This window comes from Zosterops lateralis (genome assembly GCF_965231275.1).
Source record: "Zosterops lateralis genome assembly, chromosome: 2".
NCBI classification, from domain to species: Eukaryota; Metazoa; Chordata; class Aves; order Passeriformes; family Zosteropidae; genus Zosterops; species Zosterops lateralis.
The window spans coordinates 114,501,423-114,573,511 of record NC_139763.1 but is presented as its reverse complement, the minus strand read 5'-3'; positions in this window follow the sequence as shown (position 1 = coordinate 114,573,511).

The following is a 72,089-nucleotide window of genomic DNA, read 5'->3' as shown; positions in this document are numbered from 1 at the left end:
GTAATTTTTAATGTGAGAAACCAACACACTGATATTCGGAGTTCCTGAACATGTAATTCTTATCAGGCTTGTTCAGGCACATTGCCTTTGAAGACCAGACATTATCTGTGGAAGGCAAAAAGACAGAAATACTGGAAGCTTGGAAGGGCTGCATGAACTTAGTGTCATATAAACAAAAAACAGACGAGTGTCACAGCAACAGTTATCTGTCGGAGTTGTGAAAGGTATGAACACTTGAAAAAAAAATGGATTAATAAACGAGTTAAAGTTTAATTAGTATATAATAAAAAGATTTTTCTGGGTTTGAATATATAATCACTAATTCAGTCTTGATTAGATTTTTGTAGAGATTGTACTTTATTATCAGAATGAGACTGTTTAGAAAAGAAATAGTTTGTTAATTTTACAAATTAGATACACTTCATAATTTAATATGCATAAGGATCATCACTGTATACTGAAACTCTTGCAAACAGAGGATTACAGGATTAATCATTTTAAGAGCCTATAGAAGATGTTTGAGAGAGCTAATATAAAAGGAATGCTTCATTTAAATGGAGGAGAGAATGGAGTTTTGGTGCATATGTGATTTTGTACAACAAGTCTATCCTGACAGGATAGCGATACCCTTAAAAACTCCAATTTAATATCATTCTTACTGACATAATTGATTATTTACAGAAATACAACATATATCAATTATAGGTAAGAATACCAGAATATGAAGAAAAATATCTTGTATACAAACGTCCATAAATGTCCAGATGCAATGTGCAAATTTTTTGCTGCTGCTTCAAAGCTATTCTCTTATTACACGATGAGCTCTCTTTGCAGCTTTTGAAGTATTAATTATATTTGAAAACTGGCATTTTCTGTCAAGAAAAAAAAACAAACAAACAACCAAAAAAAACCCAACAAAGCGATAAAAACAACAACAAAAATATGGATACAGTGAGTAAGAGATTTTTGTAGGAATTTACTCAGGCTTTTATTCTTGTCCATGAACCCCTGAGCAAGGGGATCCTTCCTTTGACAGTTTTATTTAAGATTTTGCACAGTTTCTAAAACAATCAGTCAAAGATGCCTTTTGTTATCCTTTGAAATGAAAAATTGGATATATAACCACCTAATAACCTTTACAAACTGAAGAAAGGTTGTGGTTATTGCTGTTTATTTTCCTGATTTTTCAGAAAAGTGTTCTTAGGGTAATCGGTCTCAGAGGAGCAGATTCTGAATTTATTGTCCTTCCATTGAAAACAAAAGGTTTTTCGACTTATTGGGGAAAAAAAAGTCAATGTTTCTTAAGAGATGAACCTGCTGCCAATTATATGTAAAAACCAAACTGCTGACATTAAAATGCATCTTGAGAAATTGTTTGGAAGTAACTGTTTTAGGCAGACATAGATTCAGAAAAATTACTGCACTGATTAGTGATACTAGAAATATCTGTAAAAAGACAATTGTTAAAAGTGCTCACACCAATCTCTGTTCATTTGCCAGGGGGTGGAGAATTCACTTGTGGCTGACCCAGTTCATAGATGAAATTCAAGTCATCCTCAAGACTACACTGTCATTTTGGATCTTAGAACACGATGTTTGGTACTGTGAATGCTGGTACAGGAGGGATGTAGAGCGAGCCCAGAAGAGCACAGCCAAATTATCAGAGATATGGAGCACCTCTCCTATGAGGAAAGGCTGAGACAATTAGACAATTGGGATTGTTCATCTGGAACAGAGAAGGCTCTGGAATGACCTAGTTGCAGCCTTCCAGTACCCAAGGGGAATCAACAAGAAAGTACCTGGAGCGACAGGGCAAGGTGCAATGGCTTCAAACTGACAGAGAGTAGGTTTAGATTGGATACTAGGAAAAATTCTTTGCTGTGAGGGTGGTGAGGCCCTGGCACAGGTATTCCAGAGAAGCTGTGGGTGCCCCATCCCTGGAAGTGTTCAAGGCCAGGTTGGATGGAGCTCTGAGCAAACTGGTCTGGTAGAAGGTGTTCTTGCCCATGGCAGACGGATGGAAGTGGGTGATCTTTGAGGTCCCTTCCAACCCTATGGCTATTCAATGATATATCAAAACAACAATGTAGAAAGTCAGAATGATAAAATAGAAGAGAGATTTCCATGTAAAATTTTTCATGGAAAAATCCTCAAAATTGGAGCTAGAGGATAGAAAAGAGGCCAAGGTAAAGATAAACACGATCTTTATTGAAAATTCAAGAGCTTCAGTTTTGATGAGGAAAATGCACAGTGTAGTGAGAAGTGACAGCATATCTGGTGATATTAGGATATGAATAGATAGTATTTCCATTTTTGTATGCATACACAAAAGGGGAGAATAAATGAAAGAATCTTAGAGGATACAAATTGTTATCAACAAATCCTATCATATGATTAAACTTTAAAATGGGGTCCAAAAGAAGAAAATGAACTGTGTTCAACTCATTTACAGTGGAAAACACAACGAAAGTGAGTCTAAGGCCCAGGCCCAGGTAACTTTAGCTAACTTATTAGAGCAAGCCAAGAAAGTTAACTGTAATGTAAATTTCCATTAAACGGCTGAGATTCACTCACAGGATTTTATTTAGGCAGAAAAAGTTACCAATATTCTCTGCAGATATTTTATAAAGATATTAAAAATACTTATAATATTGGACCTTGCACAGCTAAAGGAAAAATGGAAAGAAGGAGGGCTATAGATCAGCTACAGAATTTTGTCCTTAGACTATACCAAAGAATAATAAGTTCCAAAATTATTAATCTTCACTATTCAAGTAGAAAAAAACTCATATAATCCTATGAATATTTATTGCATCCACAGTATTACTAGTCTTGACCAAATAAGTAAAGTGGAATGTGCCCCTGATTTGTGAGAGAGCAGCCCAGCAGATTGCCCTAAGTTTCTGTAAAGCTTCATATCTTAGACAACAAAAATATTTCCAGTTTCTGGTTGTTAGTTTGCACCTCTTGCCATTTTGTTATTTGTTTTATGTATCAAAGGACTTTATAGAAACTTTTCTGTATTTCATTATGACTTCCTTGCTAAGCCTATGCTTTAGTATCATCACCCTGTCAGTTCTGTCCAGTTCTTTTTCTAAATATTTTTAGAGCATTGCATGGAAAACTCTTTACAGTTGGAATAGGTTAATTAATACCAACTATATCTGCTGACCTTATTCATACTAACAATGACCTATTTTTTTTTTATTAAATGCTATTTAGTGCAGATGTCAATATGCAGCCTACATATGTTTTGAAGGCAGATTTTTTAACTTATGTCAAATACTTTCTATGATGTATAAGAGCAAAGGGTGTACAGTGTCTCTTAGAAGTCAGTCCCTTATAAAGCAAATGTGTGGCTGTGTTTGTAAAATAATGTGTGTGTGTGTGCAGTCCGTACAAAACTAATACTTAAAAAAATCTGTTTATACTGTCCCTTAAAGCTGTCATTTAGAAGTTATTCATCATTGAAAAGATTTTTTCCTCTTGAACTCAGAAAGAAAAGATGATTCCAAGCGCTTCTCAAAAGTCCTATAATTACTTTCTTGTTATTTCTATATTGTAACTGTTGTGACCCTCTCAGACTCATCTGCTGCCAGTTTTATTTCATCCTTGATTTTTTAGATTGTTAGCAGTTATATTATTCTGAGGAATTCTGCTTTTTTCTGATTTATAGCATGAAACATTCTTTGCCTGCACAACATTAATATTTCTTTGTGTGTTGTGCACCATATTTATAAAAGGAATGGAAATCAGACGTGATGATTCTTACTAAGTTGCTTTATTAATGATTGCAAATTTTTATTAACAAGAAACAATTAAAAAATACTTCCAATTTAAATCTTCTTTGCCCCTTAGGAAAATTAAAGGCATTATCCAGTATGAGAGGGATTCAGAACCTTTGGTCATATACAGAAGACATAACACAAAAGAACAGCATAGAGCCTTGCTTGCAGACATATGAAACCAGGAAATAGTAAAGTTAGAAAAGAATTATTTTTGTAAAATTTCTTTCTATACTGAATGCTTGTAAAACCCCAGAAAATTAATTTGTTATGTTTAGTTGACTGTATCTGTCATGGTCATTATTCTTGCAGATCATTAATAGTGGACCCCTGTCATAAAAGGAGCAGTGCAGAAGGTGTCTGTTTCCTCAAGGGGTACTTAAAATTACTGTGGAAATGCTGAACTGATTTTGATGTCTGATTGTGGAAGATGAGGTAATACACCACAGGTGAACTGACTGATGCTGTTGGGAACATTTTCCTGTTACTTTTTCTTTAATTTCTTTTTAGGATCCTATAAAGTGCCTGAAGTGAAGAACAGATGATCTTACATAGAAAAAGTGACAATGTTTTCTTTAGCTACAACTGAAAAAAAAAAAGAAAGACCCAAACTCTTCCTAAACTTCATATCTTTTTATATTGGTATTGCTCTTCAATATAAAGCCAATGGAAACCAATGGAATTATTTGTGGACTGAGATTTTAAACAAAACCCAGAAAAGTAAAGTCCCCCTTGAATTGGAATAGGATGCTATAAAGGAGAAAAAAAAAAAAAAAAAAAAAAAAAAAAAAGCTTTAGAAAACTAAATATTCATTAAAAAATTGAGTTATTATTTGAAAACTGATAAAAGATGCAAGTATTCTTGATTAGGCATAGACAACAAAAATAGGAAGACATAAAATTAACACTATAAAAAGATTAAAATGCAGTTTAACTAAATTATTCTCTATTAATTACTTCAAATATTCTTACTTTTCAAATGCTTACTGAAACTCTCCATTAAATTCACAAATAAATATCTAGTTGACAGAAATAAAATTTTCTGTTTCTTATCACCTCCTTCCAAGTTAAAGTTACTCTTTTTGTTGTTGATGTTGTTTTTCCTCATAACCTGTTCCTCCCCAGCCTTCTCTTGCTGCTCAGAACTTCATTTAATGTGTTCATTTTTTGCTTCATAACAATGATCACACATGGGTGCTGAGTTTTTTCATGGCCCTTTAAAGAGACCACTGTGTCATTTCACTGTGCAGTTTACCTAAAAAAGCGAATCACAGAAAAGCTGAGCTCATCTCCAGTCTCTCTCTTTTACCTCTATTTGCTATATTGCTTGGCAAATATTACATGCTGTTAACTGGAAGTCATTTTTGCTCTTTTAAGAGTTTTGTTTTCATTGAATGCTGGCAAGAAAGCTGAAAAAATGAGCAAATTAAAGTAGTAATACTGCTGTTTAATTACACATCTTATTAAAATAGAAATTAATTTGCAGTTTTTAAATTTATTTTTCCAGCCTTAAAACAAGCAAGCAACCCGAAATCAACAGAACAAAACAACCCTCGGCCAAACCCCTTAATTAAAAAAAAAAAAAAAAAAAAAAAAAAAGAAGCAAAAAAATAAACCTCTCCATGGAGGAAAAATTCTTTGTTTTTTATTTTCCTGGTTTACACAAAATATAAGCAAACACAAGTCCATACTGGGAGATAGAAATCCACAAAACCACAACAGCCTCATAAATGCTTCTTTGGTAAGTTTTTGCTTCCCTCTCTCCTTTTTCTTGGGAATATCCTAGGGAATAAGCCTTACCTTCCTTACATTGCAGGACACAATGCCATTCTGGACTAGATTGGATTACAATGGTCACTTAGAAAAAGCCCTCTGGTTTCTGTTGTGCTAAAAAAAAAATAAAATAAATACAACAGGTTGGTTGGAATAGATGATTTTAAAGGTCACTTCCAAGCCAAAGCACTCAATGATTTTATGTTTAGTGGAGAAGCCAAAGGCAGAGAAATGAAAGGTTTCTCTAGCTCTGGCTGAAAGGAGATAATTTTCCCCATAGCAGCCCTGTCAGTGCTGGACTTCGTGCCTGTAGGCAGAGAGGTGGTGAGAGCACACCAGGTTTTTGGCTGCTGCTGGGCAGGGCTCCAGTCAAGGCCATGTCTCCAGCACTGCCCCTCACACACACCACTGGGCTGGCTGTGAGCAAGACCTTGGGAGGCAACTTAGCCAGCAGGTCTGGTCAAAACTGGCCAAAGAGATATGCCATGCCATATGAAGCCTGCTTGGCAATAAAAGCAAAGAGAAAGGAGCAGGAAAGAGGGCATTTTTTGTTTACAATGTTTGCTTTCCAAAACAACTTTGTGTGATTGAGGCCATGCTTCCTAGGAAGTGTCTGGTCATTGCCTGCCAGTGGAGAGAATAAAATCTTTTGTCTCCTTTTTCTTCCACTTGAGTGTCATTCTTTTTGCTTTATTAAATTTATTCCTCTTGATCAATGAGGCCTTTCCCATCTTATTTTCTCCTCCACCCTGTTCTGCTGAAGAGAAGAGTGATAGAGTGGCTCAGTGGGCATGGGCTGTCTAGCCAAGCTCAATCCACTACAAGGTGGGATCAAGATAACTCATGGAGGAAAAATCATGGGAAAATAGATGGATTAAGCAACCAAAGGAAGTGGTTGTGAGTAAGTGGATGTTGGTTAAACCACTCTTGTGCCTGATCAGTGCAGTCTGTGCACTGATTAAACTCCATTTCTAAGCATTTCCCTGAGTGAGAGGCTTTCTATTCTGTGTGTACTGTATGGCAGTGTGGGTGCCACTCACTGGAGCTAGGCTGTGGGTCACAGTGTCCCAGATGTGTGTGATGCTGGCAACTGTAATGCCCAGAGCTGTGTGTTTACCAGTCAGTATCAAGCCAGGATAGCTGGAGCAAAAAGCAGGTGTCTTAGGAGAAAATTCTGTGTATCCCTGGGAAAGAGATAAAGCCGGAAGGAATGTGCTACTGAGAGGACAAAGAGTTCCAGGCTATCTCCAGAGAGGTTTTGGAGTATGGGGGTTGACATACTGTTGTGTGCTTCTCTGTGCAGGAAGTAACCAGAGACAAGAGAATTCAGGGCCAGTCACTGTGTGCACTGAGTGTCTAAGCTGAGTTATGGGAGGAATCCTCACTGTGCTTTATGCCTGTGCCTGTGCCTGCATATGTCTATTTACAAATTGTGACTGCACCAGCAGCCAAAGTTGGGCTGCAGGATTCTGGAGGTTTATATGTTCTGCTGACACATAAGGAATAGTATTGGTCCATGTGTGTAAGTCCAGCTACAGAAGGAAACCCTGTTATACATATGAATATATTTCCATCTAAATGCACTTCATCCTGACCCAGCAGAGAAAGGCACAGGATGAGGCTTTGTGCTTGTGCCAGGTGCTGTGTTTTCCCTCTGTGGTCATCTGTGTGGCCAGCCATGTGTACATGTGTGTTTTATGGGTGTGCCAGGGAGAAACACTTTATCTGGAATTGAAATTATATCTGAAATTGCCTTCTCCCAAGCAACACATATTCAGATCTCACCAGTGAGGATATATTGCTCAGCAGTCTGGAAATCTAAGAAGGAGTCTCTCTCCAGCTCCATTTTGTTGTAGATATGCCACCATAAGGGAAATTAATTTTGAAAGTCATCACAAGTACATAATATGGGTATACAAATATGTAACCTGCTGGGTAAACACTCCCGTGAGACATCTGCATTTTGAGTGTCATGATGATGCTGTGTTCTGCAGGATCTGGTCATTCAGTAGTGCCTGTACACTTCTGCTGACATGCTAACTGGAAGAAAAGTTCTTAGGAACAAAAAGTCCTTGCAAATTTTTGGTGTCACTTTTAAGGACCTGTTTAGAATATAACTGTATGGGCAAGAAATTTTTTTCAGTTTGGTCTGTGAAAATATTGAAAAATCTTGAAACTTCACTAAGCAGGTAGTATAGGCATAGGGGAAGGATTGCAAACCAAACATTTCCAGCATTCTGTCATGAAAGGCAAAATTAATGGCATTTGCAGTAAATTTCTAATTTTGGTTCAGCTTACTATACCAAAATTCTGTTACAGACAATATGCAACAGACCATGTAGAATCAAGAATATCCTGCTAACACAATTAATGTCCTATTACTTCCATAATCCAAAGTATCTGAATACAGAAAAGTCTAAGCATTAATACAGCTTAAATGTTAAATGTTATACAAAAAACCACAACCAAACAAACAAAAAACCACACCATCCCTCAAACTACAATCTACCCTTCATGAAATTCTGTGCAAGGACGTGGGCCAGGACACTGTGGAGGCAAGTCACCAGTACACTGAGGTTTTCACTAGGAGCTGATGCTGGTGGTGGGCTCACTTCCTCCTCACTTGTGGAGTTTGTCTTGGGTTTCTTTCTATACATTTTCCCATCCTCACCTGCTTATTTCCCCTTGTCCTCGGTGAAGAGAAGAAAGGTGCCAATAGAGATCCCCAAAATCCCTGGGGGTTGTTTGTCCAGCTAGGACTGCCCAGGGCTGTGCATCCCTTCCCCAGTAGGACTCACCACAGCCTGACAGCTGTCCCTGGCAGTAGCAAAATCATATTTACAGGTCTATGAACTGCTCTGGGTTTAGGTTATAAGCTGGTTTGAGGCATAAACTGGTTTTATATCACCTTTCAACTATCTTATATCAAAGTTCATACAGTATTGAAATGTATTTGCATTGTTTACCTGGATGTGGCTTTAAAAGTTTTTAAATCCTCTCAAAACAGCAAACCTATTTATAAAAAAAAAATATTTAGCCTTCTTTAGGGGTATAAAAAAGCATATAAATGACTGTAATGGTGTTGTAGTTCCTAGAAATTGTTTTGGTTTGGGTATTGTGTCTTGAACTGCCAATAAATTAGCTGCCCATTGTTCTATGATGATAATAGTTCAAGATAGCCCAGGTTATGCTAACAGGCACCCAAAACAATACCAGGGAGAGAAATGGAATCACATTGATTTGGCATTAGAGTGTGGGCCAAGCATACAAAAAAGATCAGCTGCAAGAATTTAGCTCTTTTCTAACAGTGAGCATAAAAGTTATAGGGTCAGTAACTGATTTTGTATGTGCACATCATCTGATATAAATCTACTTACCACACCTAGTTTTAATATCATCTGTTGTTAATTGCACTGTATGAATTGTCAGCTATGGAACATAAGTACAGCTCATGCCTCAAATTTGCAGTTTTAGGGAAGATCTGAAGTCTGATGTATGCAAAAAAGAAACACAAGGAACAATAATATAGCAAGTAAAATTCCAGGAAATATTACTTTTTTAATATATTTGCATTAAAAATATGTTATCATCATTTTAAAAGGAAGAAAGAAAGATCTTTGTCAGCAGCAGTATCTGGAACATCTCACAGAGAGGCATTTGATTTGGCAGGAGACAAATGGACATGAGGATTGTAGTTCTTACTGATCCAAGACAAAGATTTCTGGCTGCAGGCAGAGCAGTCCATTGGTAATTTCACACCATGCTGTGTTTACACATAAATTTCTAGCTTTGCCTCCTTTGACTTTTTAATGAGAATTCTTCCATGTTCTAGCTCACAAATATACATCAAACCAACACACTGAAAAAAGTTAGACTACACAAACTGATTCCGATATTGCCTTTTATTACTCCAAAGAATAGACACAAATCGTGCAAACACAGGGGCTCTTGAAGCTTCCACCATCAGCCAGATGGCTGCATTGCTATTATTCACTCATCTCTCCTAAAGCACATGCCATGTCAGAGGCTCAAAGATTCAAGCATTATTCAGGAAATGGTGAATGTCTTGAGGGTGCTCAAGGTTTCTTTGCAGTCTCCCCAAAACAACTCGAAACATAACCCAGACTTATGTGAAATCTAAGCAGTGAATTAAATAGGGAGATTGTAACAGGAAAAATACTTGGGCCATCTGAAATGAACCAAAAGCATTTCTCTTACTGAGCTACATTACGTGCTTGTCATGTTAGAAGATGAACACACATCTGTGTCAAAGGTGTTCTCTCCATTCAAAACTAAATAAATGCATTTTGAATAAAGATTCATTCACTACTACTTGCTATAAAAATGATTTCTAAGGGGATAAAAGACAAAATCATCGATTATGCCATTACACTTTGTAAATTTGACAGGAAGATGCATTCTGGACTGGTAGGTTGGCCTGGACTGCTTTTTTTTTTTTTCATTTTGGGTTTCTGAACCTCTTTCTGAAGGAACTGTCAACATCTGTCTCTGCATTGGGGGCCCCCTTTATCCCCAGGAGATGCGAGGAGGCAAGTTCCCACACAGAGATAACAGGAGTGGCAGCAGCTCTAACACAGAGCTCACCCACGACGATGCTGTGAGAACCCAAATTTATTCAACAGCTCCACCACGCGGTTCTGCAGCATCAGCCTGAAACTCACACGTAAAAATGATTGAACGGCTAAAAAACACGTTTGTATTTTGAAGCTGATGTCTTATTAACAGAGGAATGGAAGCTACTGCATGTGAGTCGTTCATTTTAAAGGAAAAGTAATGCCAGTGTTTTTCAGTAATTACTCGCCCATCTTGAGGACTTAGTAGCCCTGAACTTCCAATAAAAAATATATCTTTTTAAAGGTTTAAGGACATTATGCAGAAAGGCTCATAAAGTACTGCGAAAAAGTTTTAGGAATAAATTTATCATCACCAACCCGTTAGCTCTATGCCACATTTTCTGGTTAAAATTATATAGGAGAGTAATAAGAGTAATGCTTTTCTTAAAAAATGGCCCTTATTTCAGTAATGTTATGAAGAAGTGTCTTTTTTCAAGTCACGGTATATTTGTTGGTACTGCCTTAAATTACTTTTTTTTAGTTTCCTAAGATGACAATCACACGAAAATATTAAATATGTATCATAAATATTAAGTATATAGCTGCAAAAATAGAATTATTTATAAGATAATAGGAAGACCTGTTATATTTCACACAGACCACAGTCCACATGGGAAACATTCAAATATTCTGTCCCATATCAGAAAACCATAGAATGTCTGGATCCTGGATACAAAGGGACCTTAGAGATTCCCCAGTTGCAACCCCCTGCCATGGGCAGGGACACCTTCTACCAGACCAGGTTACTCAGAGCCCCATCCAACCTGGCCTTGAACACTTCCAGGGATGAGACAGCCACAACAACTCTGGGAAACTTGTGCCAGGGCCTCACCACCCTCAAAGAGAAGAATTTTTATTCCTTATATCTGATCTAAACCTACTCTCTGTCCCTCCTGTCCTGTCACTTCAGACCCTTGTAAATAGTTCCTCTCCATCTTTCCTGCAGATGTCCTTCAGGTAGGTACTGGAAGGTCACAATTAGATCACCCCAAAGCCTTCTCTGTTCCAGCCTGAACAATCCCAGTTCTCTCAGCCTTTCCTCAGAGCAGAGCTGCTCCATCCTTCTGATCCCCTTGGTGCCTCCTCTGGCCTGGCTCCAGCAGGTCCCTGTCCTTGCTGTGCTGGGAGCCCAGAGCTGGATGCAGCACTCCAGTAAAATTTAAGGCAGCAGCAACAGCATCATCTCTTAAAAGGGGTAGAAGCTAAGCAGGAGACTTAGTGTAGTAACGATGTCTGGAATAAAAGCCATTGAAGGTTTTAAACAAACAAAGGCACTCTCTGCAGTAGATCCTGTGCCATTTGACAGACAATGTGAGGAAGGAGATAACTAACAGGAGGCAAGATGTGTTCTGGCCACTGTTGCAGTTACCTATTCACTGAGAATTATTAAATTGTTGGAATTGAGTGGGATCTGTACAGAACTGTGACATGATCATCTTGTGCAGGAAAAGCACTTGAGCAAAGGACTTTTAAGTGTTTAAAAAAATCCAATAATTCTATTTGCTTCCTTTCTTAAATGTGTTATGCTAGATAAAAGCCAGTTAAGAAATCATATTCTATCTAAGGTAGCACTGCAATCTCTGAGGTGCATGGTGTAAATAGCCAGGAAAGGGTTCCAAGTATGGCTAGATGGAAACAATCAAAAGCCACTGCTGATATGACACTGCCAATTACAGTTCAGAAAGGCCAGTGTTTGGTGAGTGAGGATCCACCTAACCCAGCATTCTGATGCCTCTAAATGGAAAGAAAGGTGGGAATGCATAAATACATGCAGCACCATCACATTATTGCCCAATTAAAAGAGATGGTGCACTACTTGCTTGTCTCTGTGCTAAGCATTCCTAAACCAGAAATATCCTCAAAGCACAGCATGGGGCTAAATCAAATTGTTGCTCATAAAAAAAAAACAAAGAGCATCAAGATAAATTACCAAATGTGTTTCATGTTAAACACCACCCACCCCAAAAAGGCTTTAAAATTAAGTTCTTCAACCACTGAACAGCCTTCATTTGATTCATGAAGAGATACTGTTACACAATGCATTAAATTCTTAAACAGCACAGTGTGACATATTAATGATCTTTCCTAAACCCCAGGCAGTTCTATTTGTAAAAAATGATAGAAACAGTTCTTAGTCTTCTTCTGTAGATTGTGCATGGAGAAGCCAAAGATGTGTCGGACACAATTAATATAAAAATGAATTAAATTTATTTGATCAAATAAATTAAAATATGCCATGCTAGAGTTCAAATACCTGTTGTCTGCTGTCAAAGTAGAAGTATCCTTATATAATTGATTTTTTTCCTTTACCATAAGTCTAGAATGATTCCAAATCATGGGATCCTTTTTCTTCTGGTCATTGAGCTAGTTATGGGAAATTCATCATTTTTTTCAGGTTGCGGGTTTGTTTGTTTGTTTGTTTTATTTTGTTTTGTCAAATGAGCTTGTACTATTAAATAATGATTTTAGTTTAAAAAAATAATATGCTATGTTTATAAAATTCACAGATAAAACTCCTGCATGCAGCTAGCAGGTATAATGAAAAACTGTGGGGAAAAAATTATTTGTTTTTTAAAGAATTGTAATGCACCAGTCTTTATATACAATTAAAGAGATGGGACAGAACACCAACCTGACAAGGGACATGATGGTAGAGAGCAGACATACAACTATGCTTTAGTGAATGTCTTTTTCTGCCTATCTCTGAAAGTTTCAACCCAGAAAATCCCATGTTACTAACAGCAGAAAGCTGGGGGAAAGGAAACTGTGCTCTTGTGGTTTAACCCTGCAGGCAGCTGAGAATCCTGAGCTCACTCCCCCCAGTGTGAGTGGGAGAGAATCAGGAAAATAAGGCAACTAGGTCAGAAAAGGAAGGAATAATAATAATAATAATAATAATAATAATAATATTGCTAAAGGAATATATAAGCCAAGCAGTGCACAATGCAATTGCTCCCCACTGCAGGATCAATGCCCAGCTCTTCCCCATGCAGTGAGCTGCCACGCCCCGCCAGCTTCCCTAGATTTGTTGTTTGGCATGATGCCATGTCGTATGGACATATCCCTTTGGACTGTATGACTCTGCTCCTCCCTCTAGATTTTTCTGTTTCGTGGCAAGATCAGCTTCCAGAAGAATTTGGACTATTTCTTTCCCTTTTTCAAAAACTTCTGCTATGTTGCCCCATATACAGTGATGTAAATTGGGTGTTCTTGATGTTCATCCTGTTCCACTGCAGACTGGACAGTCCTTGGGAGGCAGGAGGGCTGTTTCCACCCCTTTTGAGTCCTTGAAACACCCTCTCCTGAGGCAGTCTCTGCCAAGCATACACAGCCTCTGGGTCAGTCACTATAGGATGATTCAGCCATTCATTTATGCTCAGGCTGATTTTAATCTCCAACAGAGTCTGCTGTTCCTATCATTTCATAAATACAGTTGGGTTCTGCCCCTGCACAGTTCAATCTCCTTAGGATTGACTAGAGCCTTATGTTCCTGTGGGTCTAATGTGCCAGGGCACTGGATTCACACGGTCCAGGGAACACAGTTGCTTTCTTTCTCCGTTGACTGAAGCAGGACCCCTCTAGTCCTGGTCATAGCATTTGTTACTCACTTCCTACAAATACAAATAGGAAGTCCCTTTATTAAGATCAAAAGTAAAATCAGCTCTTCTGCTCTGGGAAACTATCCACAGAGAATTATCCACAGGGATGTGAAGCAGCAATTTTCCTGGAAGGGCCCTATTTTGTGATTATTTTTGTTTGCAACTCAGGTACAGGTGACTCCAGGATAAAGGTAGGTTTTCCACCTCACTTCCTCATCTTCTCTTTGTGGTCACACAGGTAAAACTACAGGCTCAGTAGGCCTGGGCCAGGTGTCAGCATTTTGCAGAAATTTACATGCCTCTGGAACTGACAGGGTGACAGTTGTTTTTGTTTGGTTGGGGTTTTTTTTCATAAGTTGTTGTTTTTTTCCACATTCTGCATTTGTTCTGGGGCGACATTTTAAAACACTGGAGGTACCCAGTGTTTAAAGAACTTGTCCATACTGTACCACACACCCTGACACTTACCCAGCCTTGGGGCAGATCTCTGGGTGCTATTGCTTAACTTTAAACAAGAACTGATACACATTCAGGAGACATAACAATAAGAATATCCTGAGGATATTCAAAATCCTCAATGGAGAATTTATTTCAACTAGATTGAAGGAGAAGAAGAAGGGGAAGAAGAAGAAGGGGAAGAAGAAGAAGAAGCAGGAAATGTCCCTCCTTGTCTGCCCTATAAATTGTTTCCTGAATCAGAGGCATGGCATCAATGCTGAGTACAGATACCAAACTAGTGTCATGACTAGTAATTTTATCACAGCCTTGAGCCAGTGTTACACACATGGTATAGCAAAATGGTAAGTCTAACCTCTAGCCCCTGGAGGTGAAAAAAAGTAAGGTCTTAAATAACATGATTCTGAGAACAAGCAAACTCTGGGAGCGAATAAATCAACCATGACCACAGACTATGAAACTACTATAATGAATGCCTATATCAAATTTGTTCTAACATGGTCTGGTTAGATCTGTCATTATCTCTGCCCTTTGTGCTGCATGCTGGGTGCCAAAAAGGGCTGCCATGTTCAAACACTACACAGCCATTTGTCCACTCTCCCCAGCGGGACGGAGCAGAGAACAGAAACACACCATCTCATGTGTTGGTGTAAGGAGTAGAGAACAGGGAAAACACCATCTCATGGGTTGTGGTAAAGGCAGTCAAGAAAGGGAAAATAATAGTAATGATAAAGGAATATACAAAGTAATTGATGGCCAGTGAAATCACTCCCTGCCCGCTGACTGATGCCCAGCCTGTCTCCAGGTAGTGCCACCACCCCCAGCCAGCTCTCTGCTGTGTTATCATTCAGCACGTTGCCATATGGTCTGGGACAGCCCTTTGGTCCCTTGGGATCTGCTGTCCCAGCTGTGTCCCCTCACAGGTCCTTGTGAACCCCCTGCCCACCCACTGACGGGGTGGGATAAAACAAAAAGTCCTTGACTTGGGGTAGACTCTGTTCCTCAACAACAGCGTTGCGGTGTTGTAAAAATCATCTTCATCTTAAATCAAAGCCACTGCACTGCTGCAGACCCTAGGAAGACAACAGTGCAATCCAAGCTGAAAACAGGACAAGACTGTTGTGAAGATTAGTTTGATACTCTTTTTTTGAAAAAAACATTTCAATTAGCAATTTTATTTCAATAAGTCAATTTATTTAGCTTCTGCTTAGATAGATTTTCAGATTAAAAAAATATATTTGGGGGGGCATTGTCTTTAAGGGGAAAAAAATGTCACTTCATCCACATTTGACAGGCAGGCTCAGCTTAGGGTTCTTAACCTCAAATATATAGAGCTATGGCTTTTTAATAAGTGTATACAAATAGCACCTATTTACTTCAAATGCACTGGTTTTGTGAATTAAAAAAAAAAAAAAAAAGCCTCCAGGCAAATCTAGAAAAGTAAATCATTGCACATCCAGAAAATAAAATGCATTATTTACTAAAAGAACAGTATTATAGAAAAAAAATGGGAATAAATAGATTTTACTGTTACAGTTTAGTCTGTCTCATATTTCAAAGGCAGAATATCATCAATATTAATAAAAAAAAAAAAAAAAAAAAAAAAAAAAAAAAAAAAAAAAAAGAAATCATGACCTCACCTTGTGAGGCTTCACTAGTACAAGTTAAGTTGTGAATTGATCAGTTACCAGATGTCTGGTAACACAGCAAAACACCAATCAGCCAATTTATAAGCCCAAATGGGACAATTATGCAAAAATGCTTTGAAAATTATATGATTAAAGGTCAGGCTAATACATTGTAAGAATCCATGTGGGCTTTATCTCAAGCAGACAAGGAATGATTCTTACAATTCTACAAAGAAGCTGCTGAGGTCACTCATGATTCAACTCAAAGTTTACTCACATATTAAGCATGAAAAGCACCTTAGCTTTATGTATCATTTAAAAGTGGAATTTCTCTCCTGACAAAAAGTCTGCTGTCAGGTATAACCATGAAATACAACTTTTTTTTTTTCCAAAGTTCTAGTATGGATCCAATGTGAGACTATATGAACTCATGCGAAGTTGGATTTTTAAACAAAATTCTGGTATAAAATGCCCAGTGATGTGGAACTGCAACTTCCATAACAAGAGTGGATACCAGAAATTAGCCAGCTATAGACAATAACTTTGCCTCCACATATACAAACTTATTTCATTTTCAAAACTGAGATTAGTTCTCAGCTTATTACTAGCTTCAAATAAAAGGCTGCAGATAGATCTTTATTAAAAAGAGACAAAACAAATGAAAGAAAACAAATTTCTCCTTGTTCCTCCATCAGAATTCATAATGTACTCCAAGAATTAAAACTGTGAAGCAGAGTCAAAGGGATTGATAATAATAAGCAGACAGGAGAAAAAAAAAAAAAAAAAAAAAAAACACAAGCAAAACAAACAAACAGATGAGTAAATATAATGAAAGAATTAAAACATTTTGTGCCAAAATTGATGATTATATCAGAGAATACTAATTAAATTAGCTGAAGTGTAAAAAAGCACCATAGAAAAATCATGCAGAGCAAATGGATCATGTAAGCAAATACTTGGCTTCTGAGAATACTTGTAAAGAATGTGATGGTGGGGTGCTGCAATATGTCACTGAGGTTATTGAAGGTTGCAGAGGCTGATATGAAACAGTAGACATTTTTAGAAAAAGGATTGGCAAAATGCCATAACCAGCAAAGTACTGAAAAAATGCTCCCCCGCAGGGAATTCAGGGGAATTCAGAGTCTCAGGAACAGAACTGCACCATTCAATGACACAGAATTTCAGAATTAATGGCCAAGCAAGGTGTGCAGAGCAGGGAGCCTGCAGTTCCCACGGCAAGGTTTCTGGTCTGTGACACAACACTCCCACACAGGTGCAGAACACAAACAGGCCCCCACAGCCCAGCTGCCAGCCCAGAAAAAGGTGCACTCCCTTCCAACACTCCCACCTATGTGCCCGCAATCTCTAGGGCTGCCTGGATGGCTTTCACTCCTGCAAAGTCACCAACTCCTTCAGTGGCTTCAAGAATTCAGCAAACTGCTTGGATTTTTTCCTCCCTAAACACTTAAGCTCTTCTTTGACCAGGATACAATCACCCTGTTGGCAATGTCACATCAGCCAGTCTCCTGGAACAACACACACAAGGAAGATGAGAGTGTGTGTAAGCAACCCACTGTCTCTTTTGTGAAAAAATGAGGTCATGCAATGTCCCTGTGAGACTCCAAAAACATAAGTTAGTATCAGCACTATTTATGTTACTGTGCTGAAATTTTCAATTATTTTTTATAATTTGCAGGAGTATAAATTATTTCCAAATATGTAAGGGTTTTTTTTTTTTCCCATTTCCTTTTGAAACAGCCCCAGGGTGGATCAATGTTCCTTGCTGATGACCAGAAGGATTTTCCACTCAGGAAAATGATGATTTGTGGAAAAAAATAATTACATAACTGGTATGGGAATAAACGAACCCACCAAACCCCCTAAGTACAGGAAACTGCTTGTGGAAGAGACCTTCACTTCAGCCCCCCCGCTCTCTACACTGTTTGAAGCTTTTTGTCCAGGCAGGCTCTGTTATATCCCAGAGCAAGAATGATCTCCCTTTTCCTCGAAGAATGAGCTCCCTTTTCCTTGAAGAATGATCTCCCTTCTCTGTTATATCCCAGAGCAAGAATGAACTCTATTTTCCTTGAAGAGGGTCTATTTGGTCAAGTCACTTGAAGAAAAAGAAAAATTTTATCCACTGTGAATGACAGTGGAAAAAATAAATGCTGCACTTCTGTACATAAAATGGTTCTGAAAATCTCTGCTCAGTGTAAATACAATATCAATGCAGTATTCAAGGACAAGAGTTCAAGCTAAACCTGAAAAAATAGTAAATCTGTAGTGTTATTTCTACTTGTTTGGACCTTTGTTGTAGTTTAGTGTATCAATTAAAATATGTAAACTCTTTGTGTACTGAGTGTGCTCCAATTTTTTTTCTTTAAATTTTATTTTAATATTAGGGAATTTGTTTAAGGCCTAATTTGGAACTAGGACATCTGCAAAGCTTATGAATAATTTAACAATAAATTTAAAAAATCAACTTCCTGTTTAACTGACTCAATATTTTTACTTACACAGGTTTTTTGGGGTTTTTAGGATTTTTTAGGTTATTAGTCCTCTTATAAAGGTTATGTAAAGCAGAACAAAGAGCAGGGAAGTAACATATTCTGTAAGGTTTCTGGTCCTCACACCAAAATGCCAAATAGCAGAGCAAACACAGCAAAAATATGTGATCTCCTAACAAGGCCTTGTGGACATCCCAGCAGCCATCATTGATGATGGAAAATTTATGATCTTACTGAATTCCAGAACATGGAGCTTTGGTTAATAAGTGAAACAGTAATTCAGGACAAACAATTGTTTGCAGTCATCTTGCTTTTGTTGAGTAAACTGAACAGCACTTTTAGATGTACCCTGTGATCTGAGGACAAGGTGGAGAGAATACTCACACTACAATAAAACAGGAACATGGAAAGGAAGCACAGGACAATAAAACCTCCTCAAAGCCAGACTATGATGCATGGTGGATTCAAGCTTTTCTACTGCTGCTGGTGACAGCAATAAAAGTTGAATATATATAATTCATCTGAATAAATAAGTCTTAGTTAGTTTATACCATAGTATTAGTTAATTATGCTTATCTTGTGTTTAAAGGTTACCTCATCTGCCTGCCAGATGAGCAGCCAGCCACTCACACTCCTCTCAAGTGGATGAGTGGAGAAAATAACATGGAAAAGCACATGAGTTGAGATGAAGGGACATCACTCACTAATTGTCACAATGAACAAACCAGACTAAACTCAGGGAAAGTTAGTTTAGTTTATTGTGTATTAAAACAGACTTAAATTATGAGAAACAGACAAAAGATAAAACACCTGTCCCAACCCTTCTTTTTTCTTACCATGTAAATCTGATACAAACTGTAATGGACAAATACAAGAACTTGGGGTGAAGTGACATCACCCAAATTCAAAAAAAAACTTGTGAAGCTGGACCTAAGGCTTTTCCCAGCCTGTGTTACATCACTACAGCTGATGCCAAAGTAGCTGAAGCACATGTAAACCTGTCACATCTCCCACTCTAATGGTGAAACTGAAAACATTGGAATTTTGTCTTCTTTCTTTCTTATGGACCTTTCTGCAGCATCTCAGGGACATCTATCTTCATGGTCAATCTGGCTCAATGACCACACGTCAATCACAGTTTTTCAAGAAAATCTGCAGTTCCCTGAGCAAGTGGGACTGGCTGGGAATTGGAGGAGAAAATTTACTAATCCATTGCAACCACGGAGTTTAATTTTTTAGCATCTGTAAACTCAACAAAGCCAAACACAAACCAGACTTCTAAAAATTTTCCCTGACACCTTCAAAATCTTGTGTCCAGACACGTCTTTAATGCCTCAGTCAGGGGCTTCTATACAGACTTGACTGAAGGGGTGCATATCAAATTTTAACATCTGATATTATATCCTTACTTTATTCCCTCCATGTCTAAAGCTTCATTCTGCTTTCATAGACCAAAATTCTCATCTTAAGAAAATGGTAGATGCTGTTTTCATGTGTTCAGTCTTAGAAAATTGTGTTAATTTATGTGTTTGCTCCAAGGAAATTTCACTTATTCATGTATTATTTGTTGAGAAGTGGTTGAAGCTTGCAGTTTTCTGGAGGCTCATATTTATCCCTAGTACCAGAGAAGTCCAGGAGTATGTCTTACTGATTCATCAGAGAAAATCTAAAAGTGCTGAAAGAATATGGGGGCAAATCTTCACTGTCTCTACTGAATACAGAACTGTCTTAATGCTTCTTATTGAACTTTTTATCTCCCACAAACATGAGTGACAAGCAGGGAGAATTCAGAACCTGTGGCTTGTCTGTATTCTTTTTCCCTGCAGTAGAAAACTTCCTTAGTGCAGAAGAATTGGATGCAAGTATCTTAGAAGTCAGTCAATACAGTTTTAATCATAGCTAGAACAGATTACAAATTAAATTGTGAGAGCATGCATTAAATTTTGTGTGGCATTTTTACTTCCCCTTATTAGAACAGCTCAGTTTTATCAGAGGGAGTGTGTTCTCCTATAGCTCTGGATATTTTTAAGCATATGGTTTTTTTCCAACCCATATTGCGAGTGTATTGTTTTAGGTTTACATGGCAAGATTTTGATAGCAGAGCAGCTGCAGGAGTGGATTCTGTGAGAAGACACCAGAAGCTGCCCCTATACCCAACAAAGACAGTTTTAGTGGCTCCAAGAGGGACTCACTGCTGGCCACAGATGAGTGATTTTGGTAGTGTCTTTGTGATAATGTATTTGAGAACTGGAAAAACCCAAACAGTGCACAACAGAAGCTGAAGGAGGGCAGTGAAAATATAGGAGAGAAACAACTCTGCAGAAATTCAGGTCAGTGAAGGAGGAGGTGGAGGAAGTGCTCCAGGCACTGGAGCAGAGATTCTCTTGCAGGTCCTGGAGGAGACCAGGTTATCCCCTGAAGTCCATGGAGGATTTCACACTGGAGCAGGTGAGCACATTCTGAAGACAGCTGCAGCCCATGGATCTTAATCTTCCACAGAGAAGAGCAAGATTTGAGATAGGATCCTTGGAGGATCCATGCTTGAGGAGACCATTCCTGCAGGACTGTCACCTATGGAAAGAACCCATGACAAAGGAGATTTTGAAGAACTGCAGCATATTGGAAGGGTCCACCCTGGAGAAGATCATGGAGGACTCTTCCATGTAGTTGAGGCCTCATTCCCCCGGAGCAGGGGAAGAGTATGAAGAGGAAGGAGCAGCAGAGACCAAGACTTTGAAATGACACCAATATCTAACCTTTGTCCCCCTATGCCACTCAGAGGGAGAAAATAGAGGAATTGAGGGCAAAGCTGAACCTGAGAAGAAGAGGGTGCTAGGGGTGTTTTTGGATTTGTTCCTATCCCTCATTATGTTATTACTATAATAATTAACAATAAGTTAAAATATTTTCCCCAAACTGAGTCTGGTTTTGGGGTACTGGTAATGGGTGAGTGATCTCTGAGTCTATGAGATTTTTTTTGTATTTCCTCTTCCTGTCCTGTTGAACATGGGGAATAACAGAACAGCTCGGTTGGCATCTGGCATTGAGACAAGGTCAACCCACAAAAGGACATTCTTGCTCATCCAGTTCAGTCTCTGAAAACTCAAAATGTTTAAAGAGATAGCTTATTAATCTACCTCTAATACCTCCAAAGATTGTGCAATAACTATTTCACAAGAGAAGTCTTGCTGTTATCATCCTTTCTGTCAGAGAGTTCTTGTAATAACCAAGGTAAATTTATCCTTCTAACTCAGCCCATTACTCCTTGTTTTATGACTAATGTTCAGTGACTTGCTCTTTGTTTCTCTGCTATTATTGCCCTTTAGCTATTTATGCAGTTATGTTTCTCCCTAGGTGTCGCCTCTTTAAGCTAAATAAATGCAATTCCTTTTATCTTCACTTATAAATTATGTTTTATGTAGAAATAAAAGAGGAAAAATATATGAAATTTGTGTCTTTTTCCAAACACTAATATAGTTAAAATAATTTACTCTTCACTGAAGTTCTACAGTTGACTCAATCCTTCTTTCCCCAGAGCATAGGAACAGCAATAGGAAAAAGTTTATAACAGGTCAATTTTGTGTTGCCTTGAGTTGTGATGGTTTTGGGGGTAAATGAAGCAGTTTAAAATAGTAGCTGTAAAACGTGATCTCCAGGCTTTACATTTCATCCTCAATTATACCTTTCAACATATGTTAAGAATGTTATATTTCAGATAAATGGGTTTTCAAGGATTTGAACCAACAGACCAATAATACTGCTTTATTACATTTTATTGTTTCTGCCTGTAGAAGGGGAAAAAATATGTAGAGAAATAACTATTTATCTTTTTTTTTTTTTTTTTTAATTATAGAAATAAAAGGTCATATATTTCTGTGATACTACAGAATTTTCATGTTCCAGAAAGAGCCTAGTCTCTTGTAAACATTGATTTTTATGAACTTTCCCATTTGTAACAGTAAATATCAAGCTTTGGGCAAAACAATATGTGTATATTTGCTAGTACTCGGGCCTCTAGGAACAGTTTTCTCAAGGTGCTGAGTTTGACTTCAGCAGACCTCTGTGGCACAAGTGCACTTAGCAAGCTCCTGAAGCTCATCTCTCCTCTGGTTTTCATTCCAAAAGGATCCTGTCGACACACTTAGGAGGCTGCTCTGCAATGTGAGCTGATATTCAGTAACTATTGAAGGTTGAGAACCTTATTCCAAAGGTGCACTCACTGGTTCAGGCAGAGAGTCCAGACTGCAGTTCAGATTCACCTGAGACCAAATCAGGCACTTTAGTCCAGTTTAGTATTTTCATCTTATGCTTCTGGGTTTAGGCAGGGATACAGAACCATGCTGTGCTATCACCTTGGCACTCTCCTTCTGAAGGGAGAAGTCATGGTCTCCACCAGCCTTGCACAATCCTTTATATCTTGGTTTGCATAGACAGGTATCTGCCAAGGAAGATTGGAGTCTCCCTTGGAATGTAAGCCCCCCCGCTCACCTTTTCAAATTATTATAAATTTGCAATTAAAAGGCTGCCAGGCAAAGATTTTGGGAATACATATAGCAGTTCTTTACTAGGGATATTAAAAATAACAAATGTTGTAGTACAAAAGAATAAGCAAACAAAAAAGGAATCCCAGAAAAACCCTGACAAAGTCAGAAATACTACCTGACACCCTGTTGGTCAGGGTGTTGGAAACAGTCCAAAGTCAGCCCTCCTGGAGTGGAAGATGTGTCCTGTTGGAAGCAGAGATGATGGTCCTGTGGAGCAAGGGGTCCAGAGATGGGTCTTGTCTTCCTTTGGGAATCCCATGGGAACACCAGAGTGTCTGGTGACACTTGTGGCTCCTTTTTATCTGGATGGAAATGGTTTGGCTCCTTCTCCCTGGATGGAGCATCTCACAATAGAATGATGGAATGTGTCATCCCATTGGTGAGCTTTGATGGTACATTAACAAAAGATATTCCCATGGGGATAGTGAAAGACTGAGCAGAGATAAGAGACAATACCCCACCTAGTTTTTAACAGCTGATCTGTTATTAGGAAAAGCAGTTACCCCCTCCCTTCTGGAGTTACAACAGATTAAAAAAACCCTCCCCAACCGAGCTTTGGCCACCTCTTTGTTTTGGTCAAGTACTCTTTAAGTATCCAACACTTAGTCTCCTTGGTAACTTATGGGGAAAAAATCCTTTAAAGTAAAAAAGGAACAAACCTAACCCCCAACACTTTAGTTTGTCCTCATTCTTCCCTCTCAGTCTATCAAAGCCCACAAATTCGGGGCTGTGGTGGGAGTAGCTTCCATGATATTTCATAGGCTGGCTTAGGCTGGGCTTTCTTATGAGAAGTGTGTCATTTTTACTTTAAAAAACTATCATTGTGAAAAGCATTTGAAATGGTGTCAATTCCTCACATGCTAGCAGTAAAACCGGGAAGAGGAAAGAAGAGACTGCATCAATTTCTTTAGATGTTGTAGAATTTTCTGTGGTATTCTAAGAAAAGCCACCTAAGATAGAAAACTGCCTGTAAGTTTATTAATCTACACAGTTTTAAACTTTGAGTTTAAAATCTGGAAGATTTGTAATAGAGTTAAAAGTATATTTCTTGGCAGTAAATTATTTTATTCCTCACCCTGTATCAGCTCTTGAGAAAAATAGGAGATTTTTCTATCTGCTTTGATACAATTAATGTTTTAATTCTCATTCTTTCATATTGTCTTTTAAATATGTTTAAAGAGATGTGGAGCCCCTGTTAATTAAAACAATAAACTAGATTAGATTTTATGGGATCATATTTTTTTCTGGTCCTTTCAAATAAAATATCATTAGCTGTGTAGCTTGAATTTTGATTCTATTTTTTAAACCAGGTAATTTATTCAGAAGTAAGTTGACATCTGCAGATTTCAGTTCTGAGTTTAAATCTGTTTGGCCATGGCTAGGATGATTTTGTAGAGCCTTTTACAAGTCACATCATATAATAAGCCTACAACATTACTATATATGCATAGAAGTGCTCAGAATATAGCTATTTTGTTTTGATTTGGTTTTATTTCTCTGAAGAGGTTTTATACTACACTTTACACTGTCTTATATTCCTGAAGTGACAAAAAAACACCAGAGGATTAAATAGAGTAAGAATTATGGAAAGATTGTCTTAAAGTAGGGGTGGATGCATATTTATAGAGGATGCTGTATTAAAAGAAAATTACAAAGTCTAAATTATAATAACTAGGAAATATGAATGTGGTCTATATGTAATATAGAACTTGCCATATAGAAATACTATTGGAATTTCCCAAGATACTAAAAATAAGAGGTTTTAAAGGGCTTGCCTTTGAAGAATTACATTGAGAAACCCTGAAAAGTTTAAGAAAGGCAGGTGGTGGATCATCAACTTGTTTTAACAAACTCAATAAAGAAACATAACATTGTATTTGTTCCTTTTTTGTTGTTGTTGTTCCTTTCTATCAGAGCTTGTAGCTGCTTCTATCCATTTCTTTATCAATTGGAATAGTTTATGGTAGTAGGAATAGATTTTTATAATCCTTTTTAATAAACCCTTTAATTAGACAACTTTTGTTGGTGCTGCTGAGCGGAAAGAAACACAAGAGGCAGAATCTCTGGCTTTATTAGGCCATAGCACGGCAATTAACTCTCAGATATGTTCATCACTGCTTTGTTAAGTGTGACCTATAACCCCTCTCACAGGATTTCATTGACTGAGGTCTTTCATCAGCAGCCACAAAAGAGTTCTCCACCATTGATGTCAGATTTTTCCTGTGGGTGTTGTCCTCCATTGCCCCAGATGGGTGATAGTTGATGCCCCTGACACTAAGCTCCTCCTCAGCATATTTATGAGATGAATTTACCCCCTGACACCGGCTGCAATACTGCTTTTTAGAGTCCTCATCTCCCTGAAGCTCCTGAGACTTATGTGCCTGTTTATGCTCTACTTTTCTCTTCCTCCCAAGAGATCATTTCATCCCATTTTGGGCAGAATGTTAATTCTGCTCCTGCAAGTTGAGATAGCACATGCAGCTTTTTGTGAATCTAAATAAGAGACATGCCACTAATAGGCAGATGCAGGAAGTTTATCTTGATGTATTTAGGCAATGAACCAGCCTGGCAAAGGTGCCAGCCAGCAACTCCTTCCCAAACAATTATGCAAATTCCTAAGGATTCAGGACCCTTTTAGGCAGAAAGCACATACCACACATACAGGAGACTCATGGCAAAAAGGGCCTCAATATGTGACAAAAGTCCTCAGGGAAATGAATATCTGTTAAGCACTAAGGAGAGATAAGAGGCAGCATAGAATGGAGCAAATATATACTAATATATTTGCCTGCACAAAGGGAAAGTGCTATTCTGCCAAAAAATAGATTATGGCAAATGATACCATGCTGAAATTAGGAAAAGAGCCCAGGAAGTATGGAAGAAGTGATGTTTTCTTTTGCCTTGTTTGTTTGTTTGTTTCAGTAATCTGGTGGTGAAAATAATGTTAATGTTACTAATGCTTTCAAACAACTCTAAAATTGTTGGACTCTGCTGAGTAATCTGCAAATGGTGTAAAAAAAATGCATAAAACCAATCTGGGAATCGAGACAGAAAACACAGAAAGGCATAAAATGCTAAAAGAAATACAGTTAAATCAGTTTGGAGGAAGATATCAGAGCACAAATTGGATCTTCTTACAATGTGGTACACCTTATAAAACCCCAGAACAACTATGGCCTGTGCAGATCATGCCAAGCAGAAAAAAAAAAAAAAAAAAAAAAAAAAAAAAAAAAAACACAGAATCTAATACTCTTTCTCTTTGTCCTTAGTACAAACACAAATGGGATATTAAATAAAGTTCCAGACACCTGAGCACTGGGAGACAGCAATAGTAAAATATTTAGAGGAGTGTTCAAAAGTCCATAAGAAGTTGAAAGGATTTTTAAAACAATAAAACATTCAAGTACAAAAAATTTAGTGACATTTTGCACACTCTCTTCTGGAAATCATATGCTCTATCATGTGTTTTAAATATTTGTGAGATAACTGAGGCTTCATTATTTTATGTGATTTTATTAAATCTCTAAGCTATTTTTCACATATTGTCAAAAAACAGTTCAAGTCTCTTTTTGATTCTGTGTTAGATTCAGTTTCTCTAAAATATAACTACTACATGACCTGATATAATTTCACAGGTCTTCTTTCATCTGTAAATATCCCTGATCTTATTTTTACAGTAGGGAGGATGATATATCTGAACCCTCTAGGAATGATTGAGTAAGACTTGTATTCAAGTACAATGTCTTGCAAAGGGAAGAGAAAGACTTAAACTTCTCTTTTCCATGCTGAACAACCCCAGTTCTCTCAGCCTTTCCTCAGAGCAGAGATGCTCCATCCCTCTGATCCCCTTGGTGCCTCCTCTGGCCTGGCTCCAGCAGGTCCCTGTCCTTGCTGTGCTGGGAGCCCAGAGCTGGATGCAGCCCTGCAGGTGGGGTCTCAGCAGAGTGGGGCAGAGGGTCAGAATCCCCTCCCTGCCCTGCTGCCCACAGGGCTTTGGATGCAGCCCGGGATGTGGTTTGTTTTCTCTGCCTGCTCTCATGTCTTAGAATGTCTTCACTCTTTAACTAGAATATACCAAAAATAGGGGATGTTGTACAAGGATGACAGTGACAGATTCCTGCATTCTGTCCTTTCAGCTGTATTATTCAGCTAGATGAATGCAAATTAACAACTTTTCCTTTCTTACAGCGAGGACAATGTGTCTTTCCACAATCTTTTCATAACCAATAAAAACATAATTAATTCAGCATGAACACACTTCCTTAAGGCTTCCTGAATGGCTTTGGAAAGTTCTTCTTATTTCTGCCAAAGCCCTATTTACCTCAGGGCCTGTTTATACTTGTGCTCTTTTCCTTCCTCTGCAAATAACTGGGTTTTGGCTGACAGGCACTGAAGGGAGGCAAGTCCCAGGGAAAACTGACTCTTTCATTTACTCGTGCTGCCAGCCTTATGTTCTTCACTTGCTGACAAACAGAAATAACACTTATTTGAGCACAGTGACAACTTGTTTTTTATTTGAGGCAATTGCTCACTGCCGTGAGGAAGGTAGAACATTTTACATCCTGTTAACTGTTGCCAGCTTTGTGTAAAAATTGAAAAGGAGAATTTGATTGCCATTCCACTTTTGCACCCCTTTACTGAAGAGAAGCTAACAGACTCTGAAATTAGGAGGCCCCATCAGGCTTTGGATTTCACAGCAGTGGACTGATGGTCTCAAAATCCTGCCTTTTCTAAATAACTGCTGATTATGAAAAGATTAGGAGTGATGGAATAACATTGTATGAAACCCTGAGGTTCATCCCAAGACAAACCACGGAATAACATGTTATTCCTGTTGTCAAAAAACTGTATATAGAATTTAAGGGGTTTTGTCTACAGCAATTGGAGGATGATTGAAAGACTGTGATTTCACAGTCACTTTCAGCTAGCCTAAATATGGAATGTCACCAAGGGGAATATTTCTGTACCCCATACATTATGTCTCTATTTCTATTGTTTTCCTCTTCTTCTTTGTTCCAGCATTAAAGCTAATTGGTGCCACTTGGGGAGTTGGATAATTTTTAGCTGGATGAATTTCCTAATCCACCTGAAACAGGAACAAAGAAACAAACCAAACCCAACCAACCAACCAAAACAAAATAAGAACAAAAAACCCTATCAAACCATCCCTAGAAAACTACCACAGATGGAGAGCAGAAACTTGCAGTTCAGTGCAAGGAAAGGCCAGAATCATGACTTTGGCTTTAATCTAAGGATGATGGAAAATTATAGTGCTGCATAGAAGTGAGGTGAAATACCTATTTCAGCTTTTTAAGAATGTAATTTTTATGCACTGTTTATACTTTTTTTTTTTTAAAAAAAAAAGAATATCTGTTTAGACCAGTCAATTTACTATTACAGCAGTTAGAAGTGAAACTACTTTATTTATCACATGGATTTGACCATGATTTATACTGCTGTTGCTTAACGTGACTCTTACCAATTACAAAAAATTATGACACAGGTAAAAAACCATCAATATACATGTCTTATTGTTTTGGTGAAATACTATGTCTTAGTACTAGAAATAATTTGAAAGCAATACTTTTATTGGATATGGAAAAAAGGACAGAAAAAAAATAGAGTAGCAGTAATATAAGAATATGGGAACATAATGTAAAACAATCAAGATGCAGCAGCCCAAAGCTATTTCCTGGTGACAGAGCTACCAAAGATATGAATGTACATTTAGCTTATCTCAACTGAGGCAAAACATTCAATTTAAATAGCCATAAAAGTATTTTAATGAGTTCTACCTAAGAGCGGAACAGACCTAACAGCACCTATTTAGTTATTCATGGCAGCTCAGCAGATAGGTCATAAATTCTCGCCAGCTTTTAAAAGCTGGATGTTTGAAATCATATGCATTTGTGAAAGTGAAATGTTGTATAAAAGTTCCTACCTTCAGTTCCTTGAAGGCAAGTTGTAAAAAATTCTTCTCAAATTAGCTATTACTTCATTATTTATGAACAGATGCAGACAGTGAGCATTTTTTCCACATTCAAGGGAAACTGCAAGAAACTTCCTTCTCTCAGAATACTAAAAATATTTTAAAAATATTTTTTCCCCTCAAGCTTCCCTTTCTTTCTATAGGGATAAGAAGAGATGAGATATAATAGTTCTGTGAATTTTAAACACTTGGACATACCTAACTGTCACTGTTCACAACACACAAACAACGAACAGGCAGCAGCAGTGCAAGCCGTCAAAGATATGATTTATTTTTCTGACTCAAATAACTTATATACACTTTGTACAAAAGGCGAAGGATTGGCTAGAGAGGTTCCCACCTCATGGACCTTGTGGGTGAACATCACCATCAATCACATTTCTCCTCCCAGAGAACAAATATGTAAACACATTGATAAATTCTAAATATATACATTGTTCTCATGAAGCTGCTTGAGAACCTTGCTACAAAGATTCAAAGACTCAAAAGCAAGAAAATCCAGGACGACACCTAACATGCAATAAACCCAGAGCTGGAATCTATATATGTAACCTCTGAAACATTTTTCCTTTGATGCACAATCCTCAGCTGTGTAAATGACCCTGACAAAAATGAATGTGATATAAGGTTGCTCACAATAGGCTATTTATTATAGTTTTACAGAGGTGCAGTGTGAACTGAAAGGAAAACTTTTATTTTGAGATGAAAGCAAAGAGAAAAAGTTCAAGTGATGACCATTCATGTACCTTAAAAACACCTGCTATTACCACACATCCCTTGAGAAATATTGTGTAGTGGACCAAAACAGCAAAAGAAAGGAAAATAAGAAGATGGAGAATAACTCATAACCAAAAAAACCCCACAAAAAAACCACCCCACCCAACAACAATAAACCCTCAGTTTTATTATGAAGAAAAATATATAGATGTTGTCCTACTTATATGAATGTGGAAAATTCACCAAAGGTGTGACAAATGAAGGTATGTAATCATAAACCAGATTTTCAAATATAACAGTTTCAAATGGAAGTTTTGTTAAATCATGTTGGGATATTCAAACATGTAAATTGTCAGTGATTGAAGAGACAGGGCTCCACTGAGGTTGTATGCAAGAAGTTATTTATTGTGAAGGTGTGAAGTTGACTAGTGTCTCTAAAGCTGGTTTTATTTACTCTTACAGCTTTAAGCAAAATTTTCCATTGCCAGGCAATAATCACATTATTAATGTTTCTTAGCAATATTGCTTACGTATAGGATTGCAGGTGCAGTCATACATGATTTCCTTCAAACAAAGTACCACTGTGCTTTTCACTTCCTCACTTATTTGAACTTCCTCACTTCCTCACTGTTTGAACTTCCCATAGCTTTTGCCCCACAAGAGCCAGGATGTCTGGACCATCCATTGGCATGGCCATTTTGGGGCAAAAGGGAAGTGGGGATACCTGAAGCTTGGCTGAGTCACCTAACTCTTGCCAGAGTACTCAAGCACTAGGGTGTGTCAATGTGTCTTATCAGGGAAGAATTACAATGGACTGGGAGAGGCTATTGTGAGGGAAAAAACAGGGATTTGGGAAAGGGGGATGATAGGGATGAACTATTACAGAAACTTAATAACAAAAACCATACAGAACTTTAGAAAACCCAAAATGTACATTGCAACACCACAGAAAAATAATTTAAATCACTCCTGGGATGCTTTTGCAGTGTTTCTCAAAGAAGTGCTTTGTGATGCCAAAGTTGGTAGTAAAGTATGAAAATATCTCACAGAGAAAATAAGATGAGAATATTCAAAATATTCAGCGTTGTTCTGGTCAATCAGAAAAGTACCAGCTTGGCTAATCTATGTATTTATGAAAATAGTGTAGGAAAGGAGCCTTTCTTTCCATGAGCGCCAAAACCAAACATAAACCATAAAATGGAGACAGTCAGTTGGACTGGAATAAAAAGAAAGGGCTTCTAAGTGAATTCTAATTTCACCGCCAGCTATGCTCTGGAATGTTCAATATGAGGCCAAGTGCCAAAAACTTTACACATTTCAACTCAGCTATTCAGTTAAGCACACAGAAAGAAAAAAGGAAAAATGTTCTGTGCTGAGAGCTAAGAATCAGTTTCTTTTTCACTAGGTGTTTGCTGTTCCATAAAATCATAGAGTGGTCTGGGTTGAATGGTCACGACACCATCCAGAATCCTTTTGCCAGTTTAATGAGAAGAAATAACTTATGATGCTAAATCATCCTCCACAGCTAATGAACTCAATAGAACTCATAAGCAGCACCAATTTTTTTTGTCCTAGGTTTAATGGCAAACTCTTACTGAGGTATTCAAATCCAAAGGCATATGCAGAGTCCAGTATTCCTTTCCTTTTTTGTCAAAATGTTGAGGAAAAAGTGCCTTGAAAGCTTTAAGGGGGGGGGGGGGGGTTTGGTTTTTTTTCCCCTTCCACCAATCTATAAAAGAAAATACAATTGTGATTTTTTTGTTGTTGTTGTTTTTGTTTTGGTTTTTTTGTTTGTTTGTTTGTGGTTTTTTTGGTTTTTTTTTTGCTTGTAAGGACCATTTTATTCAGGGAAAGCAAGGCAAAGCAACTCCTTCCTTTCCTGTACCTAAAAAAACCAAAAAAAAAACCAAACCAAAAATGAACCCAAACAAAACAAAACAAAACCCACAACTAATTCAGATATCTAAATGCAATAAACCATGTTATCCCAAAAGTCATATTATAATGACTGTGGAACCAGTCAACATAATTTATAACTCAGGAAAAATGTAGGTAGTTTTACAGAATTTACAGAATTTTTATTAGAGTTTCTTTGGTCGTTTGATTAATTAGATAATCTAGTTTAACAGCATTTTTGCAGTTTAGTGACTACTAGTATTATTTTAGTGACTACTAATGGCTAATCTTTATTTGATTCTTTCCTTTGATTATTTACAAATTTATGTTGTGCACACTTGCAGTTAGGTACCAGGACAGTATAATTTCTGTTCTCCTATAAGAATGCCACATTTAGATCATCACTGTGTGATTCTGAAGTCCTGTCACTGGTATTCATATGGTTTCCTACAATAAAAAAACCCTAGAAGAAATTGTAATAGCCACTCAGAGCTTCAATGATAACCTAGTACTGTTGAAACTGCTAATAGTGCTTTGTGTTGGACGTGAGGATCAGGATGGAAAACTTCAAATTACTCGTCAGGCTTTTAACATCCAGTTTGCTTGTGATTGAATAACACTTCAATCTAACAAATTGCTCTAAATAACTCAAAAGTCTTCCCTAAAAGCATTTCAGATTAATGAAATGAAGAAGGCTTCACAGATAAACATATTGAGAAAAAAAACTCTTTTATTTGTCCCCACAGACTCATCAGGCCACCAGGTTAGAGAGCAGAGAGAAGGGCCTCAAAAAAAAAAAAAAAATCTTTATAGCACCTTGCAGGTATGAAAAGTTCACACTGTGAGTCACACCTATTCCTTTCAGACTGATCTGAACTGCTCTGAGCAGATTTAACTACACTGTGGTATCTTCTCTGGTTTGTATCCGAAAAATGATCCTGGTTGACAGTGAGAGCAATTATCTGCTCACATATAATTAACACCAAGTGACATCTCTCCTGTTTGTAGGGCTATGGTGGAAGAGAGTCGATTGCACTCCATCCTTTCTTTCAGAACATAGTGTTGTCCCTCTCCACAGCAAGAGGCAGGAACTAGATGATCATTAAAGTCCCTTCCAGCCCAAACCACTCCATGATTTTATGATCTCCAGAAAAACTTCTTCACAGTCTCTGGAGAAAACTGCATTACCTGATTCCTGCTTAATTTCACACTTGTAAAGCTCTTCATAACGTTACAAAACTACTTGAAGTCCTCTAATTTCAACACATTTATGAAACAGGGCACAGTCTTCTGCTCTAGATACATATAATTACTATGATTAATTATTTACTTAGTACACAAAATGGTAACTATGGGTTGACCCAGTCAAGAGTTAAACAATGACACTGTCCTTTGCTCATTGCCCTTTCAGTGGGATGAAGGAGAAAAGCAGAAAAAGAAGAGTAAAAAACTCATGGTTTGAGATAAAGACAATTTGACAGGCAAAGCAGTGTGCAAGCAAAGCAAAAAGAGGAATTTATTGGTAGGAGGTCTTCAGCACTTTCCTGGAAGGCAGGGCTCCATTAACATCAGTGGCTGTTTGGCAAGACAAATGCCATAAGCTCAATCATCTTTTCCCTAGATTTTACTGCTGAGCATGACATGACTGATAGGGATTATCTCCTACCAGGGGTCAGCTGTCCCAGATGTGTGTCCTCACAACTTCTTGCCCACCCTCCATTGATTTGCTGTGGGGTGCAGAGTGGGGAAAGTCTTGACACTGCAAGCACTGCCCATATATAGTCAAAACATCTGGGTTACTATGAGGAAAATTAACTTCATCCCAGCTGAACCCAGTGTAATAACTCACAATTAGTTCTTTGAATACAAAATATAATGAATTCACTACAGCAGCACCACGTTAATTTCAATGTTAACTTAGTTTCCATTTTGGTATCAGTGGAAACATTCTGCCCAGGCCAAGGACCAGTACAAATCATGTTCCTCCTCCAGGCACACATAAATGCCTTATTCAGCTTAGTCATGTTACACTGATCGGATAAAATCAGGGTGGAAAAAGAATTGTAGCAAAAGATAAAAAGGGAAGATGCTAAGAAGTTTTTATATAACAATTTAAACTGAAATATTCTCCTTTATTAGGTTACCTGGACTATTAGAATGTGAAAATATTAACTGGGTTAATGAATAATCCTTAGTCTTAAAAAATGTTTTGTTTTGTCTGTAACTAGGTTTTGGGTTAATTATGATGTCTACTATTTGTTTATATTAGTCTCCAAAACTACAGGTTATCTTGTTAGTATTTCTGTAATTAACATCATGTAAGTCTGTGAAAGTCTAAGTCACATTTACTAACAGCCAGTACTTGTGCAGGCAATGTATCAGATCTGCCTTCCTGGGAAACAATCTTTTGGTATTGGAACTGATTCCTCTTTAGCTGCAGATGCTCCTCTTACTCAGATGCTCCTACTCATCTTGACTCATTGCTCACTTGTGTCCCCTGAGGTTTGGTAGCAAACAGATGGGGCGGGAACCCTGTGCTCAAGGGTCTGGATGCCCCATCCTAATCCTGAGCGCTGTGGCCAGTCTGCCTTCAGTCTGTGCAAGGGAGAAAGGCTGCAAAGACAAGTTCCCTTTGCCCTCTGTGGCAGTAGGCCCACACTGACTTCCAGGTTACTCCTGGAGAAGGACAGAAGTGGCTTCTGATGCTGGAGAGTCCTGGTTCTGTTGGCTGCTGTCAGGGTCTGCAAATATATGCAGGGAACCTGATGGTTCATTTTAAGGATCTCAGAGCGCAAAAGACACAGCAGGGGACAACTCAGTTTTACTCAGTCAAAAATGCACCTTTATTTAGTGCCAACAAATGTAATAGTGGGGAGAGAAAATAAAGAATAGTAAGAAAGACAGAGAAAGAGGGGAAGGGGATTACAGGTACCAGTGTGTAGGGACGAGTCCTCGAGGCCTGGAGATGTCCATAGACGCGATCTTCTCCAGTGGGGTGATCACAAAAGTGAGCAGGGTCTCCAGAGTTTTTACAGGTTGGACAAGGCGGGGACCAAAGCGAGTGGCAAAGGGCCAAGGCAACAACCACCTGTGTTGAGCTTGGGTGCCCAGGAACAAGCTGCAAACCGTATCTCTGGTATGGACAGATGAGTTTGGAGAGGGAGCCTTGGTTCAGTCCACTGTGACCAGTTCCACTGTTCTTGCACTCCGTTCTCATGGAGATGCAGACCAGTCCTCCGAGACTTGGCAAACGTTCCACCTCAGCCAGGCCAGGGGCTCCTTTCCGAGTCTGGGGTCTCAGTCCTCATTCATTGGAGACAGTCGTGAGGCATATCACATCCTTGGACAGACTCTGACAGCTGCCTGGAAAAGGAGTACAGTCTTTGGGGGCTGGTGGCTCATGGCTGGGTGCTGAAGCCCTCAATGCCTTCAGGACAGTTTGCTAGTTGCTGTGAAAGGCTGTCAAGGAGGTAAGTTGGGTGGATGTAACAGAAGTTAAAATATTGTTTGAAGGAAAATAGAAGGATTTCTCAGATATAAAGTAAAACCCTTGTCACTAGAAACTACACAGACAGCTCATCCTGCTGCTTCCCCAGCCCTTGTGGAGGCTGCCCCCACTAAGCAGCAGCAATCACTTACAGTCTCTTTCCCCATTTATCTTCTGCTAACCAGTGAAGCGCTAAATAACACCTTCCCTTGCCAGCATATTCCTTGCAACATTTCCTCCACACTTCACACTTGCCCACTAGATTCTCTCCAGCAGCCTGTTCAGGTTTAGGTCTATGAGGTTTTTGGAGGGTCAGTGGAGGCAGCAGGAAAAGCCATGTGCTAATATTTAGGGGAGGTCAAAAAGAGCATAGAGAACAAAGCTGTCCTTGTGTCCTGAAAGAATATTATTCATCTCTTGTGCTGAGAACACCCGTAGCTGACCACGGGTAAAACAATCCCTGTGCAAAAACCTTTTTTCTTTTCTTTTCTTTTCTTTTCTTTTCTTTTCTTTTCTTTTCTTTTCTTTTCTTTTCTTTTCTTTTCTTTTCTTTTCTTTTCTTTTCTTTTCTTTTCTTTTCTTTTCTTTTCTTTTCTTTTCTTTTCTTTTCTTTTCTTTTTTCTTTTCCTTTTCTTTTCCCTTTTCTTTTCTTTTTTCTTTTCTTTTCTTTCCTTTTCTTTCCTTTTCTTTCCTTTTCTTTCCTTTTCTTTCCTTTTCTTTCCTTTTCTCTTCTTTTCTCTTTTCTCTTTTCTCTCCTCTCCTCTCCTCTCCTCTCCTCTCCTCTCCTCTCCTCTCCTCTCCTCTCCTCTCCTCTCTTTTTTCTGTTCTTTTCTCATATAGGCATAAGGAAGAAGCAAAATAAAGGAGCTGTAGGATCATCTGTTTCAGTCTACTGATCTGCTTGTGTTGGACCAAAAAAACTTACTAATGAACCCATAGTTTGGATAGCTAAAGCTTATAGAATCAATCTTCTCATCACATGGAACATTTTCTTTAGCTGAAATTCAGTATAATTTGTGTACTTTCAAACCTCACAGCCTTTTTTTCTTCTTCTTCTTCTTTCTGCTGGACAAAATGCAGGAAAAAATGAAGTTAAAGAAAGAAAAGTGAGATTTTCCTTAAACTAATTCAGTGTGAGTAGTTTATGACTATATATGATGTACAGGGCTTACAGAGCCATCATCATTTATAACCTTGGATACTGATTCGCCATCTGCTATCATTTTGTTAAACCAACTAATGTGTTTTTTAACTTTCTCCTGGGGCTGTAAAAATGTAAGCTCAGTTGACTTTTTATTTCACTATTGATCAGGTTAACAGTACCAGATGAATCTTCCTGTCCACAACACAGAGCAGACTTATAGTTTTGGCCAAGACAAATGTTAAATGTAATTTGAAGGTCACTGGAAGTGATGAAGTAGTTGCTGGGAAACACTTTATATCACTTTACTTTTAAGCAGTCTTCTTCCAGATGAAACCGAAAGAGATGTAAGAAATTGGTTGCAGAGATGATAAACAGAATATTTAATGTTAGCAGCAGCTCCATTAACAGGCTGCTTATGAAACTTGTGCTACATTGTTCCCTCACCAAATTTAAGCAATGAGATATATAGAGTAAACATGCAAAAAACACAGTCTTCAGAATGTTTTGCGTTAGGCATCAAACTGACAAATTTAGTCAATTCCACAGCACAGTGTTGCACCTATGACCTATTCCAATATCTATGTAGAGTGTGCACTATCCATATATCTGGAGTAATTTTTGCTTTCATCTTCTCTGTCTTTTCATATGAATTCTTTAACTATTCAGGCTTATTTTCCCTCCTTGAGACTTTTTGCTACTCCACCATGAGTCCTTTTCCCAATGGCATTATATTTTATGTCATGACACCTATTGTCATGCTCTCCTTTTATTCCAGGTGTTTTGCTGATGAAATACCCTCTCACAATGTAGGAATCATTATTAAGTACTTGCCCTGTGGTTCAGAAAGCAATGAGTGCTCATCTTTGTTTTTCTTTGGATTCTGGTTCCTTGTTTTTCTTTTGAGAATGCTACTTTAGGGCAGTAGGGAAAACCTTATTTAGGTGAGCTACATATTCAGTTTTAACCAGATACATGTTCCATCTTGGAGAAAATAAGATTGCTTGGCACTATCTGAACCTCAACAAAACTACACTGTCTGCCTTTTCCATTTTATTCTCTTTCAACATGAATAGACTGATAAATCTTTCTGTGCTAATTCCTAAAGGTAGGTACTGTGACCTGTAATTCTTATGCATTCTTTCCCACTCACTTCTTAATAGCTGATAAAAAATTAATATTTTTCCCATTTTTCAAGTCTTCTGTCTTCTATGATCTCCTGAAAAAAAAAATAAAAAAAGCCTACTGAAGTTTTATAAATCTCCATGAATAGGTTTTTTTCAAACATTTAAAAATAAGTTTATATTCAATTCATTTATCTAGATATTCTTCATCCTACCTTTTTCAAATTCTCCCTGACATACTTATCCTTTAGAAAACTCAGATTGAGAAGTATCTGGTCAAAACTAGCTTTTTCTTTCTTTCTTCTATAATAAAAAGTCAAAGAAAGTATTGAATTTATTCTGTTATGCATAATCTCCTTTTTGTTCTCCTTTCCTATTGAATAAGAGATTTTTGCTTCCTTTTGATTTCATTCTCTATTGTGTTAAAAAAAACCTACTTCCTGTATTTTATTTTATAGCTAGCCTTTTGATTATCTTCATGTTCATTTTTCTGTTACTTCATCATATACACCCTTTGGCAAGAGCATTTTTGTCAGTTGGCAAATTTTCCCTATTTTTTCCCTTTAACATGGATGCATGTTTGATTAGATTGGTATTTTATTGAATTAAATGTCTTTCTTTTGAAATACACTAGTCTGATTGCTGTCCTCTCATACTCTTACTTTCAGGATCTGCCAGTTCTCCTGTAGTACAACTTAATAAGTATAAATAATACTCTCTATAATATATTATAATAATATATAAAATACATTTATAGATTGCTCCCCCACCCACCCACTTCAAATTAGGTTTTGTATTAGCGAAAGCTATTGTCTTTACTCTGCTGATGTGCTGTGTCCTTTGGCCTGAAATAACAAATATAGTTGTGCTATTGCTTCCATACAAATGATTTTCACCTGTTTTGTTTTAGAAACTAAAGACATCATAAGCGAGCTGTCATTTTACATTTAATTTTGAGTACCAGAAAGTACTGTCTGTACATGTGAAGGTCATGGATAAGCCCTGAATGCCATGGAGAATGAGTTCATCCAGCTCCTGCAGGAGCTGTGGGCTCTAGAGAGGAGCTCATGCTGGAGCAGGGTTTGTGGAGGACCTGTGTCCTTCATGGAGGAGCCACACTGGAGCAGATCATTCCTGGAGGACTGGACTCCATGGAAAAGACCCATGCTGGAGAAGTGAAGAACTTGCAGAAGATCATGAAGGACAATATGCTAAACTAATTTTCTCAAACTGAATCTGTTTTGTTCATGATAATGATTGCTGTAATGGGTGAACCATCAGCCTGCCCCAGCCACAACCCACAAAGTGGGTTCATCATATCTCCTCTCCCTCTCCTGCTGAAAAGATGGGTGACAGCCAGAAAGGGTTGACTCATCACAACAGAACAACTCCATAGGGATTTTTGGTTTGGGCCTTGGCTTTTTTGTTTGGAACTTCCTGTTTTGCCAGAAGTGTTTTTTCCTGGAATGTCATGTATAAAAAGAAACAGCAATCTAAACTGAAATTTAGGGTTTTCATGTTTCAACCACTTACAGAGTTGCAGATTAATCTTGCAGTATTTGTAGGTCCCTGCCAAATGTATGCTGGAGCTGAAAGTCTCATAACACTTTATACTCCTCTTTATAATCCTCTCCTTGACTTGCACTAGTAGATGACTGCCATCATGTCAGTCTCCCATGAGGAAGATAAATGACTGGCCAGAGTAATTAGTAAAGCAGTTTATAGTGAAAATGAAATAAAGCCTGTCCAAAAGACAGCATTAGTATTGACAATATATCTTTAAAATCATTGACTTGGTTCCAGTTAGGCTTCATGCTTCCTGAACTGGTTGTCAGATAGGATCCACTCACCCAGAGTGGATCCTCACTCAACCATCTCATTCTTCCTTTTCAGATGCTGGAATAACCACAAAAAACCTCTCCTTGTCAGGACATAAAGACTCTCTCATCTAGTTGTTCTAGTTATTGTTTTTCATTTGGTCTCAGCACAACAAAACAGTTCTTAATCTTGAAGGACAAGGGACATGGATGAGACTGCCGACCAGTCCTCTTATTTATGAGGTAGCTGTCACCTCCTTTCCTTCCTGTAGAGCTGGTGTTTTCCTCTCACAAGGCTACTAATACTCTCCAGAATTTTTTGTTTTCTTTCTAAATATCCCTATTTGATAAAATCCCAACTATGTTGACACTAGACCCCGCCCTACAACATCAAAGGGTATCCTGTCTTCCTGAAGTGTTCCACATCAAATTGCATTTCATGCTGTGTTCCTGTTACTTGCGTATGCACTGGTACAAGTTTTTGGGAGGTGTTTTTGGTCTTTAGTTTATTAGGGGTTGTGGTGGTCAGGATTGGGTGTGGTTTCTTGTGGTTTGGTTTTTTGTTTGTTTGTTTGTGGGTTTTTTGTGTTTTTTTGGTTGGGGTTTTTTTTTGTTGGTTGGTTGGTTGGTTGGTTGGGTTTTTGTTTGTTTTTGTTTGTTTGTTTGTTTGTTTTTCCTAATGGCAACAAAAACACCCTTTATTCAGGCTGATTCCCCAGATCCCTGTAGGAGGTGGGTCCTCGTGTCCCACAGTACAGGAAAAGCTCATAGAAGTGCTGGAGGTGTTTCCTTTCTACACTACTTACATAAAAAGCCCATACTATCTGAAGGTTAAAAACAGATATCTGAGATGATCTGGTTATTTATATGAAGAAATTAATGAAATGTAACTTGTCTTTAGAGTTTATAATTGATTTTTCAAAGTAAAACTTTCTTTAAATCTCCTTAAAAAAATATGAATGTGTGGTGGTTTTGTTGTTAGACTGGAAATTTTTCCTGAAGTTTCTCTCAAACTTAATAGCTTTTGTGCTTTTGGGAAAAAAAAAATCTACATCACTTATGTTGGGCCCTGATGCCTCTGTTTTTCTCATATTTTTGTGTGATTTAAAAACTCTCACAGTTTTCAGTAACAGTGACTGAGTCAGTGTTTAGATCTAACAGCTGGTACTGCATGTCAGCACCTGAAGTAAGTAACACTTTTAGTGATGTACTTGTCTGTCCCAATAAACATGTTCATTTGAAACTGTCATTGGGAGATGCCATGATTTATTACAGCCTGAGTTGCACTGGAATAGAATAAGCACAGCTACACAACAGAATGACTGCAAGGAAACTCTAGTCTTCCTTCTTTAACTCACTTTTCATAACATTATTTCACTGACAAACTTTCTGATTGGTCAGAAAATTACTTGTTTCAGTTATATTTCATAGCTACCCATAACTAGTATTCTAATTTACAGTAATTTGTTTTGAAAATATCAATGGAAACTTAAGTGACGGAAAGAGGGCACCTCTGAAACTTTATGAAAGTAGCAACAAATATTTTTAAATTCTGTTTTTAAAACTGAAATTTTGAGATGCAATTCAGCCAGCTTTTCTTCTCAGCCCACATCTTTTAGGACTCTTGATGCTGCAGTCAGTTCAGCATGACCTTTGAGTTTGTTTTTCAGAATAAGACATTGAAGGAATTCTCCATTTTAAAAACTAAGGTCAGAGAGACTACAGAGTAATCAGCCTAAGCAAGTCTAGTTTCCTTATTCAATGATTTGTCCCTATCCATCTGTTCTGAGGATTATGATTCAAGGGATCTGTAAAAAAACCTTGACTGAACTGAGGATGTAGCAGAGTGGAAAAATGGAAGAGGAAATAGGAATTACAGAGGAGGTGCTACGAAATTATTTAGAAATAGAATAGAAAAGATCAGTGAGGAGAGGAGAAAATGGTAACAAATTTGGGCTGGGCAGGAGCAGTGAATACTCAAATCATGCTTTTTTAAAAAGAACCTAAACAATACAGAAAATCACACAGGAAAAAAAAATAACCACTGGCTGATATACATAAGTATATGAAAACCAAATGAGAAGTCCTGCCAAGACAGAAGTAGAAGAGAGACTATGAGCATTTATGTGTGCAAAAGATATCATAAGTTTAAAAGCAGAGCCTGCAACTGATCTAGACAGAATCAATTTAACAAATGGACATGATCAAAAGCTCTCTTTTGCAGCTGAAGAAAGAATTTTAATAGGTAATTCTTTAGCATTAACAAGTGGCCCAGTTCTTCAAGTTTTCTAGGAATTAAAATTATTGTTCTTCCTTATTACTGTTTTTCAAATATTTTCGATATCTTTACTATTTTGGAAATTAATTAACTTTCTTTTCTATTCATCTTAAGGTATGCACCATTTTATCTTTTGATAATGCTTAGAGACTTCTTGGAATGCTGTTGTATAAATAAAAATCTCTAATTATTTTTGTGTGACCTGATGTACTGCTTGGCAGAATACAACAATCTAATAACCTAACATGCTGAAAGCAGGTCAAGAGGATTTGAGTGAATTAATAAACTCAGAAATGTACACACAAATGGAAAAAGGAACAGAAATGGAAAGTGAAAAAGAGAGTGGAGGTAAACTTAAGAATTAAAAAAAAAAAAAAAAAGGCATAAAATCAAAATCTTTAATAAGATGATACCATGCTAGATTATGGGCACAAGACTGAGGAAAATGTATAATCCAGGAGCAATTTGATAAACCAGTAGAAATCAATGGGAAAAGGCTGAAGGAAAAAGACTACAAGCTGGGACCTGAAGCATCCTCATCACACAGGAAGGGTGCAAATACAAAACATACACTCCTCAAACCAGAGCCTGTTTGTATTTAGGAGAGATAATAGAAATTGTTTTACACCCCTGATCTCACCTGGAGAATCAAATTCCAGATTTTTTCTATTGACTTGTACTACAAGATTATTATCATGTCTGTAGACATAGGTCCTTACAGCTGAATCATAGAGAGAAATACTCTATGACAAATCATTTCTCTTTTAATCCAAGATGTATTCCTCTTTCTGTAGATGTAAAGAATTTGCCTTTTTTTTTAATGTACCTTTCAAGCTTTGTTGTGCAAATCAATTTTAAATGGCTTAATTCTTCAAAACTTCTGTGGTTTCCAGAGTGATTACTTGCCTATGATTTTTTGGCTTAAGTAAATTCTTCAAAACCTCTGTGGTTTCCAGGTTACCTGCCTATGATTTTTTGGCTTAAGTGTTTGATCAGAAAAAGCAATGTTAAACACCTCTTTTCCTATCTTTGTAGAATGGAAATGTCAGAATTCAGTTACATAAAGTATTGATGTGTCAACATTCTTTCACATGCAAAAGAGCTAAAATTAAAAGAAAAGGTAATTGCTCATAATGGTGGAAATAAATTCTAAAGAAAACCCTTTTACTAAGCTGGTGTGTTACCAGCTAAGAAGTAGACATAGGAAGAAAGATGGATAAATATCTAGAAAAGAAAATATCAAAAGCCACCAGGAAAGTGAAGTATTTCTTCAAATATTTTGATTAAGCTGGTCATTGAACGCTAATTGTTCTGAGTTTGTTACTGTACATAAATCAGAAGCAGAATCTAAGGTAAAAAACGGTTTCTGCCAAATGACATCCATTTTACTGAGTTCTACAACTGTATTTAAGGAGAGTGCAATAAGGGTCAGTTACACAAAGTTTCTAGAAGAAAGTAAAACTATGACATTTTATCACAAGTCTAGGTGATGCATCACAAACATGATACACATCTAGCCTTTGACAATAATGTGCAGGGAAAAAGAAACAATGTCAGATCATCTTTGAATGTGAGACCTGAGAACAAGGAGTTAGAGGGTCACACTTCACTGTCCCTGTGAAAATGGTACAGAAATCCTCTATAGGCACTTCTAAAATGACAAGGCAAACACCCTTGGGCTTCAGTACATGGGCTTGGTGTGCAATAGAGCTGAAGATGGGATAAATCATTTCCTACTCCTCCTTGTACATACACAACCCCCCACTTTCAATATCCAGCACCCATTTCAGCTGCAGGGAAGAGCTGCTGCATTCATTTCACAGAATCACAGGATACTCTGGGCTCGAAGGACCCATGGGGATCACCAAGTCCAACTCCTGACCCTGCACCTCACCACTCCCAAGAAACACATCACGTGCCCTAGAGCTTCTTGAGCTCTGTCAGGGTTGGTGCTGTGACCACTTCCCTGTGAGCCTGTTCTAAGTGCCCCAACCACCCTCTGACTGAAGAGCCTTTTTCTAATATCCAACCAGCTGTACAGTAGACATAACCAGACTTCCCCATCCCAGGTGCAGGATCTGGCATCAGCACCACCTTGTGTGAGCCCACTGCTAATGTGACAGCAGTGCTTCCCTCCAGGACAAGCCCCGGCAGCAGCAAATACATGGGCATGCATGAAAGGAGACAACCTTTGATATGGGTTAACATGTGGCCAGAGTGTGATGGACCACATGTAAATGTATCAGTCTCTCATGGTCCAGCCTTTGCAGAGAAGTGGCTGAAATTAATTTCAATAAGACTGCTTTTCAGAGATGTTTTGTAAAGCAAAAGGTTTAATAAAGAAAAATATCAAAATAACGAATGTTACAGAAAACAAAAGATAAGCCGTGCACAGGTGTCCGAGAAAACTCCTGACACCCTGCTACGAACGCTCCAAAAAGCCCCTTACTTCCTTTGGGTTCCTTCCTAAATACTGAAGGTTCTAGGAGGGACAATTTGGCTTGCTGCCAATCAGATCACCAAGAGGCTTTGAGTTACATTCTCAGAGCCCAGTCATGCTCTTCTGCTGGTGCTGAACCAATTAGTGCCAGGAAGGTATGGAAATTTCTGGGTTCTTTTCCTTATAAGAAACGCAAGAGGTGAGTCTTAAACTTTTCCCTATATGGAAAACTTGCAGGGTGCAGGATATACATTCCTACAGACCTTCCTTCCTCTCCCTGCTGCCTACATTTCCAAAGCATGTGCTTCAGCCCTTCCCACCTTTATATAAACATAGCCCTTCACAAAGTCCAGTTCCCAGCACTGATCCCACGTGTTTTCCTGCAACACAGCTTCTGGTAGCCTAAGTGCCATTGAACATAACATCTGACAGGTCATTTGCATCATTTCATAATGTCTTCTTTGTATTTTAGTGATGAAGGTTTTTTCTTACATCTCACACTTATTTTCAAAAAAAAGATTAGTTTAGCTTTTGTTTTCTTTCTTTCCATAACAGATATGTGGAGGAGGAAAAAAATATATGCTGGTAAGAATTTCCAAATAAAAAGAACCCTTACTCTTCAAAGACCAAATATCTACATGACAAAATGTTCTGTATGCAAAACAGCAATGCACAAAGGAGATATACAGCCAAATAAACTAATGACATATGCTCAGGTTTTACATATAACTCAAATTAATTTCATTTTAGTACATGAGCAAAGACTTTGACACATGACTTACTTTTCTATTATCTTCTTTGCTCTCCACTAAGCTGCAGAGGTTTTTAATGTGCACTGCTCGGTGAGATATGTCAAAGGATGGTACCTCAAGTTATCTTCCTATAATTACACAAAAAATGTAAAATAAGAGTGGAGGAAGGAGCTGTGATACATGAGAAAAGAAATGCAATGTGAAGTGAAATTTATTCTCCAGAAGTACATTCAGGAACTGTTGAAATTAATTAGAACCAGCAGTTTCCTTGACCCTAACAAAATTTGTTGTTTTTGTCTTGATTGTGGCCTGTTGCACCTATGCTATCAACAGAAATAATTGATCAGACACTAGAATCATCAACCCACCTGGGATGCCAGACCTCCCTCCCTCTATTCAAGATGTTTTATTTCTGACAGATGTAGCAGATTCCAGTGTTGATCTCCCACAAGTAATTTAAATGCTTAATTTGGCACATTTCCAGCGTTAAAAACGTGTTAGTCGAATATGCAGATTACAGGATTAAATCTAACCACTCTTGGAGGAAAAAAATAGATGAGCATAAACCAGCACTGTTTACTCTGATTCTTGATCCTAAACTTTCATCACAGTGGTCATTATGTAGTGTTCTGTCCTTTATCTCTTTAATGTGAGCTGTTGATGCAAGTATTTTTAAGAGCTTGTACTGTTTTAGCAAGAACCTACTTTTCAGGATATAAGTATGTATATCTATCTATTTATCTATATATATTTATATATATATCAGAAGACATATATGCAGACAGTGTACTGCTGTGACCCTGGGAACACATTACAATACAACTCTCTTGTTCACACTGTTTCTTAATGTGAGACTGCATTTTGATGTGATTCTTTCAAGTCACTGAATTCAGTCAAATCACTGAATTTTTCTTTGAAAGCTTGCAGTTCTGTATCCAGACCTTCTTTCTCTGGACATTGCTACAGGAAAAGAAATCACATGTTAAGCATGCTATCTATATCTGTGTTCTTACCCATGTCAGAAATAAGATGCAAATGTTTCATCAACTAGAGAGCTATACATGAACTCAGTGCTATCTCAAAGCACACTGAAGCCTAAAACAATCCAGGATATTATGTACACATCCGTTAGCTCCTTTGTGTCCACAACTTTTCACTTCTCAGGCATTTCATTCTTCTGGGAGAAATGAACTGTCAGAATGAGCAGAAGTCCAAAGCAGCCTGCTTGGGTAACTTAGCTAACAACAGGCAATTTACAGTGCTGTTGCAATTTGTTGGCTGTATTTTAAGGAGACAGGAATAGAACAGAGGAGACAATCACAGCTGTGGCCCTCTGCTTTTCTCAGAAGACCTAAAGGAAGCTGAAGCATGAGCTCAGAAGAGTTGCTCTGTGCGACAGAAAACCATTTAGTGCCCCATTTATAACACCTCACACAACAAAACAAAACAACCTCAGTGTGCCAGTAGTTGAGAGCAGGAGCAATCAAGGAAGAGCTGTTCTTTGCCAGGACCCAAAAGGAAACTGTGTTGGTTAGGAAAAGTGCACTTCACAGAAGTGCAAGTAAGACAAAGAGACAAAACAAAGAAACAGAATGAAAAGAGCAATTGCAACCATCCTCAAGGAAAGGAAAATTCCCTCCTGGCCCTGCCTGCCTGGTAAATTCATTTATCTCCAGAAGGTGAGCAAAGCCCTCTAAACAAACGGCTGAAAGAGTTCAGTGGCACTACTTCACAACATTTCATTTCTAGCTGTAACATATAATGCTTCAGAGAAAGGTAGAGGAATATCTGCTTCCAATAAAACAATAAAAAACCTCACAGGTGAAATTTTACAGTGCTTTTCCATCTAGAATAAGTGAGCCAAAACTATAGCAATAGTTGAAATTATTTGGAACTCTTAAATTAATGTCATCACAGAGATTTCATTTAATTAAATCTTCTGTATTCTTCCAGCTTTTGAAAAGGGTGTTTGGAGTGCAAGAGAAGTATAGATAGAATTAGTTCTATATCAGTGCTAAAGATGACAAATTACCCTAGTAAAGCTAGTCTAATTCTTTCAGTGCCAATTTTTGCCATGCCATATACCATGTATCACATTTTTTCTTTAATAGCAATTGATTGGCTTTTCTGTGAGTTCCTTGATAAAAATTGTTCAGTGATTTAATTTATTGTTACTGTTGGTCAGTTTTGATATTTATTGAATTTTCCTTTTTGAAGTTTGTGGGGTTTTACCTTTTTTTATCATTCCTAATAAGTCTTGTGGTTTTCTGTATGACTTCCTTCTCAATATTTTCATCTTAGACTTCTTGCTGAATATTTCTTTGAATGCTATTTAACATTTAACATTTGTATATGCTTAGTTCCTTTTTTCCAAAAATTGGCCACCCCTAAAACCCAATTTTTATTCTTCTCTGTTTCATATGTGTCTATAACTAGCAGATAACAAATCTTCTGAATTAAATACAAGCGTGGTCACTAGTCATTTACTAATTCATCCATCTCCCAATACAAACAAGGAGATTTCTTGGTCAGTTAATTGGATTTGGCTTAACTGTAGAGTTGATTCTTAGCTCTATTATCCATGCAATAAAACTTCAGTGACAGTGGCATTAAAAAAGTTTATATATGTATATATATATATACACACACACTAGACAATGAGCTTAATCTACTATTATATTCTGTTTAAGAGATTACATATATGTCTTGCTTTCTGTCATCTTTCTCAGCTGTTCACTGGATGTTTTGTCACTTCTTGTCATGCTGCTTCTCTTTTTGCATAGTGCCATTTAATGAGGACACAGTAAGACCTAGAGGCCTTACACTTGAAGCCATTACGTGCATTCCAGCCATTATTTTGGGTTGAATGCCATTTTTAGTTCCTCACTCAAGTCCTTATTGTTAAAAATGGGCAGGAGGTAATGTTTTTCTCCTTAAAATGCCTTTATTGATCAGCTCTTAAAGGGATGGCTTGAGGGATGGTGAGCTCTTCCTGGTTCACCTTGAAGAGGAGGGTCTGTTTGGCTTTGCAGTCTTAGGTCACTGCAGAGCCGAGAGCCCTGCCCTTGCAGGTGTGCTAGGAGTTCACTTTTGCCGGGCTGATTCGTGGGTATCCTTCCCCTCGGGCACTTTTTAAGTTACAGCAAGATACAAAATCTGTTTATCAACACTTTAGGGCATAGCCAGTTCAGTACTGTCTTTTGTGGGTCCAGATTTTACGTTGGTTTGTTTTGGCGGGGGACTTTTGGGGCCGAATATGTCTCAGTTTGCAGTGGGGCTTTTCTAATTTCCATACTAGTGGGCCGCATGCAGCAGAGCCTGGGGGCATGGGGGCGGCGGCGGCAGCGGCGGCGGCTGTGGGGGCGCAGGGCCGGGCCGGTTGTCAGCAGCTCAGGGGTCTCGCAGTGGCCTCCAGAGGCTCCACAGCGGCAGCGACTGTGGGCCGGCTCTAGCGGCCTGGGGACTGCTCTGGCCCTGGCGGCAGCTGAGGTCTCATGGCGGGGGGGAGGATGTGGCACCGCTCCAGCAGCGGCTCCAGTGGCGGTAGTGGCAGCAGCCCGCGGCTCTGACGGCTCCGGCGGCCCGGGGGCTGCTTTGGCCTTGGCAGCTCTGCGGCGGCCGCGGTGGGGGGGGGGGGGAGGGGGGGGGGGGCTGTTGGCTTCTAGTGAGCAAACAGGCCCCCCTTCTTTTGCAGGGGGACCATGGAGGTGGCCCCCACTGCTACACACAGGGACTTACAATTACAAATCATTTAGAACATCAATACACTTATTATACAACAATCAAGAGGGCTCCAACACTTTAAACTTTTAACATATACCCAGGAGTTTTTTAAACTTTATTTCTTTCACTTATCATGGGATTCTATTTACATAATAGTCATATAAGATGATTAACACTACAGGTGCTTCAATGCTTACATCTAAATCGATAATGACCAGGGATTTTGTTCAATGGATCTTTTTAAATTACTGTCATTAAAAAAAAAAAAAAAAAAAAAAAAAAAAAAAAAAAAAAAAACCAGCAACAACAACAAATAGCCAAAAAGTAGCTTGCTGTGCAAGGTGAATCATCAATTTTATTGGAAATAGCAAACAGAAAGGAACTGCCCATTCTGGGCACTAACCTGCTTCTTTTTTTGATTAATAGCTATCCTTGGGAAAATGATGATGTACCATTATTGCATAGAGAAGAAACTTCAAAGCTTAGTGAGAAGTTGCCTGGTGTTTCTACGAGAGGAAATGGACTGACTTTTGATGGTAACCAAATCCTCCCACATCATGTAGATAAAATGTTACCAGGACACTAGTAAATCTGTTTACCAGTTTGCTGCTTTACTTCACAAGTTATTGTCCTGGGACAGCTGTATATGCAGTCAGTGACTTCTCCCTACCTGTTCTCAGATTTAAACTCCTTCAGAGAAACAAATACAAAGTGACTAAGAACACGTAGGGATGTAATCTAAGCCAAATGTTAACATCATTTACCATGGAAGGTAATTTCATATTGCAGAAGTTTTTTCACTGAGCCCCGTCCTGGGCTGCAGCCTGATAAAAAATTGTGTAGCACAACTGAATGCAAAAATCACATCCCAGTTTGCTTCAGGCTCTGCTTAAGATGAAAAACAAAGAACAAAAAAGTAATAAAAAAAGCTGTGGAGTTGTGGTAAATACCTGTATCTGTCAATCCAGAAAGGATCCTATTGCTTGTTTCTTACTTTCACTCAGATAAAAGGATATATAACTCTGAAAGTGTTGAAAGCAATAGCAAGAGTTAGGAAATTAGACACTGTTGTTGTTGTTATTAATACTATTATTTTTAAATATACTTTTTTCTCCCTAGTTTTGACCTATTGACAATAAAAGTCATTGAACAGATGAACAAAAAATAGTTGCAGAGTAATGCATTTCTTTAAATAATTGATTTTGGGTGGGTTTTTTTATTTTTCTGTTCTACTAGTGAAAAAAACAGAGGGTTTTTTTAAAATTTGTTAAAATGACGTAGGAAAATTTTGAATTCTTGATATAATTCAACATAATTATTTTAATTATTTGTCTTTACACAATCAATGTCTACTCAAATTGGATTCAAAGCTTGAACTAAACTCCTCTTGCAAGGTGTAGCACTTTTGATTTAATAGAAAAAAATCTTCCTGTGTGTAGAAATTTTTCCGTGGATGGCAGGGACAAGGAACTTTGCAGACCTGAGATGTTCTAGAAACACGTGGCTTTATTATTACAAAGGTCATGGGTAAAAAGGGCCTGCTTCCAGCCACCAGCCTCAGCTGAAGCAAAGCCCTAAAGAGAGAATGGGGGTAGAAAGATACAGAAGAGAGCTAAGGGGTAAAAATGGGGTATGAGCAGGGAAAAACGTGGGGAGAAAACAGGAGCAAGCGAGGTGAGAGAGAGGAGAGGGGATGGGCCAAGAGAAGAGAGGAAGGGAAGAGTGGTGAGAGGGCCAGAGAAGAGGGTAGGAGAGCCAGGAGAAGAGAAGAGAAGAGGTAAGGGAAAAAGGTAGGAGAGCCAGGAGAAGAGAGCAATCCTCTTGTTACAATACATTATATCTCTTTTTGTGTTGAATATTCTAATTTACGGTGACCAACCGGCGTGAGATACAAAACCTACAAACTTTGCATGCAGCCTATAAGAACTACTACATTACCATGTCATTTTATATTCTAAACTCTATAGACTTCTTTCTTATTGCACTTGTTCCCAGATGTCTTTGCCAAGGTGGAAGGGCAACATTCTTGTCTTTTGTTTTCCTGTCTTCAGCTAATCACCGTCTTCCTGCCTGCCATGCACACATCTCGAAACTGGCTTTCATTCCTATTTCACTCAGGTTTTACTTCTACAGTATTTCTTACCATGCAGTCATATTCATAAGTCCTTCCTGTCCCATCTTTCATAACACCTGTGACATACTTCAGATTAAAGAAAGATATTCCTAGGCCAGTCCCAAAGTGCTAGGAGGAGACATGCATGATTATGTGCACCACTCTGTGCACATAAAGTGGTGCCAAGAGGAGCTGCTGTAATAGTGGGTAGTAAAAATGGAGAGAAAACAGAATGTAGGGAAAAGAAAAGGCAGTTTGGGTATTTGGCTGATTTAAAGTGCCCAAATGAAATAGCAGCCAGCATCACTTTCTTGTATTTACACTTAGCAGAGGTGCTGACCCTGACTTCAGTTATGGATCCTTCCTACAATACTCTTGTCTTTGAAAAGTTAATAGATAAAGACTGTGCAGTGTTCTCTCTTTAAAACCCCTTTTAATGTCTCATCAGGTACAATAATTTTAACATACAGAAGTAGCAGGCATTACTCCTGCTGTAGAAAAGCAGGCAGCAGTTCAGGGCCAATAGACTTGGTGTCTATTAATATTCACAGTCAACACATCTTTGCTACACTTCCCCTGCCAGAGGCTCTTATGTGGTGGTTTCACTCCTTTAGTTCTTCTATGGAAATGCCCATTTTCCCAGCAGACTCGGGCTTTTATAACTTAGATTGTAGAAAATGTGTTCAAGAACACATTGAACTATGGGGGGTTTTTTTCTCTTTTTTTTTTTTTTTTTTTTAATTTTTTTAATTTCAGTTTTATGTATAGGCTTGAAATTCAGCCTCAGCTACAATAAATACCTCAAACCTTCAAAACCTGTGACTATCTCTGAACATAGCTGACCTCTGTAAGGTGAATATGTAAGTAGTATGAAATTCATACCCTCCTTTGGATAAATTTGAAGATAGGGAAAAAAATTCCATAATTCTTATTATTGCTTTCTGTTTGTTAGTTTTGGCAGAGATCAAAACAATATTTTTTTCAGTTGTCTTAATAAAATCACAAAAAACCAATAATTTAAACCCTTCCAATATAATTTTTTGGATGTAACAGGTTATTCTACCTATTTTTTTTCCATTGGTCAGATGCTGACTATGCCAATAAAATTATTCTGAAAAGCAAAAGAATTTTTTTAAAAACTGCTGCTGCTGTTGCTGCTAGAAGAATCTGCCAGCTACAGAGTATGAGCATCATAGAGAAATAGACCAAGTAGAAGCGTGTTCTAATGGACTGGTGATATAAGTGTTTTCTTTTTTGGCCAGAGTCTGCCACCCAGGACTTTCTCTTGGCATAAAGAGAGGAAAAGTGGGATAGAGAAAAGGAAATGAGGGGATCCTCTGTCTATGTCTTTTAAAAATGCATGATGATCAACATTTTAGCAAAATACAGCTGACAAAGTACAAAGCATGCTGATAGTGGCAGAGATTTTTTAGAAGAAAGCAAGAAATAAGGATAAATTCTGTAGCTATGTGTATCAATACCTTCACTAATGGGAATGCAGAGAAAAATAAAAATAGACTATATTTTAATCTGTTTTGAAATCTTGCACAAAATCTGTTAAATTAGTTGTAAGAGATATTAAGATGAAAGACAAACATTAATGTTTAATATACACTGAAATTATATAATTTATCTGTTTCACAACAAAATTTTAATTGTATGAGTCTATTAGGGGTAGTATTTTATAAATTCCTTTTAAGTGTTTCCTTCAACAGCAACTAAAACAAATATGTTATAAATGCAACGGCAAAAATTGGATTAATAAAGAAACAATTTATTAATAAAACAATCCCAATCACCAACAAAGAGGGAAACCACAAATAGGATGTGCAGCGCAGCGCTGGGTGGATAAGGGGTCCGTACTCTAAGGTACAGTTTTCCCAAATCCACACGGAGCGGATCACAGCTCAGGGTTTTATAGGGGTTTTCGTGTTCCAAGGCGAAACAGGTGCATGGAATAGTTCAGCAAATAGTCCAAATAATTTTTGGATGGGTTTCTCGGATTTGTCAAACTTTGCAAATAGTATTTTGGGAAGGTTCCTTTCATATGCGGATGGGGCTCGCCGGTCCATGGTTATTTTAATGTGTATTCCTCGGCGGAGAATTCTTTTTCGTTTGGGGAGGAATTTCTCTGTCTGGGTATGATGCTGATTCTTATCTGGGTTGGCTAGTGTCTTTGTTCATCCTGATGGCTCCTGTCCCATTCTTTGTCCCGGGACTGGGGACGGCAGAAGCCTGGCTTGGAGGGAATTTTCTATAGACTGTACTTTTTCACATTTTTTATATTAACACTAATTTAACATATATTTCTATATTCTTTTATCACGAATTTTTACCCCAATGCCACATTTATCACAAAATACAATCCCCGTTCCCACTGAAACTTTACCAACTCCATCATTCTCGGATTAGTTAATTTCTTTCACGAAGCTGATGTCCAACAGCTGTTCTGGAGGAAGGAAGAGTACCCTGAGTCTCAGCACATATGGATGTCCAGCCACAATAGAAGAAAGGATTTAAAGTCCTCTTATAAGGCAGTGGTAAACAATTTTAGTGCAAAAGCATTTAAAATCTTGCTTCTATATTGAGGAATTCATGAGGAATAAATCACTAAAAAAAATGTAGAAATTGCTCCAGCAATGGCAGCAATAGCAACATGAATAGAGTTTACATCTGCAATCATGATCTGTGTGTATCTATTTAAGAATGTCAATTGTATTCAGTAAAGCAGCTGAGAACTCCCTTGCATGAAAATGTGTGAGATGATTTATGTTAACATGTTAATCTAGTATAACTAGCTGATTCCCTCTCCTGAAAGACTTTGAACAGCAAATATTTTCTCTTCGTACCAATAAATTATTTGTTAGTGATATGAAGACAAAATTAGAAATAAGTATTCATGATAATCCCCCAAAAGCTATTTGAGCTGGTTGTATTCTATTTTCTTCAGGAATGTCCAGTCTACAGATGTATATTAAATAAAATAATTTCACAAGATTGTTCACAAGAAAAGTTAACAAGATTTTTTTCCCCCATTTTTTTCTCTTTAGAATGAATCTAAAGTAAACTAAAACTATATAGAATTTTAATATGCTAATCATTCAGTCCAAAATTTTCCCTTTTCAATAGAATTCTAATTAATGGATTGAGGTTGTGCCAAATGAAATGTTTAGGAAAAAATAAAGTTTTTCCTAATAGTTGGGCTGGCAGAAGGACCTTCAAGTAGGAGAACAGTTGCAAGGGAAAATAAGAATTCCTACAGCAAATGTATAAAGCTGAGGACAAAGCATTGTGGGAATTCTTTCTTCTTTTTATTTGTCTCTTTCCTGCCTTCTAGCACAGAGGAGATTCAGAAGTTCTGCCTGTAATATATTATTTAGTATATTTCCTTATTTTTCTATAGCATTTAAAAAGCACCAAGTGTGTCTGGTCCATGTTGAAATTCTGGGAATGCTGTATCATGAGGAAAAAGTTGCACTGGTACTTTCCTCCAGAGATTTTTGTCTAATTGGTCCCTGAGGTGACCAGGCAGATAAAACAGTTGCTAACATAAGGCAATACCAGGAGAATATTTAAAAAACACTAAGGATTATTACTGTCTTCACTTTCCTTCCCAGCAGCAACTGTGAATTTTCTAAAGAATCAAGGGGCCTCCGAGAGGCTGAGGTGAGAGTGCAAGAGCACCTTCCTTGCCCTGATCCTCTTTCTCCTCACCCGTATAATTTAATAATCACCTTCATCAAATACTGTTTGAGTGATTTAACCTCATGGGGCAAAGGCAGAAGAAGAAGTGTGGGGAGGCCATTAGTACAAGGGGTTGTAGATGCCCAAGCCCTACAGGAGCAGCAGCACTGGCTCAGGCCAGGGGAGGGTCTGGTCATACAGAAACCTTCCTCCTGCAGCAGCTGCAGGGGTGTCAGGGAGAGAGAAAATACATCAAGTGATACTGCGAAATGATCCTTCACCCAGCAAGTTCTGCTGGCCACTGTTTTGGTTCTGGGGGTTTCTGAACCTGCTGCTCTTTTTCTGCTTAAAAACGTTGAATGCTTGTGCAGTCCTCCATCAAATCTGTGTGAACTGTCAGGACCTCCTCTCCCTCAGCAGGGGTTTGCACAGGTGTGCTTCTGTGTGAAAAGCTGTCTTATCATACTGTTTTCAGCCTTGTTCCACCAACTTTCATCCTTTCACTGGTAGGCTCCTAGTGCCTGTGTTGGAAGACTTGACAAATAATGTGTGCTCCTGAATTTTGTAGATGTCTCATACCACGCTAAGCTTAGTTTTCTGATTAGGTGTTCCTAAACTATTTTTTTTCCTCAGTTTATTAATCCACCTGAAGTCAGGGAAGTCAGTGCTTGAAAGAAAAATGAACCACAGACTTATGTGGTAGTTTAATGTTGTTTTCAGAGGTGTTTCTATTGTTTCTTAGTAGCTTCTAACAAGTCAAATTTAGTTTTATCAGCTCATGAGTTTTGAGATCAAGTTTTCATAGGACTATCACAGACCCATATACTGTTACATCTTCCACGAATTATGTAGATTAGGAATTATTACTTATCCACCTTTCATTTATGTGTATGCCTATGAGAAATTTTATTAGTTGCTCTACTTACATTTAGGATTAAAATTTCTTTTTGGAGTTTATTTCTTTCTGTCATCCTCATCTTTATCAATAACTAGATATGATTAGAAATCTTTCCTAATTATTAACCCTTCTACATGTTTTGCTTTAATTTGATAAATAAGTGCATGATTTTATCAGCTTCTCATTTTATTTATAGCAATTACTTAGCTGTATCAAAGCATTTCTCTTGTCCCCTGATTGCTTGTTTTCTTTAAAGCTTTTATATTTTTTTTGTAAAGCCTCTTGTAAAGTAAGTCTACTAAGTTTTTAACCGTGTAAAGAAATTTAAGAGGCTTTTTTCAACAAACCAACATGGGTTTTTTCCCCCAAGATTTTCATTGATAGATTTTTCATTTTCATAGCTATTTGGTTTATTTACTTCAAGTAAGTTACCTGAGTAGTACCTGAGACTTCTGTTCCTTTTTTTTTTTTTTCCTTTTTTGTGGCAACCTTTGTCACTTCACAAAAAAGTGATGCTAAGTACAATGTTAAAGATCCTTCAAATAAAAATTAATTTCCTAACTTAATTCATACTGCAGATTCAGGCACACCTCCTGAGCCTCCCACAAGTTGTTCCAGCATGGATGTCTGGATTTTTCTTCTCCATGAACACAATTATTTTTTAAAAAAAAATTACTACATTTCTTCTCTTCAGTAGTCTTCCCTCTTTGAGGATTCATTTTATACTGGCCATCAGTTGACTACATGTACAGGCTGCAATATTTTTACTCCTAGTAGATTTGGAAACAGTGTTTATCCACTTTTTTTTTTTTTTTTTTTTTTTTTTTTTTTTTTTTTTTTTTTTTTAAATTTATCCACTCAGAATTTGTTCCTATTTTCTTTATCTAAGTGCAACTTCCTATTTCTGGAATATGCTGCTTCTTTCTAATACTTTCCCTTACTATACTACTTAATCACATCAATTATTTGTTCTAATAAGCAATACGCACTGATACCTCACTAAGATTGGGGTGCTCTGCAGTGTTCTCCTCATGCCTAAAAGGATTAAATTTTAGTTATCCCTCTTATCTGCTTTTTAAGGTTTTCATAGCTCTATCTTTAAGGTTAAGTGCAGTCACAGAGGTTTTAGTTTGATTCTGTTGGGATAGCAAATTATAATACACTGTGCTTGTATTACAGAATAATTTAAACGGATTCTTTTTTTCAGATCCTGCACACTATTTGTGATGAAGTAATAAGTTTCATTTTGTCTCTTGGGATACTTAACTGCTGTGCTTGAAACAATCAGGGGAATTGTATAAATTTTTTTTCCTGGACACAACCTGCATTGGCATGTGAATAGTGTCTGTCACTGATAAAACAGATCTGCCAATAATGGTTCAAAGCTGTGCCTGGGGAGGATTAGTCTGGACATGAGGAAGCATTTGTTTACTGAGAGGGAGGACAAACCCTGGAACAGACTTCCTGGAGAGGTGGTCTGTGGCCCTGATTTTTTTTCAGCCTTCTGATGCTTGCATTTTTGTAGTACAGTTTCTCACAGATTTTCATGTAAACAGAAGTGATGTTTTGAAAACTGTTCTTGATGTTTACATATCTCTCTAGAGGAAGGACAATTGATGGACTTCTAGTTTGACGAGTGTGGTTGGAGAAGTGGCAGCCTTCATCCTCCAATCCTTAGTCATTGTCCAAAATCTACAAAAACCCAAGTAAAAAATAAACCACCCTCTTTTTTGCCCTGACAACTGACTGCGTGTGTGTCTTTCATTTCGTCTCCTCTAACAACAGTGGTCCATGACCCAGACCTGTCTGTGTTCAAGAGCCATATGGACAATGTCTTTTCATGAGGTCCTTGAATTTTTGACCATACCTGAAGAGATCAAGCAGTTGGAATAGGTGATCCTCATGCATTCCTTCCAATTGAAATAGTCTTTCCTCCTCCTCCCACATTTTCTCCCATCCTGGGGGAAAAGAAAGGGTTTCTAAGTTGAATCCAAACCTTTTTTTCTTCATTTTTGGAGGGGAGATGACATATTCTAAAGACAAAAAAAGCAGTGTAAAATGGTGTAGTGAAGTTAGACTGAGTTATGCAGATCAAAGTGTCAATCTAAATTTCCAATGTGATAAATATATTATAATGGTAAGTTTGGTTACAGCTGTAAAAATGTTAAGACATCTGATGTTTTATTTTCGAAGATATTTGTGTTAGGTGTTGGTTTTTCCTGGGGTAGAGTTAATTTGCTTTACAGTAGCTTCTGTGGGGCTGTGTTTCAGATCTGTGCTTGAAAAGAGAGTGTTGATAACTTAGGGATGTCTTCATTATTTGCTGAGCAGAACTTCCACAGAGAGGAGGCTTTTTCTGTCACAATGTAATAGATGTCAGCCTTCAAAACAAGGGTAACTGGAACAATTACAGTGGTAAATAGATAATAATAATTAGGCACAAATAGTCTGCACCACTTAACTTTACAATTCTTTAAATTAGCTCTCAATATGTATTTTATTAAATACATATTAAAAAGGGTATGATTGATGTTCATACTTCTGAAATCTGTCAATGAAAAAAAAAATCAACATTTGAGTTCAAAACCAATGAACCAAACAAAAAATCTGACCAAGAAATCTTATTCACCACTTGCTTCTGATACACCAAGATATTTCTGCATGTTTGGGCTGCCTTTAGATGATGACTACTTTTGAGCCACATCTATCTGATCTTGAAAGAAGCTGGTAACCCAGATTTGTAGAGTTATTCATTACTATGCACTTGATACATTTCGTTTCTGTGATATGATGCAAGTGTTATGTCTCTGTGTGCATACAAAGTATTTATCACGTTTGAAACATTCACAAAGACTTTTGGAAGTGACATTTGGAGACAGAGAAAGTAAGGTATTTTAAACTGTCCTCCACTAGTTCTGATGTGAATAAAAACTGATTAAAGCATTGACAAAGTTGTGTAACAATTTAGTTGATGAGAGTTTTGTACAGCAAACAATAAAACAGTAGTGATTTTTTCCCTCACTGGACCAGCACATATAAGATTAAATGTAATTGTTTTATATTTTGGTCCTGAGTTATGTAAAGTCTCTGTGAAAATTAGAGATTAGTAAAAGGAATCACAAATTTAGCACAGATGCACAGTTGTGTTGTGAGTCACAATTAGTCATTCTGGGGCCTTGAGGGCTGCAAAGATGTCCTGACTCCTTGCCCTCAAAAGGATGGGTAAGAAAATAAGAAGGAAAAAGCTTATTAATTGAGACAAAAATGGGGAGATGACATTCCAATAACCATCACTGGCACAACCTCAATGTAGTGAATATTAATTAAAAATAGCTTTGAATAATGAGGAACAAAGGCAAATCAAAACAACTTCTCCTCCTCCATCTTTCCCAGTATTCCTTTATCCCTCTAGACACCCCACATGGCACAGATGGGGATGGAGAGTGGGAAGCTGTGTTCAGTCCATGAAAGTTTGTTTCTGACACTCCATCCCAACAGGAGACCACTGCCAGCACCTTGGAATTCCAGCAGGTACAGCCACAAAGTTCTCTACATCCAATCAGCTTAAGGAAATATAACATATAATATATATAATTTGGTTACTTACAGGTGGGCAGCAGCTAAATGGGTTCAGGCTCAGTTTTGAAATGCCACCCATTTTCATTTTGATAGGACAACAAATATTTTTATTTTAGTGGTGTAATTTGGATGTTGAAATAACTTTTGAAGAAGAGGGAAGTCTTTCAGAAAACTTTAAAAACTCCAGTCATTAATTTATTTAGCTGTAACAATCAGGTTGGTAGCTCAGCCCTCCATAGACGGGAATATAAGCAGAGCTGGATCATCAGCCTTGAATAATCACCAGCTTAAAAGTCCCTTAGTAATCTGAAAATGTTTTATCCATTGTGTATATTAAAATTGTGTTTCCTAAAAAGACAATCTGCCTGAAATAATGATAAGAATTCCCTGTGACAAATTGCTTATAGAGACTGATATTCAGTTGCTGTTTTCTTCTTTTTCTTTCACTGTTCTACCTGGTTTTGTCAAGCTTAAAACAAAGAATGTACAAGAACACTGTACAAAGAGGGGGTTTTTATTCTGCTTTCACTTGCACCTTAAATTTTTGTTGGAATATTTTGAAATACAGTCGTTAACTTGACTGGTTGTTCGAGGTCACACATTGCTTGAAGCAGACCTCTATTATAATGTAAATTGTAGTTTCACACCAGCGGCCTCTTTAAAGTCAAAAGGGGAATAAAGTTTTTAGATTGGAGTTGGACAGTCAGCATACCAAGAAGTGTGTTTAGAACACTAGAAGTTCAAGTGAAAATTCCAAGTGGATTTATTTCTTTAAAACCATCCAAAATACTACATTAGTTAAGGATTTATTCTTCCAAGTGGTAATGCTTTCTGCGATAGCCTTTTCTTCCCTATTTTTCCTTGCCATTGTTTTGCTCTCTCTTGCCCCATAGAAATAAAGGTTTGGAAGGACTGAGTCAGGGGTTTGACATCTTTGTTTTCAGAGCAACTGTGTCATGTAATCAATGATTAATGTTAAGCCATGTCATGATGAATTTGAGTTTGAGTCATGTTCACACAGTGGACATCCTCACTCCACTTTCTGATATTGGGAGTAATTGTACTGAAATTTGTCCTTTTGCTGGCAGTGCCTTAGCTTCACCTCTTTATTCCCACCAGTGACTTGGGTTTTTTGCTTTGTATTTGGAGAATGCCATCACACACATCTTTAGCCTCTGCATTTTTAGCTGAAACCTGCCAAACTCCCTTAGTAACATTATATGTGGTAGGATGGCCACCATATTTGCTTTTCTTGGAGGGAATCTTTGGGTTTAACCTATTTAAATATCTCACTGCATGTAGTATTCCTCATAATTTTACAAATTTTTAAATGGTAATCATTCTGCTTGTGGTGTTAATCCATATTCAGGATGGTTTCTTTGAGGAAAAAGATTTTTTTGGGGAAAAGTCCTGGGGAGTCAATACTTTAGTTACTGGACACTATCACCCCTGAGGTGATAAAGAACCTCAAAAAAAGATAAAAAGAGTTTATTTAGACAAGGTTTCAGATTCCTTTAAAACTACTTGATAACACAGTATAATTGTAGGCAATATTATAGTAAACCTCTCTCAAAATTTAAATCTATGGGAGCAACTAGATAAAAAAAAATCAAAGAGTGAAACCCAACAAACCACCCCACAGAATATGACTTTTGAACTTATCTGTTGATCTTTCAATAACTGGAGTATCTGACTTCCCCTATCCCTGAAAATACCAACCTCCACACTTCCAAACCAGTTGTTTGGTTTTTTAAATCTTTTTTTTTATGATAAGGTATAGCAATTTGCTTAATTTATTGTAAGGAAGGAAACCTTTTTTTTTTTTTTTTTTTTTTTTTTTTAAGATCAGAAAGTTACTTGTACCATGAAATGTAAGATATGAGTTTAAGTTGTGCTTTTTACACAAGAACTTATTTTTTTTAATATATTTATCCATTAGATCAGTACATGCTTCTTTCACTAACTTTACTTTTTACACCAAAATAGCCATTCTACATGACATTTTATTAATTGTATTATTGTAGTATTTAATTATTGCATTAAATTATATCACAGTGGATGGTAGGTATGCTTTTATCAATTATTGAAATTCTGTGAAGGCGTAAAATACATCAAAATCTCCTTTAAGTTTTAGTTAAGCAGGTGCTTTCCTATTGTATGTGGGAATTTGTGGGTTTGGGTTGTCAATTTGGGGTTTTTTGGCTGCCCAAATTCCAGCAGCCTGTGCAGCAATTAAACACTAGTACTGTGTGTGTTATATTTCCCTGATCAGGAGCTGGTATATGTCTCTGCAGCCTCCAAATTCCTGGATTTAATGTTCAGGTCATCCTACAGCTGTATCAGAGGTTTTTATATAAAAACCCTCTGCAAACATCACATAGATTAAAAAGAATCCCCAAATCAAAACCAAATAAACAAAAACAAACAGAAAAACCCCAGGCATGCAGCTGTCACGAATGAAACTCTATACTGAACCTTTTCTATCTCAAAGGTAACTCAGCACTTGAGAACATTATAAGCAGTGGAAATAGAGGGTGGGAGGAATTAGGCACCTAAAGCATGGCTGTAGAAACTGGCCTTGAGCTGGGTAAAATATACCTAAGTGTAGCTGCAAAAAATTGATTGGGAGAGCTCGAGGTTTCACAATAGAATATGGATAGGTGGGCAGATGTAATACTGTAAAGAAAAATCCCTGAAACCATAGAATGAGTACAGGGTACATTCAGGCAGGTCTGGAGAACCTGCATGGAATACAAATGGGGTGAAGGTGATTTCTCAAAGCCAGTCTAGCACTCAGACACAATGAAGGATCATGGACTTGTGAAAATAGGAGAGTTCCTCAGTCCTTTGTTTGTCTGTCAGTGCCCCAGGAAAGCCGGGTCCCTTGTGTCCCACCAGCCTGACAGTGTGTGGATATGAGGACCCTTCACTGAACAGTCCTGCTGGATTGGAGGGTGCTTTGACTGGTTTGTTTAGGGACACACACCCCACAGACCCCTGTGAGGGTATCCCCACTCTGTGACGCCTCAGTAGGTTTTTCTTTATCTGAGTATGTGTCCCACTGCTGGTGACTGCCAGCCCCCAGGAAAGACTCATGCTATCAGTTTATGGAACAACACTCTTTATTAATATAAAACTGCCAGTGATAGTACCTGACTTCAAAAAAAACCCCAATAAACAGACAAGTCCTAATCCCAAATAAAAGTGTTCAGCGCACACTGACTACATATTTTACCCAACAGGTGTCCCTATAGGGGAGAAGATGTGTTCAGCCCTTTGACTGATCCCAGTAGTTACAATGGAACTTTCCTTAAGTTTTCCCCATTCTTAAGCTACTTTTACACTATTTCTTTGTGTTTAGGTGGAAGGCTGAGTGACTAGAGTCATACATTTGTTATTGATTGGTGCAAAATTGTCTCACTTCATGTTACGGTCAATAAGGTCTAGAGCACATGCCCAGAGAGGGGTGGTTACAACTGGAGGATACAGAAAACTTGGGTCTAATATTACAGTGCTCTCTAATTCTTTTAACATAGAATCATGGAAGGGACTCCCATTGATCATCAAAGCCCAACTCCTGGCCCAGCACAGGAATCTTTTCATGTACTATCATCCTTTAGACACTCTCTAATAGCTTTGTAACTTTCTTATATTGTGGTGCCCAAAATTGTGCACATGAAAGGATCTTATTGCTTTATTTTTTTGTGTGTGTGTGTTCATGCCAGAAAGGAAAATGAATTATACAGAAGAAATTCAGTTGTGCCATTTAAATGTTACTAAGTAATGTTTTGATGAAATACACCTGGTTCTGTAGAAATTGGATTTTGACACAGAGAATAAAAGATGAATTAATTAACCTTTCCTACATTATTTGTCTGTTAAGAATTCTTAATGAGACTATAGTTATAATAGACCTGTGTTCATAAATAATTTCACCATTTCTTGCTGGCAAATTCAGTCCTCAAAGAAAACAAAAAATCCTTCTTTCATATTTTGAATGCAAATTACACCTTGGTGAACCACCATTTCTTTGGGGGAAAAAACCCCAAAACACTAGACTAGCAACATTTCTGATGCAAATCAAGTTTTTTAAAGCCAAGCTATCTAGTAAATGGATGTGTTTTCTATTTTATTTTTCTTTCAATCGGTCACTGCCTAATGAATAGATTATTAACATTTTTAGTTTATATTCATGCCCTTAACATATTTATGTCTGGATTCTTAATTTGTTACTGGAAACCTACTGGCCAACTATCTAAAACACAGAGGTTCAGAAGCAGACCGAGGTAATAAATATAAGTAAAGAAATAATTTTGATTATATCTACTAGAAAAATGATGCAAAAGCAGTTCTACCCTTTGCAATCCCTATTTGTAATCAAATTGTAATTGCATCCCAATTCAAACGTGTCCTCTAAGTCTCGCTCTCCCCTGAAAGAAGGGGGGAGAATCTATTTTTGCATATGCTGATACAATAATTCCTAATTTTTTTTCTCCAGTACCTTGGCAATGAGATGTGTGGTAACACAAGTTGATCAACCTCTTAAAAACCATTGTGAATGACATGTTAAGCTCAATTTCCATTGCATAACAGTCCAACAGATTATAGGGTTTGAACATCATTGCTAAAAGTGAAAATTACAAAATTGTCATTATGCATATGGACTTATGTAAACAAGCCCTTTAGAAATTCCATGTGATCAGCATGTTTGGGTTTGGGGTTCTTTAATTGACGTTACTGGTACTTCATTAGCCACATTTTAAGTACATTTTAATCCTAGTTGGTTTTAAAATATATTTACAACTTGAATGTACAATTTTAAAGGACACAGATACTCTTCCATATCTGAAGATAGGTACTAAAACAGATATGCTCTCTGTTTGTTTTTTTCCTGCAAATAGAACAAAGTTACTGCTTATTATAAGAGGAGCACAGGCTTAGAGCAAATTATTTTTATGCAAAGAAAAAATTGTTCTTGGATATATTTTATTGAATTTCACATGAGATCATCATAAAAATCAATACTGAACCACTATTAAAAAAAAATCCTCTAGCCTCACATCCTTCATTTCCAAAATAAACTTATTCCTATGGATAAAGAGCTCAACTCAAACAAAGAGATGGATTGTTTCAGAAAGCAAATAGAAGTTTTCAAGTATGGATTTTCTCATTTCTCATAATAAAAGATTTGAGTAAAAACCATAAAGTACAAGTATATTAATTTCACTTTCTTCTTTCCATATCTGAGAAGCAGCAGTTTTGCTAGAATCAAAGTTACCAGCTGTATACATTAATCTATCTGCCAGTTAAACCACTTTAAATAACAAGTGGGGTAGAGATACTGCCATGGATTGAACAGTTGTAGCTCATAAACTAGCTTTAACACCTCAGAAGTTTATTAGTAATTGAAGTACGAAAATTATTTGGGTGGCAACTGTAGTCAGAAAGTGTTTTAGCTCTTTTTCATTCTGAGTAGTTCTGCAATGTTTTTGGATTTTAGATCTATAAAATTAGATCTTCACTTTATTTTCTGGGGGTTTTTTCCAAAATATAAGATAATCATTCTTCCTTAGTATAAAATCTTCACATAGCTCGATGTGAGAAAATTGGACCTGTAGCAGTTTAATTCACTAATATGAGCTTTTGGGCATTGTTCTATGCTGCAGAACTGTGTAGGAACAACTACTCAGAAAGTGTGGAAATATATCTATCAGAAACATTGACACTTTTTCAAAAAATACTACTCAAAAATTAGGTGCCTACACAGGAATTCATGTAGTTCTAATCTGAATTTATATAATTTTTTGGATCCAGTTCAAATCTAGATCCGAACACTACTTCCTTGGCTACAGTTTTCATTACATTGTCTAAAGGCTGTCTTGAATATATGTAATTGAGATTGTCACTTGTGTTCTTTGGGTGACATGAAAAAAACCCCAAAATTAAATTCAGTGAATAGAAACCAGTGTGATATGTGCCTGCCCTGGTTGCAGCTAGATGTATTCACTCAGGCTTTTGCTCAGAAACGTCTTAAAGGGATTCCTGGTCAAGCAGAAACCCCTTGCATCAACAATTGCGAGAAGTTATCTTAACTAGAGAGTCCTCCTGTCCGTGCTGCATCAACAGCATTTTTTACCCTTGATGTAGTGGCTACTCCAAGGACTTTTTCTGCACTTTAGTGTCACTCCTATGATTTTAAGCAGTGTGTTATATATGGAGAGATTATGATGTGTCCTTCATGGAAAAAATTGACTCCATCCAAATACCTGCCATGTTGTTATATTTTGAGGACGATCAGGACCTGGGATTTAATCCTGGAATTGACAAGATTTAAATGTTCCTCTTTCTAAAGTTCCAGAGGAGTTTTGTGCTGGTAGACCTGCAGAAGTATAGATAGTGCAAAATAGATAATTAATCTCAGCACTTTGGTAAGTAGCTGGCAAAATGTAAAAATGAAACCCCAGTCTGCAAGTTAAAGATGAACTTTTAAAGTCAGTGTGTGGAAAGCAAATGTTAACATTGGGACACTTCTATGTATATAAAATTCTAAAACTTGCTGTTAAGTTCTACACTTTTAAGTTGGTTAATATTAAAAGTTAATATTAGATTTTTTAAACTTGTTATTATATTCTAAGAGAAAGAGACAAGGACATATATGAAGCTTTTGGAAATACAAAAGCCTTTCCTTTTTGAGCTTAAAAATTTCTGTCATTGTGAAGCCATTCCCCCTTGTCCTTTCACAACCGGTCCTGATGAAAATTTCTAGTGTTCCTTCAAGAGTTTTTTCTTTCATAGCAGACTCTCCAGCTGTTTGAAAGAAAATTTTGGTCTATGGTTTCATGGCTCCCTGCATGTCATTCACTTTTGGGTAGTCCTAAGTTTTATTACTTTTTCAGACATTATTTTTTATATGTCGTCTAAATTCAGGCAAATCTGTTTGGTTTCACATCATTCATGCCTCGTGAGGTTATGACTATTACTAGGGAATCATGTCAGAAGTCAGATGGTAGGAAATCACCTGTACCATTTCTCATTACAGTGAGGTAGAAAGACTGTCTGGTCTTGCCATATCCTCAGTGAATCACTGCGCATCAAAAGAGCCTGTATTCACAGAGATAATATTTAATTTTCTCATTGCCATATAAGACCATATATGTCATATTCTACTTAATTAGACTAACTGCATATTGGGGTGTCTCCCAGGGAGTCTAGTGAGTGGTAAAGAATAGCAGGAGCTGAGGCTTAATTGGAACCCTATTATCCTAAACCCCTTGCTTCATTTTTTATTTATAGCAGGGACCACTATGACTAAAACCATCTAATTAAATAGTGCTTAATTGAGTGTTAAAAATCATGTAGATTTTATATCTGATAGTATAGTAGGTGCCAAGTAATAATGATAAGAACCTTATCAAGCAGCCTGTAACTGTTGGGAACAAGCTCTCTTCACAATATTTTAATTATACCAATCTTCTTGAAATTAAAAATTCTGAGTAGGTGTCAGATGTGACAACATTAAAGATTAGCAGGTAAGGCTTCAGGTTCATCTTTTGAGACAACAGACTCAGGGTACAGAAAGTATGGTTGGTTTTTTTTGTTTTTTTTCCTCTGTGTGGTGCAGAAGACAAGATAACTAAGAAGGGAGGGTGTGGATGAGCCATTCCTGGAAATGTTCAAGGCCAGGTTGAATAAAGCCTTGAGCAACCAGGTGTAGTGGGAGATGTTCCTGCCTCTGGCAGGAGTGTTGGTAATAGGTAATCTTTAAGATCCCTTCAAAGTCTTAAAATTCTATGATCTATGAAGTTTCAGCATATTTCATCTTGACCAGAATATATTAACTAAAAGCAATCTTGTGAATGCACTTTTGTGAAAACTTGAGGGTTTTATCCTGGTGCTGAAAGTAATGTCTACTACTGATCATTCTGATGATTAGATCTAGAAAATAACAGTGGGAAAAGAATTTTCTGCATTAAAAAAAATCTTTGTATATCGTCTGAAGTATTTGTGTGAAGAAATTGTTTGTGGGGGTTGGGGTGTGATTAAACCATTTTAAAAATACATCAGACTGTTTTTTCAAAGTGAAAAACTCACTGAAAACTAAGATTGGTCTCACTGGTTATGTCACTTCTAGTCACAGAGTCACTGCTAAGGAAGTAGTCATTAGCTACTGGATGCTGCCAAGTCAGCATGCACCCTTCACACCTGCATCTATAGGTTTTTGGACCAAGAAAATAAATCCTGAGAAAAATAGGAAAATACATGCTGATTATCAATGTGTAAATCTCTAAAAAAATAATTTTGGAAGCTGACAGTAGTAAAGCTGAGAAAAATATTTCAGATGCTTTTCTATATTTCTCGTTGCAGAAAATCATATAAAATCTGTCAGGAGACTGGTTAGACTGACATTGTGTGTTATGAGTGTTATGAGGAACTGTATTAAATAATTTGTGCTAAAATAAAGTATAAATAAAAAAGGAAATACCAGTTCCAAGAAAACTAAGTTTGCATTCAAAGATGGGTGGCTCCAAAAAAAAAAAAAAAAAAAAAGAAATCAACACCTAAAAAGAAGGTCCCAGCCTTAGAGATAGACCATTAACGGTGATTAATCAAGGATACGCCAAATCAAATAAGCCTCAACAACTGGGCGCACCCAATGCTGCCTTCCCAAAAAATTCATCAATTCATCAAGCTCTGCCCAAAAAACTATTCAGAAGCAAAACTATTTCAAAAGAGAACTCTTGAATACACAATCCAAGCAAAGGTGTTAGCATAGGAAAGAATAAACAATCACAAAATTGCGTGCAGTGCTTTATTCAGAGGTCTGGGAGCCGAGGGTCCGGACGACCCAGATCTTAGCTTCGTTGAACATTTGAAATGGGTGCAATTTTATACCTTTCTTGTTACATAAGGATTCATGCTAATCATTAAACCTCATTGTTCCATTGATTTTACCCCAAGTAACAATGGTCTTCGTGATTCTTGCTCAAGATTCTGGTTTGAGAAAATAATCATATTTAGTTACCAAACTAATATCACAATCAACAATACTAGGCATGTATCATACTGATGATTACAGGTACAGAACCTCCTGACCTAACTTTATTCTTAAGGCCTATGTGCTCTATCCCAAATCACCAGCATTCCCCCCCTTTCTCCCGCCACCACCTGAGCAAAGTTATACTTGATTTGGTTAAAACAATAGCATGGAATAACATCCTGGTTGCAGTAAGCTGATGTCCTGTTCTCGGGCCCTTGCTATTTCAGAAATCAGTTTAGCCCTATGCTATCAAAGGTAGACAAAAGAACCCAACCTAGGAGAAAATAAACAATATAAAAAGTAGACTCATAGTGGCAAAATTTGTGAATGACAAAAAATAGATGTGATAGAGGCCTGTCCATATGTTCACCCAGTCTCGATCCCAGGATCGAGGCTGTCCTTTTATTGTAGCTTTCCAAATTTGCTGTTATGTAAAAATAAACTTTATTTTTTTTATTTTTCAAATCCAACTATCTCATTTACAACACTGTGCTAAGCTAAAGCTGACTCAATAAAGTGGAATATAACTTTTAGGGCCCCAAGAATTTAATGACTGTGGATGTATGCACTTTTACACCAGTCACACATTTGTTCACACAATCATTTTAAAGATTTGGTTTATGCAAACAGTTTGTGAAGCATCCAAGCAACACCTTGTGGTGAAGTCCAAAAATTTTTGATGCAAGCTTGAAACAAAGTTTTTGTCCAGAATTGCCTTTGGAGACTCTAAATATGCTATGGAATGCAGGTTTAGCTCCCTGGACCGTGTGCTATTTAAATGCATGTCAGCTTTTAGTAGTCCCAAACTAAGAGAGCATCTCCTGTTAAATTTATAAATGGCAATAAGCCATTATTATTCAGAAGGACTTTTGGCAATGACGTGCAAACTCATGGCTTCTCACAAGTGTCCTTTCAATTTCAAGATATTAGATTTTCTACATACAAGGTAAGCCCCATGGAATACCTTTTTATGAGGAAAATATATTATTTTCTGAAGTTTGTGAACTCTGTGACAAAGTACTTGGGTATTAAAATTAAAAAAAAAAAAACCCAACCAACTACAATGAGAACTTTTATGTCTGCTTAGTTTTAATATTCCCTTTGGATGAGTTCGTTGGCATGATGTTGCAGTTATCTCTGTCAGCAGTACAGACAGATTGGAAAAGCATTTGAGAACATGGGAGTAGTCAAAGTGGCTGGACAGGTGACAAAGTGTCAGAAATCCTGGCTGTCAGCAGGGTGGAAACCTCCCAGATGTGACACTCTCCTCAGGATCAGTGACAGGTCCTGTTCCACTGGATTAATGGTTTTATTAGAAATGTAGGATTCATGATGTTTCTGGGTTTGGAGATAGGACTTGAGAGACAGTTTCAGTTAATATTTATTATTATTATTATTATTATTATTATCATTATTATTATTCAAGAGACTAAAGGAAGAAAACAAATTTTGGAAAGGGGGGGCACAACTCTCCCCTTTTTCTACGAGAACTGTAATAAAGGGCACTCTCCTACATGTGTCCTAGGCTACAACAGGACTTCTGAAGGATAACCCATTATCCAAATTTAGAAACACAGCTGTGTAAAGATGTTTCTCGAGGCTCTGAACTGGATTTAAAATTGTGTGTCACTTACTTCATTAACTCCAAAGTAAAAAGTACACCTGCAACATCTTATGAACGTGAAGTTTCTCTTCATGTGAAGAAATAAATAATTCATAAGTATCACTACTATGAATATAATTATTCCATATGAATAAACAGAGAGTTCAGACAATAGAATATGAGGAACATAATCTGTCCAAACATACGTAGCAATTATAAACAGGTCAAAGCAACTTCCAGTATAGCTGGAGATCACAGTGATTCAGCTGAGTGTTATGTTAGTATTCAGAATAATTTCCACCCTCAGTGAACAGCATATTGCCTAAACATTATTGAATACTCACAAAAATCTCAGTGTTTATGGTTTGGTGTGGTGTTTTTTTTTGTTTTTTTTTTTTTGTTTTTTTTTATTTCACTAAATATAGGGAATGGCGAAAGCCTACTCATATGTTACAGCTGGAATGTTTATTACTGAAAGCCTATATAAAGTCCAAATTTTAATGAGGGTAATTGCAGTAGTTTTCCAAATGTTTCGTTGATACATTTTTTGATAAAAAAACTCCTGTTGCATAATACTCTATGATTGTGCTCATCTTCTGACAATATCCTGAAGTTCATGTCAAAGGCCATTCTGAACATCTTCATTTTAATCTGCAACTGATGAAAACAAACCACATGTATTAGTACACAGCTGGAGTGGAATTGCTACAGTAGATGGGAACACACACACATGAGAGTCTGTGGATACCAATATTTGTATTGAAGCAGGCTAATCAAGATAATTTCAGGTCTGTCTCTGATGAATGTTTTATGTAAATATCATTCTTTCAAAAGGTACAAGGAAAGATTCATTAGTGGTAAGAAATGTATAGATAAAAATCCACACATACAAAGAAGAGGGTGATTCATACTATTTTTAACATATCCTACTCATGTAGCATGAAAATACAGGTTATTTCAGATATTTTGAAAATACACAATTTTGGTCGTAGTTGCAATGAAAGCTCATTGCTTAGGCCCAATGCTTCTAATATCTACTAAATCCACAGGGAAAAAATGCAAACCAAACCAAAAAAACCTACCCACAAACAAACACCAAAAAACAAACAAACAGAACAAATCAAACAACAAAATAGCGCACAAAAAAACCAAAAACCCTGAAAAAAACAAACAAGAAACCCTCTGCAGCAGTTTAGAAAACTATGAAAATTTTTACATAATTGAAATTTGAAGTGTTTACCTTACTAAATAATCCTTCTGCTCACAAATATGGTGTGATTTCAGGAAAAAAATAATGTGATAATAGTTAAGGTGATACATACTTTAAACATTATTAGATTAAGATTATATCAGAATAATACAACCAATAATGAGGTCACCTAGTATTGTCTTATTCCATAATATATTAATTTAATAACAGATAAAAATAGAACATGGAAGTTCCAAATAAGCACTTTGTGTTTCCTATATAAAACAGCTCAAGGAGTTGGATACAGAGATCCATATGAATCTAAAATGCTTCAATTTTTCAGCTGGGATCAAATGGGGGATACAGATCATCTGAGACTTCAATGTAATGTGAAAAAAGATTATTGAGAAGGTGAGGGGCCAGGAGATTCCCAAGCAGAGCTGACAGGAAAAAGGTCCAAGGGTAGTGGGGAGACAGCTATTGTGGTCTGTTTTTGGATTTTACCAGTTTCTGCATACATCTCTTCTTTGCTTTACAATGGTTTGTCCCATATATCCCATGCTAAACCCTTCTTGGTTTCTCCCAAGTGATTGTCAGGTGTCAATCACATTTATGGGTCCTGTCCATCACTTCACAGCCTGGCCCTGAAGTCTGGAAAATTCTAGTGAGGAAGTTGAGGGATGGGCAGGGTCCCTGTTCTCCCTTCCCCTGGATTCATTGATTTTGTTCTATTGCCTGTCATTTGTGCTCTGAGCCACTCCCCTCACCCATTGGATTGGTTCCAGTATGTCCCCTTCCCATCTCCCCACCCCTATACTTGAGGTGAGAGACAAGGGAGAAAACTCGCTTTTTCGCGGGCTATCTCCCTGGGTGTGTACAAGTCCCTTTTGGGTTTAATAAACCCCAGTTGCATTTCTCATGAGAGTCTTCCCTTATTCTTTGTCATTGCTCATGCTTCTGCCATAGGCAAGAACCCACAGGATGGGGAAGTATCTTGGCATACAGACCCGTACCTTCCACTGCCAGGGCTGGCCAGGCAACCCGGACACGGGTCCCGAGAGACGCACCAGACCACTGCCAGTCAAAGAAAGGAGCAGTTAGGGGAGATGTCTTCTGTCTGGAGACTCAGGGTAGCTGCAGGATTCTTGGTTTTCTTCTGAAGTTATTGAGGTTCCTTTTGTTATAAATGTATATTATAAAGTCGGCTTTTCAAAGATGTGTGCTATATGATTAATAACTGTGTGGGAAGGATATAAGTTTTTTATTTCTGCTATTAGTAAAGAAAATTAGGCATAGTAGTAGTAGTTGATATAGTCTGCTTAAACTCTGCTTGGTCGGGATAGCATCCAGTGAACACATAAAGAAGACCCTGCTACTGATACCAACTCTCAGTATCTGCCATCTGAAGAAGGTGTGGACCAAGGCCCAAGCTGGAGCTGATAATGAAGACACAGGCAAGAAACTCACATGCTCTAAAAAGGCGGACCCAAGGAGGGACCATGCTAAACAGTTCCTAAAAAATGGAAACTAGTTTATAGAAGAAAATGAGTATGCAACAGACTGATGCAATAGAAAAAGTATTTAAAGGATATCTCTGCTATAAGCAGGGTGTGGACTTGGCTGAATGCTGAATGAATGAAGAAGTGAATCACCACTTGGTGAATGAATGTCACTTGATATACTTTGCTTTCTCTTT